This window comes from Haemaphysalis longicornis, unplaced genomic scaffold (genome assembly GCF_048455015.1).
Source record: "Haemaphysalis longicornis isolate Haplotype H1 unplaced genomic scaffold, Haemaphysalis longicornis Haplotype H1 scaffold_10, whole genome shotgun sequence".
Classification (NCBI taxonomy): domain Eukaryota; kingdom Metazoa; phylum Arthropoda; class Arachnida; order Ixodida; family Ixodidae; genus Haemaphysalis; species Haemaphysalis longicornis.
This window is the reverse complement of record NW_027526204.1, coordinates 93,230,853-93,302,159: the sequence shown is the minus strand read 5'-3', so window position 1 is coordinate 93,302,159 and position 71,307 is coordinate 93,230,853. Positions and strand designations below refer to the sequence as shown.

The window sequence follows — 71,307 nt, the reverse complement described above, 5'->3', positions numbered from 1 at the left end:
CTTCCTTTACTCAACAGAATACCCTGGCTGAAATTTGAGCGGCCAGCGACGCAAAGAGCATACTTTAATTGTACGTCATTTATCGCGCTGACGGAGGAGCGCGCGGAGCGGCACTAGCAAATGGACATCACCGTGACATCATCCCGTGAAAGCCAAAAAAAGTGATGCGACAGCGCTCGTCAAAAACGCGTGACGTCACTTCACGCGCACGGCTCCGCGAGCGGCGAGCGGGCGCCGGCGCATTCACAAACGGGTGCACGTAGCCAGAGCTACTGGCATAACCGCTGCCCAGAAAGGTACTGTTGGCAAAAATAAATTTCCACACACGGGAAAGGAAGCGACAATATAGCCCGGAATCGCAATAGAAGACGCCATCAGGACTTTTATTGAAAGCGGTCATCGAATTTACGCCGGAGTGGTACGCCTAGCACCTTCAGGCAGCTCAGCCGTTCAGCTCCGGCGGCAGCGCGGTAGAAACGACGCCCTCACCGGCCTCCGCAGTGTTTTGACGTCCGCACAAAGCGGTGAGGTCATGCCCGGGATTCTGTCATTATCGCCTTTCGGGATTAAAGCGCGGGAATTTGAAACAAAATATTTTAAGGCCGTTCAACGTAATTAATTATCGCGCGCTGAAGTATTTAAAGTGCTGTTTCGGGTTCGCCAGACCATAAAGCATTGATAAAAGCAATAAAAGTGGAACATGAAATTTTCGTGTCAGTACTTCTTTAACGAAAAGAACAAATGTGCCGATAGTGCACAACAGTTGTAAGCATGTATTTTGTTATGTTACTGCTTCATTTGTAGAAATCAAATCGGCTCTGGGGCGATTTGCATTGCGCGAAATGAGTTACAACGAAGGGGCCGGTAGCGGAATGCAACCCATTGTTCTGTGACGTGCATGCGCTTGGCTAAGTGGGATAACCACGTTTTCGATTCAATCTACTCGTATATGACAACACCACTGCTCATTGTGCACAGTGCGAGCCTTTATTCTCAAATCGCTCAGCTATATGTGAACGAGGAAGCGCGCGTCGGGAAGCGGCCAGACCCGCCGCGGCATAGTTGATAACAAAATTAACACACTTCCCTTTCCCCTTCATGGTCTTATGTCCTCCTCCAAAACAGCCAATCAATCAATCAATCCCTTGCGCCGTTGACAAGCGGCATCCTCCACTCTATCATTTCTTGTATTTCTATTTGCTGCTGGTCTAAAGATAGACGCACATTAGTGCACCCCCAGGCATAATCATTTCGCTGGCGCTATCGTCTCGGCAGCCCGTGCGTGCGCTAAGCCTACCTCCGTTTCGGCACTGCTTTTGCGGTAAGTTGCCGCCAGACATGCAGAAAACCGTATTACAGGCGCTTTCTAATACTGTTCGTTAAACCTTTCCGTTATCGACAGGACATGTTTACTTCATTTTTATGCCGAGCGGGGCTATTACCGGTCGTCGCATAGACGAGTACATGAGCCGTTGCACAGCGATGAGAGTGCCGAGCAGACGACCTATATACGGCGCCCAGCCAATGAGATTCCGCCCTGCGGTCACGTGCAGTCAGTAGTCAATTGGGAGGCGCGTTCTGTCTTTTTTAAACCCTGGTTATACTCGCAACCAATGAACGAAACGAAGCGGTTCTGGCGTAGATTTGAAAACGGAGAGACGCACTTTCGAATGAGACCAAGATGGACGCCATAGCACATGTAGAAGCCGAGCGCCGAGCCGTAAAAAAATTCTATTTTCTCATAGAATACTGGCCGATTTTAGCGGTCGTCGGTGATATAAATTGATATTAGGGCTCAAATACGCACTCCTGGGTCTAGCTTTTTGGCTGTCAGGAAGAAAAATAGCTTTACTGCCCGAAACTGGCAGTTTTGCGAAATCGATTTTTTAGTCAGATTTCGGGATTCCAATACCCGCGTCTCCCCTTAAACCATGTTTTCTATTGAAAGAAATATTAGTTTCGACTTTTCCCAAGTCAGCGATCACGGAGAATACAAATTACGTGCAGTATTTTGCTTTTATGTTTGGCAATAGAATAAAAATCATTTGTTTTGCGTAACCACAGCGTAAGAGGGCAGTGCGAGCCTCTGCATGACAAAGAGAACCCAATGCATGGGATTTCTCCAAACTTCTAGCAAGCTGCTGGATCACACAATCGAACTCAAAGAAAAAAGGCAAAGAAAAGTGGGTCTTTTGTTTATTACACAGCTGATTGAAGTCTAACTTGACGAATGAGGGAATCGGCGACATCGGTGCGCACCGCGGTTATCAGGCGTCGCGCTTCGCTGCTGTTATGTGTCACGCAAGCGATGGTCGCGGCCGTCTTTTTCTGTGATCACGCCATAACTTGTAACATAGCAGCAGACGATAGTGTGGCGGCGGTGGCGGCCGGGAAGGTAATAACGCTACAAAGCTCGCATTGAAGCAGAGAGCTCAACTATGCAACTAAAAGCGATTGAAAAAAATGAATAGATACGATAAAAAAGATTGCGATGGTCTTTAGTTCAACATCCCCCTTTCGCTCACTTATCAACGTTACTCGATCGCCTTGTGGTGTTGACGCCAATTTTGACCTGCAGGAATTGTTTTCTTTGCCAACCTCTGCTACCGCCTGCTACCTCAGCTAATACATGCCAAGGGTTTGTATATCTTTTATGCACAATAGTTGCGACATTGGTTGTGATCTTTGAGCGAAGCGTCAAATTCCACTGCATGCCGTCATAGCTATACGTGCAACACGTCACTGATTGCTTACGTTGTGCTTACGCAAAAAAAAAAAAACATGGCGAATTGCCTGGGAGATCGTGCAGTCGACAATAATGCGTTAAAACTGGAGATCGGGGCCAATACCGCGACGTTGCAGCCGTCCAGCGAGCAGCCGGACTAAAGCCCCTTCATACTGCTCTCGTCCGACGCCTGCCCGTGATGGAGGGGTTTTAGGCCAGACGGTCGGTAGCTCAGCTGGAAGTCTGCGTGCAAGCTCTACGCGCGCACGGGGCAGCAAATGGGTGAAGCGTGCGCAGCAATGCTCAACCGGTTCTTCAGCTGCGTGGCTGCCCAGAGGAAGAAGTCCCTGTCAGCTTGAACATCACAGGCGCGTAATGGCACTTTACCCGATCCGCCGGCGGGTGCAGCCTGGTCTGCGGCGGAGCTTTTTTAAACTCTTCTGACTGATTAACAAGGCGTTTCACAGGGCTGCCACTCATGTCCCAGCTGATTGGGGGGTACTTACTGCACATTAAAAATAAATTTGGGCGAGGTGAAATTTGAGTGCACTTGGCCTTTAAAACACAAGCCAACGCTTTGACTGGAGAACTCAGGCCGACCGTGGACTATACCGTCCAACTCTATCGTTCAGAAGTGAATTTTGTCAGCGTCGCAGTTTTAAGGGCATGCACCGATTTGTAAACTCTTCTGGGTCTCAACATTGGGCAGCACCACCGACATGTGTACCGTGCTTGCATAGCGCGGGTGCAGTATTAGAAAGAGCAGCACGCACACCAGCTTACGCACATGCTCAGTTACTTCAGTAAACTGGATAACCTAATGGACTGCGGAAATGGCAGTAAGTCCCAGTTGCATCAGTCTCACTTTGGCGTACACTTTGCAAACCACTTGCTTCATTTCTTTTGACACCTTCGGCTCCTCAAGCTTCTTAAATATACTATGCCGGGAATGAAGTGGCGAGCTGCCGAAGGTTGTCGATGAGGACGCCGTTTGTTTTCCGGAGGAGAACCTATGCGACACCAGTGGCGATGGCCGCAAACAGAAATATCCGAACCACGGCCGGGCTAGAGAGCGAGCGGCGCGCGCTTTCATGACAGCGCGTGCCGCTCCCTCTCTAGCCCGGCCGTGATCCGAACACGGCCTCCGCGATCGGCTGCCGACGGTTCGCCGTCGCTCCGGCCGTCCCATTCGGCCGGAGAGAGCGTAAGTTGAAAAGGGGCCGTTTCACCGTTTTCCGCCGCACCGCGGCGCGTGGAGCCGATGGTTGAAAGCAACGGCCGTCCGTGCAGCGGCAGACCGCCAAATGGCTTTTGACAGCTTTTGCGTTCCGTGTGACAAAAATAAACGGCCATAGCTGCTTTTAGGAATGGAAAGTAATAATACAGAACCTGGTGATGCATTTATGTCAGCTACGGAAGCGAATAGACTGGTTTGCTTCACATGCTACAACAAACAAAAAAAAGTTTAACTTAGATGCCCTCAGTTTCTACTTCGTTTTAAAAAATATTTCGGTGCCTACTGGGAAACGCAGTAATCACTGTGATTGGTATAAATACCTAAAATAACTTTTCGTCACTGATTTCAGGTTTCATCTAAGAGGTAACTTAGCTTTATATTACGTATGAATGTTAGCCATTTCGGTTCACCCTAAACAGTCGCCTACCACAAGCGCACAGGAGAGTCAAGGAGCAGCATGACTTATTTACATAATCACTGCGGAAGCATTGAATACTACATTACGCAAAAATCTGGAGTTGGGGGTCAGCGCGAGAGAGATGGTTCCAAAAATTGCAGGCCGCGCAAAGAAAATAAAATCGAAGAAAACACGGTGTGTTTGGATCAGGAAATGGAATTCGGAGCCGACGGATAGCCAGCTGTAAACACGCTTCGCCTGCAAAATGGCCAGTGAATGCGCTGTGGCCTTACAGACTGGTACTCAGGTCCACAGTTCTCAGCGGGAGCTGTGAAACGCGGGCGACCACGGGGGAGAAGCCTCGCAAGAAGATGCAAGGGAACAAAAAAAATTCACCCCACCTCCCCGAAGGGAATCGTGAGGAAATGCGAAGGCATTTCTTTTGCGCGAGAGTGCGCGGAATTTATAATTAATGAGGAGACGGTGATTTGTAGCGTAACCATTTATTTAACACCTGTTTGTGTTGTCGTTGTACTTGACGGCCACGATCACTGCCTTGTGGTCGGTAAAGTGCACAGTCAAAGGGTCTTTGAGAAGCATGCGGGCGTGGGAGAGTGGGGCGAGCGTCGAGAGGAGAAGCACCGAAGCACCGCGCCTACCCTCGCCTACACTCTCCCACACACGCGGGAGCTCCGGCGAGCTCCCGCGATGCGAGCGCCCTCACACGCCCGAGCGCGCTCCTCCTCTCCACTCACTCGCCGCTGATCCGCCCGCACCACCTGCTCCGGTTGCTAGGGGAGAGGAGGAGCGCGCGCGCTCGCAGCTGTTGCTATGGGAGAGGGGGTGAGAGCGGAGAGATAACACCTGCGGGCGCGTGGACGCCGCACGCCGCTTGACATGGCTCGACTAAGAAATGCATTCGCATTTAAAAAAATAACGCAAGGCGTACAAAGACGCAAGTTCTCGCTGCAGCTCATCATCATCATCACCAGCCCATCTACGCCCACTGCAGGGCAAAGGCATCTCCCATTATTCTCCAATTACCTCGGTCCTGTGCCAACTGTGACCAATTTCTTCCAGCTGCAGCTAGAACCACTCCTAATCGTCGCTTTCTAAACCGTTACAACACGTAGATTACCCGCCAGACATATACCTCTAATGACTAAGACATTGTCGAAATACAAGGTCGCACAACCACGACGGACCTACATTGAGGATCGCATAGCTTAAAATAAAATGCATTTGTATTCGTGCAATTAACCAAAGTGTCTCTGGGAATGTTTTTAGAGGTGAAGTGTTACAGGCTAGGTTCCGATCAATAGCTGCGAGCGTCGAGAGGGTGCGTAGAAAAAACGTCGCGTTGATAGCACATATCTTGCGGCAAAGCCAACTTTCTGGCGTTTGCTCTGTATATGTCGATCTAATCTTGGTCCTAAAAATCATAAAGAAATTGGTCGCCAGGGCGGTTCCATCATTACGATGTGCTTCATTGAATTGTCATGATTAGTGTTGACGTTATAAGCGCTGCAGAATTTCCGTCTGCTCTACATGGCCCCACGGGGAGTGTAAGGATACAAGAAACAGCTGTAACTTCGGTTTTGTCAAATCTATCGCGAAACAAACATGGCAATTAGCAGCGGAAACAACTCGAACATTACGCGTTTATCTGCTTTTCACCATTACGCAGTTCACAGCTGCAGTTGAAATTCCCGTCTCCTGTGAATACATCTGCGTGAGGGAAACGGACGGCTTCATGGTTGTCCGCTAGTATAAACTCTAGTCCCTCCAAGTTTTATTAAGCCGATTACAAATTACAAACAACGTGTTTATTTCATGCACTTCTTAGATTGCACCCTGATGGTCCGCTGGTCAGCCTTCACAGAGGGGAACGGCAATAAACCTTTTTCTTTCAATATACCCAGTGCTTTTATTCACAAATGTAGGAACTCAAAGCGTGCGCCTGTCAAAAGAAAACATTTCACTGCGGCGAAAAATTTCATATATGTGCTTAGAATTTCAATTTGCGTTGCAGTGGCCTGGTTGTTAAAGTTTCTGGCGCAATGGGGCCTGGTCGGTGACCGTTGCAACAAAATGGCATGGCAACCGCAAACTTATTCGTCACCACAAATAACTATTTATATAACTCTATAAATAACCTATTGAAACATGGTCAACATTTCGTTGATCGCTGTCACACCCTTGTTGCAGTTAAATAAGTTTCTCTAAGCTGCTGGGACAAGCCGACTTCATAAAATTATTCTCAAGTCTCTTATTTCATCAAAACTAACGCCCGCATGAGAGTTAAGAGGAATTACGACAGCGAAGACACCCAGCCGCGCTATCTCCGCCAAGCCATTCGGAGGAGTCGGTGCGAGCGGCCGAATCATCGGCTAACACCGCCACCTCGCGGCACGTTGCGGAGTTAGCCGCAATACAATTTTTTGCTGGGGGACGCGCCGAATGGGACGGCCGGAGCAACGGCGGGCCATTGGCAGCCGATCTCGGAGGCCATGATCCGAACGTGGCCTCCGCGATTTGCTGCCCGCGGCGAGCCGTTGCTCCGGCCGTCCCATTCGGCGCGGAAGCAAGGGGAGCGGTGTAGTTTTGCTAACTCCGACACACGCCGCGAGGCGGCGCCGTTAGCCTAAGGTTGAAGCGAGGTTCGTCTGGCCGACGCTGCCGGCGCTTTGAGTTGTAAATCAGCCTTCGTTGTCGCGTCTTCGGGATAGAAAACTCAATATATGGTCTATGTATTTTGACGCGATCCTACAAGTACAAAGTTGTTTAACGTACGTTGTTTAACACCCACGATTGCCTTTGCACGCAGCTATAGTGGTCGTTTGCTTGAAAGGCGAATGCCATAGCCCAGGGTTCGGTCATCTCGGGGAGAGCGAGTGCCAGCGTGCTGAATTCTTTTTTCGTTGTTACATCATTTTCCCGCGATATCGCTGCGCGAAAATATGCTTGTTTGCCTTTTAAGTTGTTTCGAATGCTCTGGGTATCCGTTGTGTGTGTGTGTGTGTGTGTGTGTGTGTGTGTGTGTGTGTGTGTGTGTGTGTGTGTGTGTGTGTGTGTGTGTGTGTGTGTGTGTGTGTGTGTGTGTGTGCGTGCGTGCGTGCGTGCGTGCGTGCGTGCGTCTGTGTGTATACGTGCGTGCGTGTGTGCGTGCGTGCGCGTGTGTGTGTGTCTGTGCGTGCACGCGTGTGCACGTGTGCGTGCGTGCGTGGATGTTTGTGCGTGCGTGCGTGCGCGTACGCGTGTGTGTGTGCGCGCGCGCGCTCGTGTGTGTGTGTGTGTGCGTGTGTGTGTGTGTGTGTGTGTGTGTGTGCGTGCGTGCGTGCGTGCGTGCGTCTGTGTGTATACGTGCGTGCGTGCGTGTGTGCGTGCGTGCGCGTGTGTGTGTGTCTGTGCGTGCACGCGTGTGCACGTGTGCGTGCGTGCGTGCATGTTTGTGCGTGCGTGCGTGCGCGTACGCGTGTGTGTGTGCGCGCGCGCGCTCGTGTGTGTGTGTGTGTGTGTGCGTGTGTGTGTGTGTGTGTGTGTGTGTGTGTGTGTGTGTGTGTGTGTGTGTGTGTGTGTGTGTGTGTGTGTGTGTGTGTGTGTGCGAGTGCGCGTGCGCGAAAACAGCGTAATACCGATAAGCTCTCGTGTATTGTTCATAGGCAGGCGACTACGATAGTCAAATAATCTGTTAGGCTTCCACGGGTACGAATCAATCATATTTTTGCGTTTTATTTAATATGCTTAGGGGTTTCAAGTACCTACTGCAATCACGCTACCAAATTATTTGCCGTGAGTGAAAAAGTCCTGGTATTCCGCGATGCCTTTCATATCGCTATCGACTCTACATATGTACTTTTTCGAAAGACTTTCTGAATTTCTAGATTTGCTGGGGTAATATAATCTGCACAAAATTTGTTGTCATGACATATTAAGGGCATTATTTTTTTCGGTGAGTTAAGCTGATCACTAATATCTGTATGCACAACATCGGCTGTAAGTTGTTCAGGATATTAGTGAATAAACACATCAAGTGGAGACCTATACCAATCGTAACTCGGGTAAAGATTTTTATTACATTACTTACACCACGTTCATTTATGGTAGACTGCAAGTCTCTCTGTACGTTTGTATATGCAAGCATGCATGCCAATAAACGGCACCAGCATGTTTACCCTGCCTATTGCGGAAGAAATACCGATAGCCATTTAAACAGTATACACTTCAGATGCTGAAGTGAACGACGTCTCTGTTAATAGTATCGCGGTAAAAGTTACGCCAAACGTTTCAAGTAGTGTTGCCATGTCATCTACTTCATCTGTAAAAGGCCGCACGTTTAAAGGAGAAAAAAGGAAACGACATAGGGGGTATTTTCGTGTTTACTAATGGCTGGATTTCGGTCGGTGGAATTCCCATAATTTGGTTCTTGCTCGGAACGCACGGAATATGCGTTCCGTGCGTTCCAAACAACATGTACGAGATTTTCAGAAATAAAACCGGAAAACTAGTTGTGTTTTGGAACCGTGCGTGACTACAAAAAAGAATACTGCTGTGCAATGAATTGACTTACGCATCACCCCGGGGCATAGTCTACGTGTCTACGTCAAAAATTCAAAGCACCAGTAACTACCATAATTGCACCAGTAACTACTTCTAACTTTCACCTGCATTGGTGTGCGGTAATTTTTTTATTAAACGTCGCACACAGGCTGTGAAGGCAGAGTTTTCGTTTTCTGCACCCGCCTGCGCCAGGGAAAACAACCGTAGGCTACGCGCGCCGCGGTGCGGCGAAAGAATTACGCCTACCTCCCCTCGCGGGAGCCCTGGTGTCATGCGACGCTGAAGGGGGCTCCATTGTGCGTTTCCGTTGGGTCGATTACTCGAATTTCGTGAGCAATCGTCGGGTAATGAGAGAGAGAGAGAGAGAGAGAGAGAGAGAGAGAGAGAGAGAGAGTGTGTGTGTAGCGCGGACGACCGTCGACTGAAAGACCGGCCGGAGCGCGGCACTCCGCTTATATGCGCAGCGCGCCCGAAGGAGAGGAGACCGCGGAGAGAGAGGGCGCTGCACATGCGCACAGCGCGCTTGCGCCGCGCACAGCGCCGCGCGCAGTTGTTGGGAGAGAGTGTTCGCTATCGGCGCTATCGGAGAGAGCAGATGAGGCGAGCGGAGGAGAGACGCAGCTGTGCGGACGCGGACGACGACGACGCAAGAAAGACAGGGCCGCCGGCAAGAGATGCTCCTCTCAGCGTCGCATCTAAAACGCGACCACGCCCCCTTTTCAACTTACGCTCTCTCTGGGCGATTGGAACGGCCGGAGCAACGGCGCGCCACCGGTAGCCGATTGCGGAGGCCACAATCCGAAAATATAAAAAATTACGCCCATCTTCCCGCGAGGGAACCCTGGTGTGATGCGACGCATCGCGGGGTTCAATTGGTGTTTCCATTGGGTTGATTCTCTAAATCGCGTGAAACGTGTTGTGAACGCGTATGATGCATTTCCATCACATGCGGGTGTTCATATACGCGGGACGATGGGCGTAATTGTTGTGTCACACAACTCACTGAAGGGACCGTCGCTTCCATCACGTCTTCATCGGAAGAAGTCAAGCACGAAGTAGTCAAAGCAAGGTCACGTCAGTGCGAGAGCGAGCGCTTGACTGAACCGCCGCGGCGCGATACCCGCTTTATATTCACAGCGATTGAAGGAGAGGAGACAACGGAGGAGAGTCGCGCATGCGCGCACTTGCGCGCACCGGAGCAGTTGTTAACGCAGCGAAGCTCGCGCCAAACAAGCGCGCCAGCTGTGGTATGCTAATGAGACGGAGTGAGAGTGTTGCACACAGCTGTGGGAGAGAAGAACGGAGGAGGGATGTGGACGGACGCCACAACGACGACGCAGGAGGGACAAGCCCGAGAGCAAGAGATGCGTCGCATCTAAAATAATGTTCTCGGTTTCATATACTCTGGCCAGTTGTTTAGTGGTATTACCAATCCAAGGCTAAAAAGAAGGGCTTAGGTTACAGCTAACCAATTATTTTTGTTGAACTACTTCCCGCTGGGCAGCGAAATCCCATGGTTCGGTTCTGTAGCCTTGACATCATTGCCACAGAAACTTGTCCCCGAGTATAGTGACTCTCCATGCCACTACACAATGTATCTGCTGTCTCTCCAACTGGCCCACGGAGCCGTTAGATTGGTTCCGTTATCTTCCTGCACTTCCTCATTGCCTCCGCACCGCAGTTCTAGGCACAACAGTAACATTGGAGCACATGGTGCAATTTCGTAAATTTTTATTAGTATGGCAGGAAATTTTTGTTTGGCGTGATTTGGCGCAAGAGCGGAATCACTGGTGGACGCTGATGCCGACTTCCAGACAGTTTCGAAATTTCACTCTCAACTATTGTTCAGAAAAATTCAGCGTAGCTGGAGTAGTTAACAGACAAAACGAGAATAAAATTGAAAAGACGCAGATCAGAGTAGGTATTACATCTGCCTTAAAGGGGCCATGCAGACAAAACAAGTTTGTTTCATTCGAAATTTTGCCTCGTTAGAATCTTACACCACTTTTATGGCACACTTCGCTCAAATAAGCTATATAATTAGGAAAAAAAAGGCAATGGCCATGCGAACCACTGTCTCATTTCCCACAACAGAATCTATGATATTATATGCCCCGCTGTGCGGTTGGCTGAGGCCGGTAAAAACAAGCAAATTAGGTAGGCCTTCTTTATAATCTTGCCAAATGAGCTATTTGCACTAAATGTAATGCATATTCATTTTACAACAGTAAGAATGGTGTGGTAAACAATGAAATTTACGAAAATACATGTAAACATACAAGTACCGATGCGCACTGTTGTTGATACTGGGCGCACTATGCTTGTTTTAGCTGCACGGCCGCTTAACCAGCCGCGGTGGCTCAACTGCTAAGGCGTTGCGCTGATGAGCACAAGGTCGTGGGTTCGTTTTCCAGCCCCGGCGGCCGCTTTTCTGATGGAGGCGCAAAGCAAAACCGCCCATGTGTACGAGATTTCGGCGCACGTTAAAGATCCCCAGGTGGTCAAAATTAATCCGGAGCCCCCCACTACAGCGTGCCTCAAAGCCCTACAATCAATCAGCTGCACGGCAGTCTGCCGCTTTTATGCCCCTTATAAAGGGGAATTCGACGCTATTCCCTTTATAAAGGATGCCTCACAAGCCCTAGTGGCATCACTGACTTTTAACCCAATCTATGACTCATGTGATTATCTCATGACTATTACAAGGAAGCAATCTTTAATTTCTCCCACGTGATTCCCCTCCTCGAGACCTTTAATTTGATACCTCACAAGCCCTCGTGACATCACTTTGATTTTTAACCCAATTTGACTTATCAATTATAACTAATTAAACTAAATTAGGTAATTAATGTTCGGGCCCTACTGCCTCGGGAAAAACTCTCGGCGAGCGAAGGCAGCGCTCACGCGCGAAAAAAAGAAAGAAAAAGAAAACGTGCCGCAGCTGTGGGCGAGATGGCTAACTTTCCGTCCACAACTTCCATTTTCCGCCGCTACGGCAAAAAAGTGGCGCTAGCGTCGCGCGGCTCCAGGTTCCGGTTCCTATACATGCACAGCATTACAATTCATGATGAAAAATTTTGCTCCCAGATCAAGAAAGCTACAGGGTGCAACTGTGGAAAAACTCAATTTATACCTCCTGCCAGCCACTTTGGGCTATCGAAATGATCACACCCTAAAAAGTGGCATTTAATATCTTTGTTTTCTCATCATGCAATACCGTACACCTAGCACAAAAATTGACTACTACTGGTAAACATCCATTCGCAGATATACCAAAATTTCAACGAACAACCGCAGAAGACTGTGACCATTCAGAATAATGAATACTCCGCAAACCACATAAATAATCTGGCAAAAGTATTGCATTAAACTGTAGGTGACACTGTGCAATTTTCTTGCATATTGTGAATAAAATCATGAAGTGAGTTATAAGGCTAAGTGCAATAAACGTAACAACGAGAGATTTTCGCAAACTCAGCAGCTGATTGAGCAGTTCACAACTTACCTAGAAAAACACGCCTGAAAAGTTGAAAGAAAAAAAACTTTGCAGTAGCAAAAATCCCAAACTAAAATTTTTCTGCAGCCAAAAATTTCCTGGTGTCACATACCAGTCCCCAACGGAGATGCCATAGTTTACATAATATACACATACATGTATACCACACACACACACACACACACACACACACAGGAAATGAACAGCTAATCAGTTATTCAACCACCAAACTATTCGATAAACTAAAACTTTTAATGTATAACAGCGTCACTTGATGAAGAAATTTGCAGCTCTCCTTAGTAGTCATCCCTAAAGTGAATCCCCAAATATACTAAAGAACGGCAACGGCAGTTCATCACCGCAGCCGGCTGTACCGTCGCGTGGCAAAGAGTGCGTTAATGCGAGTATTTTGAAGGTGACGCGAGTCATCTCCGTGATTTCTCAGGCTTATAAACTACTGCAGCGATGAAACACTACGCCAGAACGAGCAGACGATGTCATGCATCAAGCGCAATCTCCTTTCAAAAACGCGCGAGCGCGTGCCGACGTATCGGGGACGGCGTGTCGGCGGGCCATTCTTACAGCAAAGGCGAACAAATGGAAACCACCAGAGGCTTTACAAAATCGCTAATGAAATATTGTAAATTACAATACTCAACAAAAATAAATCAATCAACACGATCAAATTGCCATCAGTCAACGCACGTTCCTCTACAGGCTGCGCATCAGGCGCTAACATCTGCATCTCTCAAGCCCCTAGGGGCAAGTGTCACGCCACAAAAACCGAACGGTGGTGCAGGGCACGGCCGCAAGGAGCGGCGAGAGAGACACGTTCGCGGTTACAAGGAGTGGGACCATGCAGCGACAAGAAGCTCGTGGGAAAACTGCAGGCAGACCTCACTGGAGCGGATACTTAGTGAAATTTTCGCAAACGCTTGAAAGGCAAGGGCCGTGGGTGCATGTGTACTGGCGTGACAAATTATTAACGGATGTAACTGGGTGATAGTGGTAATCGTACGTCGCGGCTACCTGCCGCTACTGGCGCAGCGAGAAAATCCAACCACGAAAAACGTATACGTTCAGAAAACACAGGATTTTCGGACACCGAAAACCGAAAGTGCACACTCGACTAGTCATTCACCACAAACATTTGCGAAACTGCGCCGTCTTACGACACGTCAGCTGCCTTGCCGAGTGCGAAACAAAATAAGGCCTACCGGGCGTGACGAGCTCGAAATCCTCTGATAAGACGACGTCGGCGAAACGACGCACCTCATAAAACGTAGCAATATACCGGGGGGCGCGGCTCTGCTAGTGCGCCTCAGGGCCCGGCAAACCTCGCTGCTAGCCAACGGACCATGAAGACCGTGAAGGCGGCCGACCTGAGACGCATTCGGCAACGTCAGGAGAGGAAGTGCATGGCACTCACCTTCACGGCTGCCGATGAAATGGCGCCACAGGCCTTGCCCGGGCCCTGCGCACGGCCACGCGACGCGCGTGCTACTGCTGGTTGGTTGGTTGGCTGCCTCAGACCATGGCACATACCCACGCGGGGGATGGGCCAAGAAGCTTTGTACCTGATGAGGATGGGACCTACTATATTTTAGCTATAAGTTTAGAAACAGAATTTGTTAATATGTATAATATGAAAGTAGAGTCAGGAAGAAAAATTAAATAAAGTGAACTCTTAGCTGGCTAGGAGGAAAACCGGCCTGTCGCCGGCCTGGTGCCTGCAATGACCAGCCACACAGGTGGATTGGCCAGGACTGGTCGGGTGGATTGGCCAGCGTATGCCATGCCCCTCGCCATACTACTGTACAGCTCTCAACGCACGGAGAGCTACAAAGTGGTGTTTGACCTCCTCAAGCAGAGCTACCCATGCTGCTTCGGTGGTGCTCAGGTGTGTAAGCTGAAAGCATGGCTCATTTATGAAAGCTTACGCTCTAGAAAATTATGACTACACTAATACGTAGGACAAAAGGGGCAGGGAATCAAGGAAAAATTATTAAAAAAAACTGAGTTGCTTCACAGCTTTATTTTTCTGTTGGCATGGTTGCTGTTGGCCACATCAATAGCTAAATCTCCAACCTAAAAACTGCTTAGGTTTTTTTTATATATATATAATCGAATGCTGATCATGCAGGGTGCTCTGCAAGGTCTCCACTTCAAGAGAAAAACAGGTTCGGCAATGGTACAGATGCTGAATCTCTGGGCACAAACCATACGAACAGTACTCCCACGAGGTACAACAATTTTTGTAAAAGAAGAGCTGTAAGAGATTACGGAAGGCCTGCTCAAAGAGAGCGAGAGAGAGAGAGAGAGAGAGAGTAAATGTTTATTGAAAAGGAGAAGAGGCCGGCATGAGAAATTCATCTTGGGCCTGCTACTTCCCTCTGGGGGGAGGGTACTGGAGACATATAGAGAAAGGAATGAATATGGGAGGTATGGGAAATGACAATGAAAGCGACAAATGAACTATGTACATGTAGTAAAACCAATAAACGTCTCACATACAACGGGGCGCTGAATCAGATGACTACAGTTCACTTTTAATAAAAGCACATGACTATCGTCCATGAAAAAGAAAAAAAAAAACTACTCTTCGCAGCCTGTTCAATTTTGCCGCAACCTAGTTCCGAGAATCCAGAGAGGAGTCACCAAGAATTGTAAGCACGGCTTTAACGGCCAGGCTTTGTTTCCTGTTGTGAGCCCACGTGCCCAAAATCTGTTGTTCTGACAGAGGGCGAGTGTCCAAGCGTAGTAAAGCTGTCCCAAGGTTCTGTCGCTCACTAGAGTACTTTGGACAAGCGCTAAGCAAATGTTCGGTAGTCTCAGGACAACCGCACAGAAGGCAGTCCGGGCTATCCTGTCGTCCGATTGTGTGAAGATACTTCCGAGTCAATGCTACTACAAGACGCAGCCTGTGTAACAATCTCTCTTGACTTCGACGAAGACGAGGAGCATGACTGAGCCAAAACTTACGCTCTGTATCGAGCTTGTGAAGGCATTCATATCGATTCTGCGGGTCCGACGAATGCAAGGCTGCAGCTTGTTTACGTGCTCCGTTGAGTATCGCGTTAGCATCCTGCCTTGTGATTGGTATAGACAGGAGAGTTCCATTGTGGTGTGCCTGATCTGCTTCTGCATCCGCCAACTCATTTCCAGCGGTGCCACAGTGACTTGGTATCCACTGAAGCACCACCGTGGGGCCCTTTTCATTCAACTCTTAGGATAGCTACATCAGTAGTCAGCTGATCATACGCGCCTCGCTTCATTGGGTACCTTAGTACCTGCAACGCTGGTTTGCAGTCGCAAAAGATAATCCACTGCTGTGGCCTTTCACAAGAAATGGTGCGGAGCGCTTCGCGTAAACCGACCAGTTCTTCTGCGGTAGACGACGTCCTGTGAGTAATCTTAAAACGTGGGGTCAGGTCCTTCCTAGGCATAACCACTGCCGCTGCCGACGAAGACGCCGTGACCAAGCCGTCAACAAAAACATGCGACGCCGCTCCGTACATTTCACTGATGTGGAATTTTTTACCGATTCCAGGAATCGACAACCGCACCGGTAGATCAGTTACAACCCATAGAGGCACTTTTGATATTTTGGCGACTGAAATCTGAAGGGTACCAAATGTTGCTGCGCCTAAATACTTCGGGAGTAGTTTGAATTCGGTCGGTCCCTGAAAACACTCGACAGTGGATGACTGTATACTCATGTCTTGTCAAATGTCGGAGGTGTGCACGATGAGGTTCTTGCGCGAGGTAGACTTGAATTTGGCAGATTCGCGCTTCTGCGATCGTTCCACGTGTACATCGAGGCAACCCCAAACAGGTTCGTAGGGCTTGTGCCTGTGCACATTGAAGCACGCGTAATCTCGATCGCCGAAGGTTACACAGTATAGGGGCACTGTAGGGCAAATGGCCAATAAAGAGCGCCTGGTAAAGGCGCAACAACGATGAAACCGATGCGACTTATGATTTCCCTGCCATATGTTGAAGGACGTGGGTGAAACTTTAAAATTTCTTCCTTAATGCCGAGACATGTTTTGACCATGACAGATCTCGATCAATTGTCATGCCGAGAAAGAGGTAAAATATGGGACGAGCGCTAGCTCTACACCAAGGCTTAATGCAGATAATGGCAAATTTGCAGAAGCGGGCGCAAGTACAGTGGTGCAGTCAGCAATTTTTAAGGAAAACGAAAGATACAGGGGACAGCTGTCAGAGCACACAGAATAACAAAACATGTTGGCGAATGACTTACGTTGATCTCTATATAAAGCTGCAGGTTATTTTAACTTTGTAATATTCGAGAATTATAGTCTGAAAAAAAATAATTGTAAACTAACCGCATTTCTCAGTGTTTCGTTCCCATAAAACATTGATTTAAGTATACGTAGCTGAAATTGGTCACATATTTTGTTCAGCACATTAAGCTGCTACTTGGCTGTTGCTGAGGCTTCGCAAGGGGTCATCAGTCGAGTACCTACAAATATGTGCACCCATAGGTTAACCAGCTTATCTTCTGTTAATTATCATATGAACATACTCATGCGCCGACGTTATAGAGGTCAGGCAAGTGTTTATGTTCTGTTAGTGATCAAATGAACATACTTATGAGTCGACGTTATAGAGCTCAGGCAAGTGGAACTAAATCTACAGTGTCGTCCACTTTTGGTGCGAACACGGCGCAGCGTGGCCGCGTTCCGCGGAGCGCCAGTGCACAAGCCGCGGCCGCGTGCCAGCTAAGTGTCGCAGGCGCATAGGAGCTTGGAGGCGGGGACTCGTGTCGTCTGCTAGCGCGGGAGCGCGCCGATTGATTGATTCAGGACACGTTTATTCCATTTTCTTGCGCTTGCGCGCTGCTATGGATAAATGGGTCGGTAGGGGATTGGTAGGGAAGGGGAAAGTGGGAAAGGATAATGCCGCCATTCACTGCGTCAGCGGCCTGGACGCAACACTATGGTCGCCTGGAGTCATAGCCACCGTACTGTCCTGCGCGTCGCCACAAAGTCGGTCGCCAACGACTGGTGCTGCCGGGTCCAACAGAAAAAGCAGCAGGGCGCGCCACAAGCTAGTAGCGTACCCAGCAGGAGCTTTTGGTGGCGGACAGGACCAGGACTGGAGAGACGTGGGCCAGGGTCCAAGTCGCACGTTGGTGAGGGCACGGTACCGAGGAATACTGTAGCGGGGACAGTCCCACACTAGATGTTGTAGGTCTGCCCTGGCGCATGGCAAGTGCTGCAGGTGCTCGGGACACTGGGAGTGGCCCCACGGCGATGAAAACGGTGGAGCAAAAACGGTGTGCGCAGTGTTCCCGTCTGCATCCGTCGGATGATCACAGTTTCCCTCTGGGAGAACTCACGAGAAGGGACTGCAGGGATCTGGAGGGGGTTGGCCATGGCTACGAGTTAAGCTGTCCGGCGCGTTTGACTAAGCTGCCGTTCAGCCGTGGGATCGGCTTCTTCTTGAGGGACGGGCAAGGACCTCGATCGTAGCCACGAGTGGGGAGGGGCTCCGAGCTAGCACGGAGAGTAAATGTGCGCGTGCAAGTCAGTGCACTTTCTCATTTCCAGGAATGCCGCAGTGTGCTGGAACCCAGTGAAGTGTGAAGCCGTTACCCGATGCCCGGAGTTTCAGAACGTTGCGGCGAATGACTTCGGTGACGGGGCTGGTGAACTGCACATTGGCACAGGCTCGATACGCTGCCTGTGAGTCTGTGTACACATGGTGATGCACAGGGGAGCTTGTTAGGTCTTCCTGGAGAGCTGCGTCGAGATAGTCACAGACAGCTTGCAGTTCAGCTTACAAGTGTGCTGTGGGCCGGAGTGACACCGACGTGGTGACGGCGACCTTGAAGTCCAGTAGTTTCGTCGAACCAGGCCGTGGCATACACAATGTGCGAGTATACCATAGTGGGCATGGCCACGTCCGTGTAGATGACACGCTCGTGCCTAAATGCCACCTGTGTGGAGCGGGCGTGACGTTTCGCATGGGCTGCTCTCCGACCGGCGTGATGAGGTCCCATGTGGACGGGTAGTGGCTTGCCATCTGTAATGGTAATGTACTCCCATGGAGGTGTGCGCGCGCCGTGCTTGCTCTGCTGTGAAGCACGCCTAACTTTAGGCATGCTTGTAGCGTATTAGGGCACCGCGACAGCGTGGCGGAAAAGCGCACTTTCCTCAATGCGGCGAGTTGTAGTTACTGCGTACGACAACTGAGCGCTTCCTCTTTCCAACTACGCAGTCCCAGTGAAATGCATGTGTTGTTGAAGGCATTTCGGGACTGGCTTGGTTTGTTTTAATGAGAGATTCTGTAGAGGAGAGCTCTGTATAATTTCAGCCACCAGGGTTGATGACTGGCATTATGCAGCACATGAGTGTCTGTGCATTTTGCATTTTGACTAGGTTGCTATCTCGCGACATTGGTCTCGATGTGCGTTGGCTTTTTTTTTATAAATATGAATATGAAGCAGTCGCCCAGCCAGCGGGTCACGCACCCAGCACAATCGTACTACTCTCCGGCCAAGTCCTGGACTGGTCCCTCTCTAGTCTACTACATCATGAAGCATACGCCATTGGTTGCTCTGCCTACCTGGCTTGTTATTGGGAGACAGCGGCCCTCCCGTTTCTTGCCACCTGCTACGTATCCTCCTTTTTGGTACGGCCCGTACTTCCTCGCAATGGGCATACGTGAGTAACGAAGCTGTGGTCAGTTCCATGTTACACAATTGTGGAACAGCTATTCCGTTCTTGAAGTCTATATATACTTCGGCATTCTTGTCTTTACCATTTCCACACACATGGCCTAGCCAAACGCCGCGATCAGAAAGATCACCAACGTGTTCAATACGTTTTCAATTTGCTAGTATATAATGCAAGATATGCCTTACATATAAACAAACTTGCATTGTGGGCAGAACATATTCTGATTTCTTTTCGTATTTTTGCTATTTCTGGTCGATTTACATGAGTTCGTTGATTCGTAGTCGCATCGAGCAATCCGGGAGCGTCTTCAAGATAGAGCATGTGAACATCCCGATCAAAAAAATAAATAAATAATTAGGGAAGCTTGCACTCACGCGCAAGACTTCAATGGCGAAGCTGTTGTAGGTGAGCATTGCTGTTACCTCACCCCAAGCTCACACGACCACAATCCATAGCTTTCCGAATGCTACAGACGAACACGTTTCCCACTAGAAGCAGGTTCAGCCTTATCCTGCCTTCCATCGAACCTCATTGCCTTAACTGCGCAGAGGAATTACTGCAATCTTAAAGTAGCCATGAAGAGAAAATACAACTTCGCTGATATTGAAAGAACTAGGATTCAGTATCTCACTCAGCTCCATTACAGCCACAAAAGATGTTTTTTTAACGAAAAAAAAAGCAAGAAGTATTTAAAAACTTTCAAATTTCGCGCCACAGTGACGTGTTATGAGCAAGAATGACGTCATACGGGCCAACAATAAAACATAATTTTCAGTGCGTTAACTACACGTTAGCATTCAAGTGATGAGGTCAAATGGAACTGGAGGCCCCATTACAGACGTCCAGTCATGTGTCGCCGCGACAGGTCAGTTAGGCGGCCGCCAATCGCACAAACAAGGTTCCGTGACGTCATAGAAAAGTTGCGGGAAATTGGCTATGGGGTCGCGACTGCTTCACACGTTTTCTTTCATATCTCCGTTATTTGTTCGAAGATTGCGGTGATATTGGTATCATTGTTATCGGGACTAAGCAGTCTTTCTAATAAACCCAACTTGTATTTTGTCTTCATGGCTCCTTTAAACACTTGCTCTGGCAATGTCCTGCGTTACGTACGGCCACGGACTACGTACAGTACCGAGCACGAATGGACGAGCGCTCTCTCGAGTAACGATACACAAACAGGCAACTTATGGCCGTCCAGAGGGCCTGCGAGAGGGAGGAAGACCAAAGTCTCTCAACTCCGGCGCGGGTGTGGTCAGCAACTACCTGACGAAGACCCTTAGAGGCCACCCAGGATAGTCCCTCAGGACCTCTAATAAAGTTCTTTGTTTGTCTGTCTGGGAACAGTTAAGTTTCATCATCATTGCTTATTTGCATAGTTGGGGTGCTAGTAATCGTCGTCATATGCATCGAACAGGTCGTCTTCTTTGCGACGAGTGGTGGAAGTCATCCTAGATCTGCATTGTGATCTTCCACGAGCTCTTCGTCATCGACTCCAGGCAGCGGTGGCGGACAGTGGTGTAACTAGAGGGGACGGCGCCCATGGTAGATACAATTTCACGCCCCTCACGACGGTAATGATATTGATTATAATTATTTTTACTTCATCATCACCATCACTAACGTGCAAAAATAGGTGATCTGGCTGTTTTGGGCAAGCAAATGAGCGCGGTTTTTTTATTTATTGTTCACTGCAGTGTACTATAGCCGCCTTAGCCAATCCATGCATCGTACTATACACCAGACGTCCACAGTGTTAGAAAAAAATAGACCTTGTCGGTAACCTGTTGTCGTCTACTTGACACAAAATAAAGGAAGCTCATAAATTACGCACAAGCACACGGAGAACGACTAGGGAAGCTTGTGAAGTTCTTATCATTTTTGCTGCATCACCATGAAATGTATTGCTCAAATTTTTTTATTGCATACTTCAAATCCGCATATTAGTCTTGAAATAAATGGGCGATGCTCTGCAGGACCACCAAGAAAATCTGAAATTTACCTACGTCATTAAAATCGCTCCCTCGTGGCGCGAAGAATAGCTGCAATCAGCGGTTTTACAGAGAGGCGAGTTGTACGCGGTTGAATCTGACACGGGTGTAGGCTCTGTGCCAGTGAGGGCACTGCTGGTGGGCGAAAGTTCATTCGTGAAAGATAACGCTAACAATTTTATACGAAAACGAAAGAAAAACATGACCTAACAAGAAAAAAATCTAAAAACAGAGCACCCAGAACTGATTGACACGAGTTGGTTCCCCATGGGCTTCTGGAAGCCGGCTAAATGTTTTGTTGAGGCCCTTCTCGAAAATTTTTCGCACCACCTTCAAATAACCTGAGAGAGAGAGAGAGAGAGAACCCATTTATTGAGCGTCTAAATTGGGAGTGGTTCCTTATTCACTGGAGCCCATATGATGTCATGGCCGCCTGCGCCCGGTACGCGTCGACCAGAAATAACCTGACAATTTTCGTGTGGAACCGCGGAAAAACCCGGTCACCCGAAAATGGCTACTATATATCAAAGCGAACTTTAGTGGGGGCCTCCTCTAGTCCGGGAAGTCTGGTCCGCGCTGGCTGCCCTAGCCCTCTGCACCAGGCTACGTTGGACTAACGGAGCTGGTCAGCTGGCCCGCCCACTGCTCGTACGTTGGGCGAGGATTTGTGGTAAGGGATCGGGTTTTCTGACACTACCATACCATGGGGTACAGGGTACCGGGTTGAGGACGGAATTACACGTATAATAGTTAGTAGAGGCTGGGGTACATGGCATAAAGGATAGGAATTTGTCTGAAGTCGGCGAAATTGCCTCTCCTCTGGATAAATGGGGATGTGGTGGCAGGAAGGTTTGCGGGGATAAATTGGTCGCAGTTAGCACAGGACCAGGATAATTGGGGAATAATGGGAGAGTACTTTTCCCTGCAGTGGGCGTAGATAGGCTGGTGATGATGATGATGATGGTGGTGGCAAGAAGCGTCGTCTTTTGTGGCGGTAATGGGCGAGAATGTCCGTGTATGAATTAACAGTAGCAGGCTTGGGAGAGCGAAGGGACTGTGTGACTTCGCCTTCTTGAGAAACGGCCCGGTGTGTATGAACGCAAGCAGCGGCGTATGCCGCCTCGTTCCCCTCGAAGGACTCGTGTCCGGAAATCCAGATGATGTGCATTTCCGGGAGCTGGCGCACACTTCACAGAATTTTTAAGGCCGTGGGTGCTATGCGGCCTAGCAGGAAGTTGCGGCAGGCGGCTTGTGAGTCTGTCATTATAGTGAGGTAGCCGTTTCCAGTGGTGGTGGCTAAAGTGACGGCAAGTTCTTCTGCTGCCTCAATAAAAGTCGTGGGTACTGTAGCGGCCGTCAGTTCTGCACCGTTGGCGTCGGCGACACTCACGGCATGGGCGGGTTGTTGGTGGTACGGAGAGGCATCCGTGAACGAGTACAGGGACAGTTGGGGAAGCGTTTTCTGCGGGCTAGTATCTGGGCTTCTCGGACTGCCTTGTTGTAGATGGGGTGCACATTTATAGGAATGGGTGCGACTTGACATACTGCCGGATGGTTAGAGGGATGCGTTGCCTCTGTTCGCATTTTGGAGGAGGCCTGTAGCCGAGCCGGGTAAGTGTAGCCCTGCCGGTAGGAGGAGGTGCTTGAAGGGTCGGAAGGAGGGGAAACTGGTCACAAGCAATGGGCAGGGGATCAACAGCAGCTGAGCTGACCAGCTCACCTGTTGTGGTGCAGCAGGGGTGGGCACCGGCATGTGAGGCGGCGGGTGGTCTGCATGATGAGGCTGGTGACTCGAGAAGGGTTGCGGCCAGCGTTGGGGATTGAGGGCTCGTTCCCGGACCCGCAGCAGCGGAGGCAAAGGACGGAGCTTTTTTTCTGCAGTCCTTGCTGGCCGTGGAGTGGTCCAGGCCACAAAGTTGGCACTTGGGGCTGCAGTCATGGCCGGGTGCAGGGTCCTTCACGTGGCAGCACACAGCCGCGTCGGGATTCAGGCAGACATCCTGCCTATTACCCAGCTCCCCACAGAGGGAGCAGCACTGCACTGTTTGGCGGTATGGTCGGCAGCGAGTGAAAAGCCCATACGCGTTGATGTAAAATGGTACATGGATGCCTTCGAATGTGACCACGGCCGACGTAGGATTGCCCAGCATTCGGGCATGTCCAGCATTCGACCATGCCCAGCATTCGGGCATGGTCCGTTGGTTGCCAGGATTTGGCGCAGTTGGTCAGTGGTGGTGCTCTGCTCCAGTCCCTGAATTACTCCACGGATTGCCCGTGGGACCGGCTTCAGGTAAGGCAGAACTTTATGCGTCGTTGCCCCGAGCTGAACTGCTGATATTCCGCTGAAAGCCGGAGCGCAGTTTTCTTCAGGTGTGCTGGCGACAATTAAATTTTGTGAGGCTTGAATCTGCACGGTAACTTGGGTGTAGAAAACATGTTGTGGGATGTGACTTGCCTGTTGCAAGCTCCGAGTGATTTGGCGGTCAGTCCAGGCAGCTACTCGTAGTCCAGTTCGTGGTCTAATAACAACCTTGTAATCGGTGTCGGGTAGTCGGGGCGCAAGCGTACCGCGTGCAAGGCTTGAAGGCTTACGTGCATTAGTTGCTGGGGCTGGTTGGCTTGCGGCTTTTTGAGGGTGCTGCGCTGGCGCAAAATTGTTTGCCAGGGGCCAGGTGGTGGCAGGGTCCAGCCGCTCGGGCGTCGAACTCCATGGTATTCTCGGCAGATATCGGCATGTCGAGGGCTTGGATTTGCGATCCCAGAGCCCCAGCGAGAAGCCGGTGGTTTGGCTTATCGGTGTTCGGATGAGCAGAGACTGTAGGCGCGGCCGGGCTGTGGTTGACGCGAGTGCAGCCAGAAACTGCAAGTTCAGCTTGCAGCTTGGGTGGTATCAACTGGCTGCCCGGAACAGTAGGAAACTCTTGGTGACTATTTGGGAACCATACCAGGTCATATTCAGCCAAATAAGAACGTAGAAACCGGAGCTTGCAGTGAACAATCGAGCCTGCGTCGTCGTCGTCGGCAACTAAAAATAAAAGTTTATGTTGACCGGGTATTCGAAAAAGTTCTAAATCCCATTGTGGTTGAAAATTCTGGCGGTTTAACGTGCCGAAGCTATATCTCCATGAAACGCAAAAAGGGCTATTGTAAATCTAAAAGTCGTCTACACAAGACAATTCGAACTGCTTATAGCTCACATCCACAGCGCCTGCAGTGGTCTGCTAGCTATCTGCCCATGTTGCTACCGACTGCCAAACAGTGCTCTCTCGCGCGTTCATTGAAGCAGCGTCCTGTTTGTCTAAACACACTTCATGGGAATACTGTATATGACATTGCTGCGCACTCTGGCTTGTGCAATAATCTTATGCGTTCACCAAAGTGGCACTTATGCATACCAGCGATTGTCACTCCCCCAGAGCCGTCTCAGCCAAGAAGTTATTTATGGAAGCTGTCCGAGAAGTCGTGTAGCTTTGCTAGTGTGACGCATATAGCCGTCTATTTGGGTGCTTGCAAGATGTCTACAGAACTTCGTGGAGGATGTCTCAGCACCTTCTTGTTGACGTCTATATAACTTCTTTTCATGCAGTTCGAAGAACTTTTCAAGAGGTTTCAGGAATTTTTTATCTACGTTTACTCAGGGGTTCCTTCGTGGCACCCGCTACATGCCTTCTCTGTACCCACAGGCTAGCCTGAAATACAGCTACGAGCTGTCCCCACAACCGACACACCAGGCAGCCGCTTTTGGAACAGTGGCTCGACTGACCGCTGTTCTCCGAACAAATATCTTTGCTTAAACTGGCACGCAGTTGAAAAGATACTTAATCGGAGAAGGGCTGGTCATTGTTGAGTGTTCTGGAAGCAACCACTGGGCATGTTTTAATTGTTGACAGCTGGCAGAAACATCCACAACCGGCCTGTGTGGGCAGAGAAAGCATCAAGCGGGAAGCACAATTGAAGGTGATGTTAGCACAACATAAATAGGGGGTTTTCGCACAATCTCACAAGAATAGAGTTGCTTGATGCCAGTTATGTCTGATTTTTCATGTTTAGTGTCCTGTGTACAACAAAATGATAAATACAAGCTGTGATCTTTTGAAAACCAAGCTTTATTTGTAGTGCAACATTAGGTAGGTATATGCGTTAAAGCAGTAAGAATTACAGGAGAAAGCTCTCGCAAAAAAAAGTAACCGTCAACCCGCTATATACTTTTGAGCAGGGATGGTAGCTTCATGTGGCAGGCATCAGCAGGATGGCTTGTTCCCATGAATCTGAGTGTCCTTGCTTCTTGCCTCCAGCCGTGTTGCCCCATGCCAGCGGGATGCCTGGGTAGAACACAATGCGCCGTGTCACTTACAATGTGTACCAGTAGTGAGCAGTGAAAGGTATCAGACAGACAGCTACTTATTAGCTACAATGTTTAGAAAAAGGGGTGACGTGCAATAACACTGTGCTTATTCAGATAACAAACATACCAATGGTTATTTGTTGTTTCCTGCACATAAAGAGCACATTACGAAGGGGGGAGGGGTGAAGAAATGCAGGTGCAAAACGTATTGCTGTACAAGGCATATTCACCGAGCTGATTGCTTGTAGAGAGCTGCTAGGCGGTGGGAAGCCCCCACTCGCTTGTGGCAGGAGCGGTGCCGTTATCTTATCCTCTGACTGGGCACAGCAGCAACTGAACTGGACAGGCAAGTGACCGTGCGCTCGCGACTAAGATAGGATAACACGTGTTTAAGACTAAACACGAAAACATTGTTTTTGCTTTTGACTTTGAGGAATTGTAGAAGGAAAACTGTGCAGGGACAGCTGCTCACAACGCATACATGAAGGTGCCATTCCAGCAGCAGAGCGCATTCACGTGATTTCAACTGGATACGGATTGGCTGTAGCTCCAGCTTGGCGGACCGGGCCTGCGCCTCATGCAAAGACGACCAGCCACATCGTTATCACCAGCAAACAATGGCTTCCACCTATAAGTTGATTGTTGTTTAGGGTTGCGGTGTGGGCGTGCGGCACACGTTTTCGGTGAAACAGCTTCCAGAATGTATAAAAAGTTACAGATAGCTGGCGTTATGCTTCTTTTATAGTAAAACAAATTTTCAAACCCAGCCCCAATGACAAAAAAATTTCGTAAAAGCGAAAGCAAGCCAGACAAATGGTTCATTGGGGCGAGGACTTTTTTGTTGCATTGACTTCTCTGGCTAACTGATGGGGAATTGGAAATATTTTGTCGAAACGGAAATCTCGTTGAAGCGGAGTTCGTTGTAGTGGGATTCGACTGCATTATCCGCGGGTATAGATGGCAGAAAGCAAGTCTACAGTCATTTTTATTTTTTACCAAAATGAATGAATTTCTAGGAAGACAGAAAGGAATGTCTGCCAGCAGCTGTAAATTGTCACACCTAGGGGTGGACACCAGGGTGTCCACTCATGTGGGGAGTGGGGGAAGGGCATGACAGGTAGATAGAGAGAGATAAAGGCAGGAAGGGGTGTTGATTATGGGGTTTCACGCGCCGACACTACACAGGCGATGAGGTGCGCCATAGTGGAAGGCCGCAGATTAATATTTTGACCACCTGCACGGGATCTCGAGCACACGGGCGTTTTTGCTTTCAACCTCCATCGGAAAAGCGGCCGCCACAACCGAGAAGCGAACCTGTGACCTTTGGCTCAGCTGCACAACGCCTTAGAGGCAGGTAGTGGGGTATTACAAGGACACTGAAGTGAATTTGTCAAGCCCTTGTCTGTTTTTTTCTTTTTTGAACAGTGTAGAATGGTTCAAATAAACACACTTTTCATCGTTTATCCTGTTGATAAGGCGGTATTTATTTTATAAGGCCTGAAAGGGGAAAAACTACTATGCGCGGTCTGTGGCAGCTACAGCAACTAAAGCAGTGACGTCCATACAAGGTACTACGTGATTGGACGATGTCCAAGATTATAATTCAAACCAGTTTGTTTTGGTTCTGCAAAATACCGTATTTACTCGCATAATTTGCACACCATTAAGTTTTGCCAGGTTTACAGAAACAAAATTTACCTACACATTCTGCACTCCCTGTCTCGCCGAAGACAACCCATCAGGCACGCCCACCAAACGAGCATGCTTTGGATGGCAGCATGGCACATGGGAGCGCAGGGTTACATGCATGATACACGATACTGCACCTGCATAGTCCCTTCTTTCTTTTCTCACTTCTTTCTGTCTCCGCGCCTGGATATTCCTCCCTGTCGCCCCTCTGTGACGGACCGTATGCGACAAGGAACATTCACGTGCCCTACTCGGCTACGCTCTCCCTTTCTGCCCTTCCCAACACATGCACACCACTTCTACCCGGCGTGGTGGCTCAGTGGATAAGGCGTTGTGCTGCTGAGCACAAGGACGCGGGTTCGATTACCGGCCGCGGCAGCCGATTGTTTGATGGAGGCGGAAAGCGAAAACGCCCGTGTTTGAGATTTAGGCGCATGTGAAAGTACATTGTGTGAATTGTGACCTTTCCCTTTCTCCTCCCCCTTCCCATCCTCAATTCCCCGCAGGGCCTTATGGCCTCTCAAAGTACAAGTTTGTTTTATTCGATAGATTTGGCGTTTCATATTGCCTCCAGCACTAGTCCGGCAGCAAACGGTAGTTTATTCACTAAGAGATTAATTATGTTACAATTTTGATTCTCCCGCCAAATCCTGTGTTTCGTAAGGTCATCTGCGATGACGTCCGAAAAGCATGCCTTGAAGTGAGCACGAACGCAGCACTAGGCATCTAGCAAACTACTGAGCCTTGTTTACCGTCAGTCCTCCCAGATGGCGCTACCATGCCATGGATGACATGTGCTCGCTTTTGCTTTGTTTTTGACCGTATTTGCGCCTGGTTTGTCTTTATTACGGTAGAAAGTACTCGTGTTTTGAAACATGGGGTATACTTGACAAACAGAGTCACGTAAGACAATGTTGCTTGCACTAATCGGCCTGTGTCGTGTGAGAAAACCCGAAAGTGCCATACTGCTGTGCAGCCATGACAAGCCAAGTGTGCGCAGTACCAACAATAGCACGCTCTCATACCTCCCGGGACTTCGAAAATCGGGAGGTTCACAGCGGAAGGGGGAGGGGGGTATTTTTTTTTGTTATTGCAGCGCATGCGATATGTAGTCTAGCCTAGAAGTGGCCCAAAGTGATCACTCGCGCTGAGCGGCAAATTGTGCGCGATAAGAAATCCGGTGAAAAGGCACTCTGCACGCACAACACTGTCTTCATGGCTGTTGCCAAATAAGTTGCTCACAGTCCTATGCTTCTCACAGCAGCACAAAGGAAGCTTTGGTGCTTAGTAGTCGCCAAATGCAGTTTTAAGTCTCTCTTACTGCCGTGGGCCACGCTCACGTCGCATGCGCAAGTCGTGCAAAATCCGAACTGTTCGCCTTTCCTGGACGGCATGAAACACGGGAACTCTGTAGTATTATTAAACATTGTAAATACTTCTTCTTGGGTTTCGACGACGCCATGACGTCAAGAGAGCTGTGAAAAGCAGAATGTTACTACGTTCAGTCCTCAATGCATTGTCCTGACCACATGTGAACAAAATTAGGCTTGTACACTGCGTGCACACATTGGCTTGGATTCCCATCTGACTTCGGCTAGCTACACAGCTCGCGATGCCAATCGCAATGCGGCTGCGCTGCATAACGCAGTTTTTTTTTTGTTTCTTATGACTGTGCCCGTACAACCGGGAGAATAGGTAAGAAATCTGGTGTCTCCCGGGTAAATCGGGAGAGTTGGCAGGTATGCGCTCTGGTACTTCAATGTTTACTTGTACTTTTGTAGCTTCCATGCTTACCCTGCCATTCTTACTTCTATAAAATGAATATATGCATTACATTCAAAGCGAAAATATCTCGTGAAGGAAGAATATAACCCTGCATAACTTGCATTTGCTTTTGCCGGCCTCTGCCAATTGCAGAGCTGTCTGGTACGACATCATAGGTTCTGTTGCGGGAAATCAGCTAGTGAGTCGCATGGCCATTGCCGTTTTTCCTAATTACGAAGCTTATTTGAGCGAAGTTTATGCGAAGTTTATGTTAAAACTGGTGTCAGTGTGATTGTAACGAGGCAATCTTTTGAATGAACCAAACTTGTGTTCTCTCTTCATGGCTCCTTTAATAGTGTCTCACTCACTCACTGAAAGATCCCCAGGTGGTCAAAATTATTTTGGAGCCGTCCACTACGGCGCACCTCATAGCCTGCATTGCACTGGCGCATTAAACCCTACAATCAATCAAATCAATCACATCGCTTCAATTGTCCTTTCCACGGGAGTCAGAACTGCTCAAGTGTGGGGCTTCCTCCTCCTTTCCGTTCTCCTCCACCATGAGAATTCACACACAAAACGCATAAACGCCTCTGCGGAGTCTGAAGGACTAATTTCTGCATTGGAGGAGTGAGGGCATATCAGCCCCGCCGCGGTGTTGACCCAGCCTTGCCAAGTGCCAGCTCCACTTTCATGCATTTGCACTGCGACGGAATCTTCTGCCTCTCTTTCGTGCATATGCGCTGTGATGGAATCCACCCTTTGTGTTTACGTTTTGCCGCCAGTCAGTCACCTTTTGTTATGGTAGGATGGGCTACAATAACCATGCAGCAAAATTCAAACCCAGTGTCACTGAGTTTGCCGAGGAAAAAGAGAACCCTGCTGCCGCAAAGCACTTCAACGTGAACGACCGCCATGTGCGGTGTTTAAGAAAGCAGAAGAGTTCCCTCCAAAATACGAAACCTGGAAGGAGGGTGTTTTGGGGATTGAAGCAAGGAGTTTCCTGCCGTGGAAAAAGAGCTGTTGGAGCATGTTGAACAGCTGAAGTCGTCCTGCCTCGCAGCGTCGTGCGAGATGCTGCAGTTTGAGGCAAGGAAGATCGCACATGAGAAAGGGGTATCTGCTGCGGCATTCAAGGCGAACAGAGGCTGAATGATGTGCTTCATGAGACGCCACCAGCTGTCTCTCAGACAGAGAATGACCCTCTGCCACCGGTTAACACCGGACAACGAGAAAATTTTTTCACCACTTTGTGCTTGGATCATGTCTCTGATTGGGAGCCCCGACGAAACATCGCCGATGTTCAACATGCCACGCAACAGCCAAGCTAGCGAGAAAGATGTCTATATGCGCCCATCAAGACCGCCGGCTGCAAAAAATAACGCTGCACGGTGATGCTTGCCGTGACAGCGGATGGCCGCAAATTCCCATCCTTCGTCATTTTCGAGAGAGACGGTGCCGAAAATGAAGATGGGAGGCCAATTTCACATCCATGCACAGGAAAACGGGTGGATGAACGAGGAGCTAATGCGGGATTGTATTGACACTGTCCGGGGCAAGAGACCGGGGGCTTTGCTGTGACTGTCATCGCTGTAGGTGCGCGTAAGCTTTAAAGGGCATCTTGTAGAGAGTGTAAAGGAGAAGTTGCGTGACATGCGGACCAACCAGGCCGTTATTCCGGGTTGCCTAACACCTGTCCTGCACCCCTTGGAAGTGACGGTTAGCAAACTGTTCAAGGACAATGTGTGCAAGATGTATGTCGAGTGGACGGCCACCGGAGAGCATGGACAAAACTTGTTTAGAATGAAAGGTTCGGGTAACTGACCTACCAGACCCTCGAAATCTGAGCTCGAGAGCTGGAAGCCAGGAGGTATGTAAAGAGAACATAGTGTTATAAGTCTATTAAAGATTATGGTTCAAATGGCCACAGCCTCTAGGATGGTCTGTAGTTGGACAGTGTGGCATGGCAAGGATTTTCCGGCAATGATGGCCACACCACCCGAGGATGTGCCACCACCATCTTTGTCCTTCCTAAATACCATGTAACTATTCAAGAACTTTGTGTGCCTGGAGTTTAAATGGGTTTCTTGGAGACACATCACACTTGGCTGATTAGAATGCAATGACTCATAGACATCATCAAGATTTTTAAGAAGGCCTCTGCAGTTCCATTGCATAATATTTTTCTCTTCCCATTATTGAAGTTTAGCGCTACTGGAATATGTGCGTATTTATGCGTCGACTTTCAGGGCTTGAAACCTGGACGCCGGAGCCCGTTCCTTCCGCTGTGGTGCGCAACAGAACGGCTCGACGTCCATGTCAGTATCTGAAGGCAATGGGGTGCCCAGCGGACTGGACCCGCTAGACTTGGTACCCTTTCGGGTGTCCTTTGCCTGCACTGCCATGCCGAGGGCGTGGGGAGCACCACAGATGGCACAACAGGCAGTGAGGCGGGGGAGGGAATCTCTGCGGCTGCCTCCATCTCCATCTCCTCCGTGCCCTCGCATATGCTTTGCGACGGTGGAGAGGAAACTGTGGACGCAGCAGCCTCCACAGCCGCTGCTGCCCCAGCAAGCGGCATGGTGACCGGTTGGGCTGCCAGAGGCAACCCAGCGGGGGGCGGGGGGGGGGGGATCAAGTCAGACTCGCTGAACTGGGTCCCTGTGGAAAACAGACGCCACTCCGCACCGCGGCGAGGGGTGCGTCGGCATACCTCCCCAGGGGAAAGAGGCGAACCTCTTCCGCGCCTCTGGGAAGGTGATGTTTCCATGACCTTGAGATTGATTTTTTTTTCTACTTGGAACATCTCGCATTTCCTGAAGTAGACCGCATGTGGGCCCCTGCAATTTGCACATGTGAGGTTGTCAGAATCAGAGCTGTCGGTGGGCTGGTCCTGTGCGGCGCATTTTGCACAGGTTGTTTTGCCGCGGCAAGAGGTTGTACTGTACCCGAACCGCTGGCACTTGAAGCAGCGGCGAGAGTTTGGAATGTAAGGATGAATGGAGCACCGAATGAAGCCTGCGTTTACACATTCTGGAAGCGAGGGGTGGTAGACGGTCAGGATAATATGTTTCGTGGTGATTACCTTATCATCCCTGTGCATCGTGATGCGGCGCACGGCTGTGATGCCCTGATCCTTTAAACCTTGGAGAAAGTCGGCATCTTGTTTCGGTAAGGACATCTGTCTCAAAAATCACACCCTGGGAGCTGTTGAGGCTCCGGTGGGGTGCGAACTTGTTGTCCAGGTCATGGATGCGGGTTTGGGCTAGAAGAGTGGGGGCTTGTTGTTTGTCATTGACTTCTACAAGGATTTCTCCTGTCCTGAGCTTTTTAGCTTGATACTGCCCACCTATTGTGCTTTGCAGAGATTTCGAGACCAGGAATACGGACAGCGAAGCGACAGGTCTTGCTGGTTCAGCTGACTCAATCACAGGGAAACGAGAATAGTCGTCCACCGTTGTTGAAAAGAAAGTTGTTTAAAGAGGTGGGAATGAAACTTCGGTGCGGCCCCTTTTCGGGGCCGATCATGTTTGGCGGGGGTTTGACAATACCATATAGCATAGTAGAAAAGCAGGGAGACGGGGGTACTTTCTTCGTCAGCCTCACCCTGATGGCTGAAGAGGTCCATTTGTTATTTCGGGCTTTTTGCGAAATACCCACGTAATTTGCACACCGCCTTTTTGAAGCCATAAATTCACAAAACGAAGTGTGCAAATTACGCCAGTAAATACGGTAACATGCTTTGTATCTGACGTTATCGTTGGCTGGGTATGCTTGATACCTGAATAATCGGCATACCGCGCTTCTCTCATGTTGTTGGCTGTAAAATGCGTCAGATAAGCCTGCCAGCACGGCTTGGAATCGCAACAGTCACTAGCTGAGGCCTACGCAGTGGATGAATACCGTCCGCACAAACGGAGACACTCAAAAGCGATGTGTTTTCCCCAACCTTTGGTGTTTGCCCGGCTTCAACCTGTATCGTGAGAGGCGTGTTCGCAGAAGGCCAAGGGTCGGTCGATTCGGGGCTGTGCCCACAAGCAGTTGGTGCTTATGGCAACACCACGCCAAGGAAAATTCGCCAGCGTGTCAGTGTCAGTCTGCACGCATTCTGCGAACTTGCTTGTGAAGCAATGGTTGTTACAGCGCCAAAATTGTGCATTCAGTATAGAAAATACCGCCCGAAAACTAATAAACCACTTAAAAAAGAAAAAGTGCTATTGGGATTTGAACTTGCGAATTGCAAAACAATATACCTAGCGCTCCAGATCACTCCGCCATAAGCCAGCGTAGGCAAGGGCAAAAGTATAAAGTGTATAAGCTATACCCAGTTCACATTTTTATCTAGGTTCGGCATTCCAAGCAGCTCAGATGATTATTTCTGTAATAGCGCTTGAATGGGACGATCGACACCACAGAAGTGGCGGCGCAGGCTACATCACCGCAAAATGTTCAAGCAGTGTCCAATAGCGGGACGGCCAATTGTTGCACGCAATAAGCGTTCATTTATCTGAAGTGAAATTTAAGGCCAAAAAGGAGGTGCCTAAACATACCAATGTTACTCAAATTACAATTGTAGTGAACGTGCACCGTGGGGATTGAAATGGGAGAGCTGGTGGGGGGCTACGACTGTCACCTCGCTTCGCGCAACTTTTGCCATGGCTTTACACTTGGGCTTAAAGCCGAGTCTAGGATTACAAAAACAATAATTTCGCCATTCAGATGATAATAAAATTGCCTTACAATTGCTTAGTTTTTCAATTCGATATTTTCAACAGAACTCTACGCTATCTACGCATACAGCCGAAGAATTAAAAAAAAATGGTTTGTAAAAAGGTAGTGCAGAACGTACCTTGTGATACTCTGGTAGAAAAAAACTTTATTGAAGGGCTGTTTCAGTGTTATGTACGTTCGAAACCGATTAAGAAGTTCACTTTTCTCCCATGAGTAGCCAAAAATTTGATTTTTTAAGCTCCTAAGGTGACATAATAAATGTCGTTCTTCTGCTCCAAATCAAGGTTCTTCTCCTTCAAAATCGAGATTTCACTGCTCCGAAAACTGCTCCCAAATCTGATTCAGCTGTCTCACCCCTGGGATCAAGAAAGCTAGGGAAAAGGCGGGGGTTCGTGTTGTTTTTTTCGGCACCTAACAAGCTACACATGTTGTGTAAGCGTGCAAACTCTGAAGAAAATAGACATGCGGGGTGCAGGAAAAGGCACGAGAAGCGCTTCGCTGACTGCCAATCATGCGTCTACGAAATCCCCTTGTCCTGTAGGCAATCGTACATTAGCCCAACGGGCTGATGGATTCATGATTGTCGCAGGGAACATGCCAACAGCCTTCGCACTTTTACCGGCGGCAACCTGGCCACCCACTGTAAAGACTGCAAAGGCTGTGTGCCACGCCTCGAAGCATGCGAAGTGACAAGGCGTTACGGAGGTGCGCGCAGGAGGGAGATTTCTGAAGCGTACGTGATTCTGAAAAAAAAAAAAAGGCGAAGATTGCGCCAGTTCACCGTCGGTGACTCTACAAAGCACCGAGATCGCGTATCTTAAGGGGACATGCGGGTCGAAAAATCGCCATTTTTTTGAAATATGCCGTTTTTTTGTTTTCACTTGCATTATCATCTTTCACTATCCCTCTTTCATGGAAAAAAAAAAGAAAACGAAATACCAACGAGAACTTAGTGAAAATCGCGTCTGAATGACTCACGGTGAGCCTAGAAATCACGCAATCAAGCCAAATTTCGGCCGTCTTTGAGAGTTTTTGCTGCACGGCAGCGCGGCTAGCCGCCATTTCAGTCCCTTGAGAGAGGTAGACAAAGCCTTCTTCTCTCAATCAAACCGCTCGCCAGCTTCGTATCTCCACATAAAAAATTTAAAAAAAATATCTCTTCCCGCTTGTTTTGAGGCTACCACTGGGTATTGAAATCATGTGACGCGAAATCGGGACCGCCATTGGCTCTCGCCGTTTGTGAGCCGTCATCGCTCCCGTCGTTCTGTTTGCTACTTCGCGCTATCTTTTCTATTTCCTTATCGTGTGTTGTTAATCACGAACGGTGAGAAGAAGCATGGCTTTCATCGCCGCAAGTCCCGGACTTCACGCCTGTACAAGGGAAAGCGGAAGCGGTGCGGCATTGCGACGATTACGGCCAACGCCGGCACGACTGGCACGGCGAGGCCTAACGGCGACGCGCCTTCAAGCGTTCCGAGCGTGGCTCAACCAGGCGAGGCTGGTTTTATCAGTGACGCTATCACCTTTGTAAGCGCATTGGAGAAGAAGTTTCAGCCTTCCAAGGCGGGAAGACCGTCGGCAACAGGAGTGGTGCAAGCGCAGTTACAGTAGAATCTCGATGATACGATTCTGGGTGATACGAATTTCGGGATGATACGAATTTCTGAAAAGTCCCGGCAAAATTGCATTGTTTGCAATGGGAAAAATTTCGGCTGTTACGAACGGACCTGCGCGGCCGGCGGATGATACGAACGAGCCGGCGAGGCGCCCGAGTCCCGAGTGCTGAACAAGCAAGTGACGGCTCTCTCTCCCCATTTGTCACTCTTCTTTCTCCAGAAACGGCCGGGCTGTTGTTTTCTGCTCGCGAAAACGCGCCCCGCACACCCCATGCGTGCCGCGAAAGCTCTCGCACGCTGCGCGCGCCGCGGCCGGCGGCGGCAACATGGCGGCGGCTTCGGCCGCGAAGTGGCACGGCCGCTTGAGCGACTGCTTCTAGCCGCTCTTTAAAATGCCGCTCAAGGCAGACACGAAGTTTGTTGTGCAGTAAAGGAGCTGATAACGTTGGCGAAAACGGTACTATAAAACACCATCCGCGCCGCTAGTGAAAGCGCCCATAAAATATCTGTCGGAGTGCTAAGCCTAAACATCCCGGGCGGAGCCAGCGGGCTGTCTCGATCGTTTCGCAAGTCGTCAGCGTCTTTTTCTGACCGAGGTAGGAGATACAGCGGGCGCGAAATTGTCAACGCGGCCGTGAAAATACAGCGCGCGCAAAGCAGAGGCGTGCGAATCGCGTGCAAAAACGCATCATGCGGTTCACGCTTGACTGTTGCGGCGTGTAGCGAGCTTGGACACCGGGAGTGAGGAGACAAGCGCGAAGCTAGGCGAAGCGTTACGCGCTCCAGAAAGGACTGCTTTGTGACGTGGGGGTTTAAAAAAAAGCAGAAAAAATCACGGATTTGTTCACGCGAAAGTAAGAAAAGAAATAAACGAAAATTGTTTTCAGCGCTCAATTTTTTGGTCTGTGTTGGTTCATACGAATTTCGGATGATACGAATATTTTTCGCGGTCCCGCGAGATTCGTATCATCGAGATTCTACTGTATCTCTGAAGTCGACGGTCCGAGTGACCTTGTGAGCGGCGCCGTGTGCGCGATGTGCGGGAAGTATGAACTCGTCGTGGTTGAGGACGCAAACAAGCGGAAGGGCCTCGCATCAGTACTGGAACTCAATTGCAAAAACATGGAGTGCCCTGGAGGAGTGGTTTCTTCTATCTACTCGTCGCAGCGTGCTGCGCCATCGGCCGCAACCCGGAACTCCGCAGGGGAAGTCCCCGTGATAGTTTCGCCATGAATGTGAAAGCAGTACTCGCTGCACGCGCGGTTGGCATCGGACATGATCAGCTGTGCAGGTTTTGTGCCATTGTTGGTCTACCAAAACCACTGCACCAAAAGACGTTCCACAACATTGCCAGGAAAGTTCATGCCGTGGCCACAGAAGTCGTCTCTGACAACCATGCTGAAGCAAGGCAAGTAACTGTGTTGCAAACTGGTCAGACTGATGTCAGTGTGATGTTTGATTGTACTTGGCAGAAACGAGGACACAAAAGCCATAACTGTGTTGGCACTGCCATTTCTCTCGACACTGGTCTCTGCCTGGATTTTGAGGTGCTGTCAAACTACTGTCAAGATTTCAGCCACCCCCAAAAGCTTGATTAGCAAGAGGAGGAAGTGTGGCAAGCCTTTCATGCCCCTGTGTGTGAAAAAAATGTTGAATACTCATCCATGTAGACAGAAGCAGCACTGCGCATCTGGCACAGGACGGTATTGTACAACTTGCAGTTCACTGTGGTGGAGACGACCACTGCTCGCACGGTGTTGTGGTTCAACAGGGGCCACACTAGCTTTCAGCAAGTTCTCCAAGAACTGGGAATCTTCCCTTCAGAAGAACTGGTTAGACTAAGCAGTGCAAGTGAACAGCGGAGGATCAGGCAGATGTCTGCCAGGCTGACTGCTGAGGCTAGGTCCCATCACCACAGCCTGGTGTGGTGATGGGACAACTTTTTTTTAATAATGAGGTTAGGAGGCTGAAATTTTCACAGCTTGTAGAGATTGAGCTCCTCTGGTCATATATGTAATCAGATTTTGAATAGCTGCTCCGGGTAAAATGTTAAGCAGCATGACTTTCAGAAAAATGGCTTTTTTGTGCACACTTTTTTTTATCGTAAACATTTTTTCTGAAACTTTTAAAATAGCCTAGGTGGTTTCTTATGAACTGCAGAGTGCACAAATCTACCTGAAAAAGCCTCATTTTCCTCACCACGAAAAAAAAAATGACTGGTAGTGTGCCTTTTTTTGCTGTGTATATTTTTGTTTTATGACCGTCAGATATATCTAAGGACACAAATTGCATAATGAACAAGATTTGTGCACTCTACGTCTTATAATGAACATCTGTGCAAAATTTCATCCTGATACGACAACTTTAAGTGGGAAAATAAGTGTGCACAAACTCAGAAAACAGACAAAAACAACAAGCTGAGAAAAACGCAATTGAAAGTTTATTTCTTTGGCAGATTCAGAAATTCTTGCTCGAACAACATGACATTTGGTGGGGATACAGTCTGAAATGTCCACATTGAGGTACTAAAACTAGAATGCTCCTGCTGCATAAATGCACCCTCACGGTTTTTGCTGGGGTAGTACTTGGTATGGGACCGTTTCACCAGGCTGCGGCAATGGGACCTAGCCTCAGCAGTCAGCCTGGCAGACATCTGCCTGATCCTCCGCTGTTCACTTGCACTGCTTAGTCTAACCAGTTCTTCTGAAGGGAAGATTCCCAGTTCTTGGAGAACTTGCTGAAAGCTAGTGTGGCCCCTGTTGAACCACAACCCTGCGAGGGCAGTGGCAGTGTCCACTACAGTGAACTGCAGGTTGTACGATAGCGTCCTGTGCCAGATGCGCAGTGCTGCTTCCGTCTCCATGGCATGGGATGAGCAGTCGACATTTTTTTCACACACAAGAGGCATGAAAGGCTTGCCACACTTCCTCCTCTTGCTCATCAAGCTTTTGGTGGCGGCTACAAGTACAAGTAGTTTGACAGCACCTCAAAATCCAGGCAGAGACCAGTGTGAAGAGAAATGGCAGTGCCAACACTGTTGTGGCTCGTGTCTTTGCTTCTGCCAAGTACCATCAAAAATCACACTGAGGTCAGTCTGACCAGCTTGCAACGCAGTTACTTGCCTTGCTTCAGCAAGGTTGTCAGAGACGCCTTTTGTGGCCGCAACATGAACTTTCTTGGCAGTGTTGTAGAACGTCTTTTGATGCTGTGGTTTTGGTAGACCAAGAATGGCACAAAACCTGCACAGCTGATCGTGTCCGATGCCAACCGCGCGTGCAGCGAGTACCGCTTTCACATTGACGGCGAAACTATCACGGGGACTTCCCCTGCAGAGTTCCGGTTTGCGGCCTCCGCGACCGACGGCGGCAGCGCGCTGCGACGAGTAAACAAAAGAAATCACTCCCGCAGGGCACTTCTTGTTTTTGCACTTCAGTTCCAGTACCGATGCGAGGCCCTTCCGCGTGTTCGCAACCTCAACTACGACGAGTTCGCACTTGCCGCACGTCGCGCACACGGCGCCACTCAAGGTCAGTCAGAGCGCCGACTTCACAGATAACTGCACCGCTCCCATGGCTGGCTGTCTCCTCACCTTGGAAGGCTGCCAACTTCTTCTCCGATGCGCTTATAAAGCCAATATCTTCGCTGATAAAATCAGCCCCGCCTGGTAGAGCCGCGCTTGCAACGCTTGAAGGCCCGGCGCCATTAGGCCTCACGGTGCCGGTCGTGCCGGCATTGGCCGTGGTCGTCACAATGCTGCGCCGCTTGCGCTTTCCTTTGTACCGGCATGAAGTACGCTGCTTCCGGCGACAAAAGTCACGCTTCTCACCGTTCACGATTAAAAACACACGATAAGGAAATAGAAAAGATAGCGCGAAGTAGCGAACGGAACGATGCGGGCGATGGCGGCTCACAAGCGGCAAAAGCCAATGGCGGTCCCGTTTTGGCGTCACGTGATTTAAATGCCCAGTGGGAGCTCACAAAACAAGTGGGAAGAAACATTTTTTAAATTTTTTTACGCAGAGATACGAAGCTGGCGAGCGGCTCAATCGAGAGAAGAAGGCTTGATCTACCTCTCTCAAGTGACCGAAATGGCGGCTAGCCACGCTGCCGTGCGGAATAAATTCTCAAACCTGGCCGAAATTTGGCTTGATTGCGCGATTTCTTGGGTCACCGCAAGTCATTCAGACACATTTTTCACTAAGTTCTCGTTCGTATTTCGTTTTCATTTTTTAACCCATGAAAGAAGGATAGTCAAAGATGCTAATGCAAGGGAAAACAAAAAATCAGTATATTTCGAAAAAATCGCGTTTTTTCGACCCGCGTGTCCCCCTTAACAGGACTTTTCGGGGTGATTTTTAGTCCCCTTGGACTACCCCCGCCCTCGCCTTGTTTTGTTTATGTGCGAAGCAAGTCCGCATGCTTAGTGTAGTTCTTTGCCTCCCCCCCTGTTGCGCTCAGTCTTTTGGCTGTGGTTTTGGTTGTTTATCTTCGTTCTGTGCCCTAGGTTATCGCACACACGTAGATTGCAGTTTCCTTCATGATGTGTTTCTCACTCAAATAAAAAATCACTCGCTAGTATGCGCCCTGTGTGTTTAGTCATCGTCTCTTGTGTCCTCGTTTTATGCGCACTTTTCTTTTTCGTACCTATGCTAACTTTGATGAAGCTCCTCCCGCCTTCAATTGGCCTTGGCATACCAGTCAGCGGAGCATCTCATGTGTGGAGTGACTTAGAGCTAAATACAGTCCACAAACTAACAAACTAAAGACAGATATTTCCAGGCACAAACGGGTCATGACTCAGTTTCAACTGAGCAAACAAATTAAGACGACCTGCCGGCGGCCGGAAGACTATATGCTGGACCAACTGACTCTGTCGGAGGGTCAGCGAGCCACGCAGTAGCGCAGCCAAGCCATCTTGTTTTGATGTCATACAAATCGTCATAGGAAATCAGCAAGAAGGATGCAGAGGAAGACAGAATTTTCGGATTGATTTTTTCTACCGAATACATTCACGTAAATGCCGCGAGTGGTGGAAACATGGCCTAGAGACTCCAGACTACCATTCGCACTAGTATTCCTGCAATATTTACAAATCACTTCAGTGTCCTTTTAAAAAGGGTATTAAAAAAAATAGACACACACACATACACAAGAGGAGATAAAAAACAAACAAACACAAACCCTCAGTTTCTCAGCGTGGGGATGACTCCTGAGGTGTCCAGGTAGGAGCCCAGGGCCTCGTGCACTCTGTCCCGCTCCCTGGCACAGCCCGGCAGCAACAGCAGCTGGTCCAGCAGCCAAAGATTCCGCCAAGCGGCCAGCAGCTCGCCTCCCCGTTGTTAAACCTGGCCTCTCTCTACGGCCAGCAGGCAGGGCTGTCAGCCGTGGTCTTTTTCTGCTCGGGCACCCACGTGGAGCACAGGACGGCCAAGGGCTGCTCTCAGGACAGCCATGCAGCCCCCACAGCTAGGGCGGCCTCTCCGCAGCCTCGGGTCTGGGTGCCAGGTGCTCGCCTGCCACTGGATAAGCAAGTAGGCATCATCCCCTGCCGCCTGGGCTACCATGGTCGACAGGGCTGCTCATCTGCCCTCTATGAGTAATGTGACTGGGTCGAGTAATTTTGTAGCAGCCAGAACGAGCATTACGATTTGAGAAATATTGCTGGAAGGGGAGGAAAAGAATCGAGAGGAGCCCCAAAAGCAGCATCCTGGCACACAGAAATGTTTACAGAAATAAAATGCCTACGTGCAGAAGAGTTTCTGCCGCACAGATGTCTTTTAAGGGGGGATGTAGCTTTCAAAATCAACTTTTTGTTTCTTTGTGGATTTTGATGAAAATTGGCACAGCAACTGGAAATGCGTCTGTGATAACACCATAAAAATGTCAAGGTAATATTTTGATAACTTTCTTATTTATTAAATTTTCTTTCTGTTCCGCTTGTACCGAGCTTGAGCGACTTATAAAACATGATAGAAAACTTGTTCGGAGTGCTTTGCAATCCCAAATGAATGAACGAGGTCGTGACAGTTTTAGAATTTTTTTTTACAACACAATGTTTTTTAGTTTTCATTTTTTTAGAGGTCAATGTGCAACAGGCATGTCGACTGTGAACGACTATTTGAATAAAAAAATCACAGAAAAGAAATATGGAAAACCAAGAGTGCCACGACCTGAACTGTTAATCAAGAATGTAATGCAAGAAACGGAATCAAAATAGACCCAGAGGTCACGAAGTAATCCCTGGAACAAGCGACACAGGTGGAAAAAACTGTTTTGAGAAAACGGCTTCCGAAGTTGCAACATAGGTTTCACTTATCAAAAGTCATCACGGTTGTAGCCTTTCATGTCCTTTTGAACATGGGGCTTTTGGAAGGCCTTGCCTTGAAATTGGAGTGCCTTTTACAGCCTTTCTCTTTCCACAAAACATCATTTTCAGGTCCTTTGCGAAGAGTACGTAGCCTAGTTAGCAGACCAAACGGAGGGGGGAGATGGCTTTCAATGGGCTTTCAATGCAAAGTAGGTTAGCTGGTTGGCTGTATCGCACTGGACAACTTCCCTTTGCAGTGTTGTCCCCATGGCAAGAACTTATACCTTGGTGCTTGCTATAAAGCTTAATTGGGCGCATATTTGACAACGCACAGACTTTGAGTGTACTTAACATTTTCGCGTGGCTTATATTCCCATAAAAGGCACAAGTTATTGTCAGCTATTGGGTTATCACATCCCCGAAACATATTTTTCTATGACCTACATATTCGAAGCAAAGCCGCATTTGTTGTCTGCTCTGCGAAACGCACCAACCTCTTACAGTGCCAATATCAAGCCTAAACGAGGCGACAATAAATAGAATTCACTTGTGCTGACGTGTTCGAAGGTGACAGTTGTGATATGCAGCTGCCGTCGCCGACGCCCGCAAAAGCGGCCAAGAAGCGCGCAGAACCGCCTCCCCGTGTAGCTCTCGTTGGCGTTCGAGCGCTCTACCAAGATACAGCTGTTTTTTTTTTAAGTGCCTTAAATGTGCAGTTTCCTTACAGACGTCACCATAACAAGTTGTTTAGTGCGTGGAAAGGCAAAGAGAAGCGAAAGAGAACCAAAGGACTGCATGACCACCTATCAGTTACGCAGCGCTAATCCCGCAAATGCCGCGGAGAAGCGGCGGCAGGCGGCGCAGCGATCTCAAATCTCGAGGCGTATAAGCAAAGCGATTGCACATGCGTAGTGCGAAGTTCCTTGCCCCCCCCCCCCCCCCCCCCCCCTTCTGTGTTGCACTCAGTCTTTTGGCTGTGGTTTCGGTTGTTTATCTTTGTTCTGTGCCCTAGGTTATTGCACATGCATAGATCGCTGTTTCCTTCATGTGTTTTTCACTCAAAAAATCACTTGCCTGTCTGCGCCCTGTGTGTTTAGTCATCGTCTCTTGTGTCCTCGTTTTATGCGAACTTTTCTTTTTCGTACCTATACTAACTTTCATGAAGCTTCTCCCGCCTTCAATTGTCTTAGCGTACCAGTCAGCGGAGCATCTCATGTGTGGAGCGACTTAGAGCTGAAGAGAGTCTACAAACTAACAAACTAAAGGCAGATATTTTCAGGCACAAACGGGTCATGGCTTAGTTTCAACTAAGCAAACCAATTAAGACAACCTGCCGGTGGTCGGAAGACCATAGGCTGGACCGACCGACTCTGTCGGGGGGTCGGCGAGCCACGCAGTAGCGCAGCCAAGCCACCTTGTTTTGATGTCATACACAACGTCATAGGAAATCAGCAAGAAGAATGCAGAGAAAGACAATTTTCGGATTGATTTTTTCTACCGAATAAATTCACATAAATGCCGCGAGTGGTGGAAACATCGCCTAGAGACTCCAGACTACCATTCACACTAGTATTCCTGCAATATTTACAAATCACTTTCAGTGCCCCTTTAAAAAGGATTATTAAAAAAAAAAAGACACACACACACATGCACAAGAGAAGATAAAAAACAAACAAACAAACCCTCAATTCCTCACTGTTGTTCCAAATCCCTGGGCTAGGAGGCAAAGCGTGGGGATGAGACCTGAGGTGTCCAGGTAGGAGCCCAGGGCCTCGTGCACTCCGGCTCCCAGGCACAGCCCGGCAGCAACACCAGCTGGTCCAGCAGCCGAAGATTACGCCGTGCGGCCAGCAGCTCGCCTCCCCGTTGTTAAATCTGGCCCCTCTCCATGGCCAGCAGGCAGGGCTGTCAGCCACCTCCGGGTGGTGTTTTTCTGCTCGGGTGCCCACATGTTGCACAGGACGGCTGAGGGCTGCTGTCGGGACGGCCATGCAGCCCCCACAGCTAGGGCGGCATCTCCACAGCCTCGGGTCCGGGTGCCACTGGATAAGCGAGTAGGCATCATCCTCTGCCGCCTGGGGTGCCATGGTCGACAGGACGGCTCATCTGCCCTCTCGCAGTAACGCGATTGGGTCGAGTAAGCTTGGAGCAGCCAGAACGAGCATTAGGATTTGAGAAGTATTGCTGGAAGGGGAGCAAAGCAACCGAGAGGAGCCCCAAAAGCAGCATCCTGGGCACACAGAAATGTTTACACAAGTAAAATGCCTACGTGCAGAAGAGTTTCTGCCGCACAGATGTCTTTTAACAGCGATTATGAAATGCCTCAGGACAAGCACCGAAAGAGTTCACGCGAGCCAGCAGATCATGAAGGAACTTGACTTTTTATTTAAAAAATGACTATCGGGGTAGCATTCAATTTGGTAGGCTACAGAACTTTTCCTAAAACCAGAATGAACAAAACAGAGTCCCTTAATGTGGACAGTTTGATGTACATGAAAACAGAACACCTTGAAACTAAAACGACTACATGGCAATAAAACACAATAGGACTAGATTGCCTGGAAACGCCTTTGAACTTGTTTAAATGATACAAAACAGACACTTGTGCTAAACCCACGTTTGCCTGGTTAAATATGCATGAAAGTAGAACTACCATGACTGGTCCAAGGTTCTCTTGTGTGCCATTTTGTCTAGTTTTGCCGCAATTCTTCTTTTACCCTCAGCTGGAACAGACTGTCCACTTTCGACATCACCGAAGCTCTTACCCCCGTATTCCGAGTCCCTCCTCCACTCGAGCCTCCGCTCGAGAAGACCCTTGAGAGCGAGTTTCGGTTTCATAAACTAACCTCCACTTGAGTGTCTCCTCCAACGGAGGAGCCGCTCACGATTTGGAGGAGCCACCCCAAGGTGTCGTCTGTGCTACCTTGAAGCAGCCCTCAGTACTATTTTCAAGGTGGCCGCCTACGCTCCTCTCGGTTCGAGCCGGCTGTGCTCGCTCGCCTCTTTCGCGGAGCATGTATCCCACATTGACGAGGCAATGAAGGTTTAGGGGATTTTCGCACCGTGAATTTGCCATGTCAGCGCATAAGGTACTGGCTGAACACACTTGAGCACTTCAGCAAGGGCGAATTCGTGTCGCGGTGCCGCTTTACCAAATCGTTCACTGCTGGAGCTGCCGAGGTGGCTACGCTTCAAGCCAAACGCCAGCAACCGCGGCCACCCACTGCTCCCTGCGTTCCGGCTGCTGGTTACGTTGCGATGTTATGGCGCCGGGACATTTCAAGTTGCGATGGGTGCCTTCGTCAACATTTCGCAGCCGACAAGCCGCGTTGTCAGGCGTTGGTTGGAACTCGTAATTCGGAGCGTCGTGATGTTTTCTGCGACGACAGCCGAGCTCCGAGATATCTGCGCGGACTTGTCTTTATCCTCGCAATGACAAGGTTGTCGCTGCCATGTACCGAAAGTCATCGCTCTGTAATGAAGGTGTCACACTTACCTATGACATGGCTACCGTAATCTGCTTACAGTGCGTATGAAGCAGACGATCGCCGTAGGGAAGCGAGCGAGCGTCTCGTCTGCTACAAAGCCCAGTTTTCTTTTTTATTTTTTTTTCTTTGACCCGCCTGCGCTGCTAGGCTCTGCCCCTCTACCTCGCGCTTGCGTGCTGTCGAATGGGAACATTTCTACCGGGTTCACCGTGGTGCCTGTAAAATTACACACGCACTACTTTGTAATTTGAACATTATGTCGGCTTTCAGCCACCGATAATGGCGTGAACAGCAAAGAACAAATAATTAAGCGCTCACTGTGTGGGCAATTACGGTTGATGATATGCGCTCGTCCTGCATGAAAGCAAACCGCCCTACACCTCCAGCCCTTCCGCTGACATATCGTTATCTTGGCTGTCGTCCGGAGGGGGGGCCCTGAAACTTATAGTAATCGATAGGATAAGAAAGAACGGGAGACTCGACGGGATACGTGGAGACATGGAGCAGCGTACACAAAAACAAAACAGAGTTATCGTCTGCTACCGAAGTGTGTGTGCAGTGTGGCCAGACCAGAAAACAGTTATCTCTAGTTGTGTCCACCTGGTTCATGTTATTTTCGTCATCCTCTCAATCACAGAAACTAGTATTTCTTAAAATACCTGTATAATTACTTAACAGAAAATAAAAACAATAAAAAGAGTATATTTCTTAGGCGTACTTTCATGTCTTGAATAAAAATTTCTAATAACCTCACCCCCCCCTGCCTTTCGCTGCTCCTCCGAAACTGCGATCTCGAGGGTCCCTCCAGACGTAGGATTTCCTCGGAAGGACGGCTTCACCACGTTTATGAAATGCGTGGAGACCTCGAGTGGAGGTGTTGCCATATCTGCCACTTGACGGAGTGGAGGAAGCACTTTGTGTGGAGGAGGGATTCAGAATATGGGGGTCAGAGCTGACTACAGTACACAAACTAACAAACTAAAGGCAGATATTTCCAGGCACAAACGGTTCATGGCTTAGTTTCAACTGAGCAAACCAATTAAGACAACCTGCCGGTGGTCGGAAGACCATAGGCTGGACCGACTGACTCTGTCGGGGGGTCGGCGAGCCACGCAGTAGCGCAGCCAAGCCATCCTGCTTTGATGTCATACAAATCGTCATAGGAAATTAGCAAGAAGGATGCAGAGGAAGGCAGCATTTTCGAATTGATTTTTCCTACCGAATAAATTCACGTAAATGCCGCGAGTGGTGGAAACATGGCCTACAGTCTCCAGACTACAATTTGCACTAGTATTCCTGCAATATTTACAAATCACTTCAGTGTCCTTTTAAAAATAGTATTAAAAAAATAGACACACACACACACATACACAGAGAAGATAAAATCAAGCAAACAAACCCTCAGTTCCTCAGCGTGGGGATCACTTCAGAGTCCTCCAGGTAGGGGCCGGGGCCTCGTGGACTCGGTCCTGCTCCCTGGCACCACCCGGCAGCAACAGCAGCTGGTCCAGCAGCCGAAGACTCCGCCGTGCGGCCAGCAGCTCGCTTTCCTGTTGTTAAACCTGGCCCCTCTCTACGGCCAGTGTCTTTTCCTGCTTGGGTGCCCACATGGAGCACAGGACGGCCAAGGGCTGCTCTCAGGACAGCCATGCAGCCCACACAGCTACGGCGGCCTCTCCACAGCCTCAGGTCCAGGTGCCAGGTGCTCGCGTACCCCTGGATAAGCAAGTAGGCATCATCTTCTGCCGCCTGGGCTGCCATGGTCGACAGGGCTGCTCATCTGCCCTCTATGAGTAATGTGATTGGGTCATGTAAGTTTGGAGCAGCCAGAACGAGCATTAGGATTTAAGAATTGCTGGCAGGGGAGGAAAACAACCGAGAGGAGCCGCAAAAGCAGCATCCTGGGCACACAGAAATGTTTACACAAGTAAAATGCCTTCGGTGCAGATGAGTTTTTGCTGCACAGATGTCTTTTAGCAGTGACTACGAAATGCCTCAAGACAAGCACCGAAAGAGTTCGTGCGAGTGTGTACATGCATTCACGGCCTGAGCCAACAGATCATGAAAGAACTTGAAGTCTTATTTAAAAAACGACTATCGGGTTAGTATTCCAATCGGTAGGCTACAGAACGTTTCGCAAAACCATAATGAATGAAACACAGTAAGATAATGTGGACAGTTTGATGAACGTACAAAAAATTAGAACATTTTGAAGCACGAAATAACTACATGGCAATACAACACAACATGACTAGAGTAAGCAGAACACGTAATGAAACAAAACAGGAACAGGAAAAAACCCATGCTTCTCTGGTTAAATATGCATGAAAGTAGAACTACCGTGACTGCTCCGAATTTTTCTTTTGTGCCATTTCGTCTAGAGCTGCCGCAATTCTTCTTTTACCCTCAGCTAGAAGAGACTGTCCACTTTCGACATCACCGAAGCTCTAAGACCAACGGCTAACTTATTTGAAACGAAGACTAAAAAAATCAGTGAGAACATCGATCACATTCTTCACGAAGAACAGCTTTGCAAAGAAAGTTTTATCAGAAAATGCTTCCCTGAAGCGTTCCTGTAGCATTCCTCCTGAACAACATGTTGAGTCAGACAAGATCACTTTCTTCGAAGCTCAAAACGATTCAATGAACCGGCTACTGCCGGTCCCAAATCAACCCATCTTGAACTTTCGTCCCTCTCCCCTTTCCGGCTAGCTACACTTGCAATGCCGTCTCCATCTCGACCGCTCGGAGCTAGTCACGTGAACTTAAAGCGCAAACCGCATGGCGCGTTTTTACACACGATTCGTGCGCGTTCGGCGTTGCGTGCGCGTTATTTTCATGCCCGCATCGACGACATCACACCCACGGCCCCTTAGCGCTCGAGACAGCCAGCTGCCTCCAACAGAGATGTTTAGGCTTACCACCCCGGCAGATATCGCATATGCGCTTTCACTAGCGGCGTGGATGATGTTTTATAGTACCGTTTTCGCCCCCATTATAAGCTCCTTTCCCGCACAAGCAACTTCGTGTGTGCCTTGAGCCGTATTTTAGAGAGCGGTTAGAAGCAGTCGCTCGAGATCCCCACACCACTTCGCGGCCAAAGCCGCCGCGCCCGTGGTGTGCGCGGCGCGTTTTTGCGAGCAGAAAACGCTCCAGATTCCCTCCTCTTCAACGCTCGTGGTGTAAAGAGCATGCCACATTGAGGAAGCCCGGCGAAACGAAGCTTCAGCGCAAGATTGCCGCAGATTGCTTGCAATCAGAGTCCTTGTAGCAGGACGTAGCAGGATTTACCTCTCGGCGCAGTTGGGCGCAATTGGTGCAGCTATCACATCATGGCGTACATGTACGTCATCCCTTGTATGTTTAAAAAGTGCGTCTTTTTCGCCAACTTCCCCTGCTTGGCATGTGCTGCCACACTGTGGAAATACGTCAAATTATTTTCTTCCACCAATGGCTCATTTTTTTATTTTTTATGATTTACTTCAACGGCGCACCGGCTATCACTTGCGCATCCGGTAACGAGGGGGTCGCGCTGGGTATCGCCCACCTAGAGTTCCTGTATATTTAGTAGCGCAAGAGTTGCGTGTCTGATTGCCACATGCCGCGGGTTCCAGTTCCACAGGAGAGCCCGCTTTCAGGGCTGCGCACAAGACCCCGTATTCAGTCAGTTCTGCTCAACTGGGAATCGGCGGTTGTGGAAGCGGCAGCCGCTCAGCTGATAAGCAGACGACTATCGTGCGCCAGGTTTCGTCCACACCGCTCCTCGCCACTCCTCGTCGCTGCCGCTGGTGCGGCGGCTCGGCGTCAGCTCGTACATGCGAGACGGGTGGCTTTCCTGCACGACCTGGAACTCAAGCTGGCGGATGGACGCGCAACTCTGCTCCCCTAGTGGAGCTTTATGCAGGAACTCTACGCCCACCAGGTGCCTCTCGCTTCTTGCGTCTGCGAAACTGATGAGGCACTTTTCTGGTTTTTTTTTTTTTTTTTTTTGTATTTTAGAGGAGCGGCGCACTGTCTACCCCTCGCGCACCGGCTGGTTTCGGTATCGTCCTCCGGGTGCTTCCCGCTTTTTGCGCCCGTGAAACTGATGTCTATCTGATTTCGATTCACTCAAAAGGTGCCGGCTTGTTACTCTCTCGTTTTTATTTAGAAATTTTCTTGTGTTACTCATGAATAAACCACATGTATGTAACAACACAAACAATTTTTTGGTCACTTTATGGCCACCCTAAAAAAATTACGATAATATTTTCGAGAAAAAGATTCATCCGAAGAATTTCAATCAGCAACAAAAAAAATCGCCCCTGGGGGGTCGCATTTGGCGAAAAAATTCGACCATCAGAGGGTTAACAGCGATTATGAAATGCCTCAGGACAAGGACCGAAAGAGTTCGTGCGAGTGTGTACATTCACTACATGAGACAGCAGATCAAGAAGGAACTTGACTTTTTATTTAAAAAATGACTATCGGGGTAGCATTCAATTCAGCAGGCTACAGAACTTTTCATAAAACAAGAACGAACGAAACACAGTCACTTAAGGGGCACTGACACAAAATTTTGAAGGCGAGATAACTTCGGAGGTAGATTGGTGGGAACACATTTACATCATCTGCAAAATATCAGCGGCGAACACAGCCTAGAACATATTTAAAATCAATTTTAAAGTGTGCGAAACGCAACCGCGCAGCCAGCAGAGGACCACGTGCAATCGACATCCCGAGAATATTGTGTAAATAAACAACATCCAAACACGTCACGAGTTTGTGTTTGTCGCTTCCGCACTGCCGGCGTTTTTCGCCGGCTCGCCCGGCTCGCTGCTCCAATCGGAGGGCCGGAGGGCAGAGCTTCTGCTCTCGAGAACGAACGACCCGATCGTTGGCGGCGGAGGCGCCGTGATTTCGTCAGCTCATCGGGCAGCTGGCCGTGACCGAAGTTCTGCAGCGATTCTAGGCACTCTGTTTCTATTACTGTTTATTACCATTGGATGCGAAAACGCGCCGGAGGCACGAAAAGCCCACTGAGCTAGCCACACGGTCGCTGTGCAGGCGGCGGCCACGGCCGCGAAGTGGCCCAGGCCGGCGCAGGTAGCTCGAGTGATAGCTTGTTACCGCTGCACGAAATTGTCCCCAAGTCCCGACCATGGTGGCTTACATGAGAAAGGAGTTAATGATGCGGTGGCGGGTTGCATTAAAAATTGTCATCTGCACCGCTTACGCGAGCGGCACTCGAATACCCGCCGCAGTGCTAAGCCCAACACATCTGTAGGCGGACCTGTAGGCAGACCGGCCGGCTGCTCCCAGCGCGCATCTTGCCACCCACAGTCTCGAGCGCCGCGCGTCGTTCTTTAGCCGCGGTAGCATTTGCACTCGCAGCGCCTGCGTCACATCCACGGTCGCTTTTTAATTAAGCGCCTCACGAGATCAGTACGTGGGGGCATTCGCAGAAACTGCCGTCGATGCGGATTCGACAGTGCTACGGCGGCTCTGCTCTGTGATATCCCTCTGACGATCACGTGGTCAGCTTTGTTCACACAAAATCCACAAAATCCATCGTTTCGCGGCGCTCGCTGAAACCGAAACTGCGACTGGCCGCATTGAAAATGTCTCTAATTAAACAACCGTCGCACGCTGAAGCAAATGAGGTTTCTACAGGTTATAAGTAGGTCACTAGCTACTTATCGCAACAAGAAAAACAAGATGCAAAATTTTTGTGTCAGTGCCCCTTTAATGTGGACAGTTTGATGTACAGTCGCCAGCAAAAGTTTGCGGGATGTGCAGCCAGCAAGCGCCGGGTCGAGGCTCAAGGAACTGGCGTGTTAGGCGCGCTTTGCGTATGCCTGTCCTTTATTTGTTACCGGGCATCTTTGATCACTCGCTTGCCCGTGACATGCTTTCGATATTGGCGGCAGCCGCGGTGGCACCGCGTGACCATCGCCGTCGTTCTGCATCACTGGTGCTACAAAATACACAGCCCGCGGCCGCCGTTGCTATGTTCAGACTATCGACGCAAAAGCCATATCGTGATCTATGGACGTAAAAAGACGGCGTGTCACGCTGCTCGGTGGATTGAGACGTGAAATGACGTCATTCTTTAAAGTTAGTACGACAGTTGCGGACAGTCTGAACCCGGCCTTATCTTTCAAGAGGCACTGCTGGTTGAATAGGAAATACTTTTATTTTATTTTAAATCTAAGTACCGATAATCTGTCACCTGACCCACAATTGCCTTTGTAGTCGTCTCAGGGGCTAATTATCACAAAATTTCCTTTGGGGTAGTTCTAACAAAACAAGAGTTACAGCCGTTTTCTGTAACTGTACCTCCTCCTTAGTCTGTCAAGTATTGAGTGCCGTATCGTTTACGGATTCCCTAAAAACTAATTATGGCAAGTAAATATGATTCGGCGTAATGCTAACAGTCCTACTTTGGCCAATTCCAGTATGATGTTGAGACCTACATTACATTGAGAGTGAGATCTTTCCCCAGAAAGTTTGCTTTGCCGCAAGAATAATTTGGCAACGCGACTTTTTTCTAAGCACCACAGCAAGGTACGCACTTTTTAACAGGTCGCCTTTATTAGCTCCTGTAAAATAAATTTAGTCGTGGACCATTAGATCACTTGGAAGATAAGATTTATTGAATGCTGCACGCCGTGCAAAGGGCGGTCGCGGGCTGCGTAATTTGTAGCACCAGTGATAGCAGAGCGACAGCGATGGTCACGCGGCACCACTGCGGCTGCCGCGAATATCGAAAGCATGTCCTGGGCAAGCGAGTGATCAGAGATGCCCGGTCACAAATAAAGGACAGGCATGCGCAAAGCGCGCCTAGCCCGCCAGTTCCTTGAGCCTCGACCCGGCACTCGCTGGCTGCAGATGGTGCAGCAATGCAGTTTTGCGCCGCTCGGCCACGCGCCGCACATCCCGCAAACTTTTGCTGGCGACTGTACATGAAAACAGAACACCTTGAAGCTAAAACGACTACATGGCAATAAAACATGATATGACTAGATCCCCTGAAAACGCCTTTGAACTTGTTTAATTACCGTGTTTACTCGCGTAATGATCATACTTTTTTTTTTTTAAATATTATGCAAAGTTAGAGGTGCAGTCATTTTGCGAGGTAAATTTTTTTTGAAAAAGTTTCAGCGCAGAAAACGCAAGTTGCAGCTCAGAATTAAGTCTTATGAACATAATAACATAACAAATAAAAACATAATAAAAACTCCACTGATCACCGAATGACCACCGAGTGATGCAAAACGCAGTGTTTTCATTACGGCCTTACGGAACGCGCAGGAACGAGTTTGCTGAGGTGAGGACAGGTCGCCCAATAAGTGGCTGCTGCTGTCACAGTGTGGGACATGAAGACACGGCTGCCAACACAGCAAGCCGGGCGAGTTTTGTTTATATGTTTTGTAAGTACATTATGTGCATTTAGTGAGAGTTTCTTCCGCATCAATAATGAACTCACACTTGCCGATATCGCTAATATCATCAAGGCCGCGGCAATAACGTAGGCATGCCCGCTTTGAAAGAGGGAAACTGACGTAAGCCCGACCATCGCTGTCAGAACTTGGCACGCATACGAAATATGGTTGCGTCAAGTTCAGGGTACGATCATTGCGCGGGAAATTTAAAAAAAGCCATATTTTCACGACGACCTTCAGGGGTGCGATCATTACGCGAGTGCAATCTTTATGCAAGTAAATACGGTAAGTAAGCAGAACATGTAATGAAACAAAACAGACAATTGTGCTAAACCCATGTTTCTCTGGTTAAATACGCATGAAAGTAGAACTATCGTGACAGGTCCAGTTGTTTTCTGTGCCATTTTGTCCAGTGCTGCCACCATTCTCGCTTTACCCTCGGCTAAAAGAGACTGTCCACTTTCGACATCACTGAAGCTCTTGGACACTATGCCGTGGCTAATTAGATGCTCCGCATTTGCCACCATATTATTTTTGTGGTCTCCACTTCTCGCTGGAGCCTGTCTCGGCCATGACAGTGCTGCTTAGCTGCCTGAGCTTTTTGGCTGCAATGCGCTCTTGGCAGTCTTTGCTTGACATTTGTACTGCTCTCAAAACCTCTGGTGTCACATTGAAGTGACTTGCATCTCCTTCAAAGCGCTTGGAGAACGAAACGATGTGCCTGATGCCATTAACAGTTCGTATCGCACACTGAGCCCTTTCATTAAGGTGCCGGAAGTTCTTATCGAAGCCCATTTCCCCAACCGCTTTTCTACGTGGAATGCACAGCAATGCCTTCACTAGCCTGGCCAAGACAGTAAATTTGGTTTTGTTGTCAGCCTCCTTCCAAAACTCTGCTGCGAATACTCATCAATCCGTGTAGACGGATCTGATTCAACATGTTCAAGCTGCACGAGCATGTGTTCATCCACCAAAGTAAAGACATCGCAGGGTTGGTTCACTTGCAGCAGCCTGGTAGCTAGCACCCTAAAATGAGCACTGGAGGACTTTGCTTCCCTCAGCTGTGGGCTCAAGAAGCGCAGGATCTGCAAAATGACGTAGTTGAACAGCCGCCGCGCAGAAGGCACTGAGCGCATTTTATGTAAAAGCTTCCTTCCACTTCATTTTATGTAAAACATTCCTTCCACTTCAATGCCCGTGGCGTTAGAAGACTCCTCCCACCAGAGCCTGTCACATCGAGGAAGCCCGGCGAAACGAAGCTTCGGCACAAGATTGCCGCAGATTGCATGAAATGACGAAGGATGCAGCAGGATTTACCGTTCGGTGCACTTAGGCGCAGATATCACATCACTGGTTCGTTGCCCTTGAGCTCCCCGTGTCTGGGCAACCACTGCGGCCGCAGCCGGGCTCTCCGAGAAAGCACTCCCCGCACCAGGAGTGAGCACAAGTCGTCCTCCCGGATGCGCAGCAGGGCGGCCCGGGAGTTGCACAGGAGGGCACAGCGCTGGGGTCAGGCCCAGGCTGGCACCCACCAGCTCAGCTGTGGCTGAGGACACGGCGCACTACAGCAGCGCCTGCCGGGTGACCTCCCCCGGCACGGCGCCTGCTGAGGTCGCGCCCTGTCCCTGTCGCACAGAGCCGCCCGAATAGGCCAGGCTGTGGCCCTCCAGGTCATCTCGGACGATGGCCCAGGCCAGCTGAGCAGCCCACAGTGCTTGCCCAGGATTTCTAGCTGCACCTGGGCCACCAGAGCAGGGGACCAGACAGTGCCCTCCCATCCACAGGGACCACCACCTGGCCGCGCAGGGCAAGCATGTACCACATGCGCAAATGTAGGTGGCTGCACAGCTACTGTGGTAGGGGGGGCCTCCCCCTTTGGCCAGCCGCAGCCAGTCGATGCGACCCACGGCGCACTGCTTGGCCATCGTCATGAGTGTCCTTGCCCTCACCCTGGCCAGTGCCTGAGTCCTGGGGCAGGCCCAAGCAGACGCAGATGCCTTTGCGGTGGTCGCTCTCCAGCTGACCCCGTTTCACTCAGCTGGGCCTGCAGTCATGAGAACCAGAAGCGCAACACAACGGCAAGCCTTGTAGAAGTAGCCATGGAAATAGCAGCGATTGCCCCAAGTACGTTCCAGCTCTTTCGAGGTTGATCAAGAAAAAACTCGATACTTATTCTCAGGCATTGGAACTAGTAATATTTAGATGCAAATAATCAGTTCGAGCAGTTTGGGCGCCTAGAAGACTTCAGTTGATATATGCAACTGTTTGTCCATTATTTTTTTAGACCACATTACTAAAATCACAAGGAATCCTGTCTTAATAATTCCCCATGTCACAGCAGGAGCGCACTTTCAAAATTCCAAGCCCAAAGTCAAGAGAAATAGCTTCCCACAAAACCCCACCTTCACTTCTGCCAAACAGAGACCATTCAAAAGTTGGCTTTGCCACACTACTTGCAGATTTTTCGTTTCTCTGCATAGCATTCAGGTTTGGTCTTTTTTTTTGCACTTTACAAGAGCTCAGTATAAGAACATATTGAAGTGTGAAGAGCGCACACTTACGCTAAGCAGAATGGAGAAATGCTAACAGCACAAGCACGCTATCCCAACACTGTTGTGTACACCTCTTCTTTGTCTCAATGTGCGCTGCACACACCTCAGTGTCTAGTCACCAACTAGCCCAACATGGTACAGCAATGCACAAAAAGTACGTCGGAAACTGGTAGCTGAAAAGCAAGTTGAAAACACAGTCGAACGGCAATGCTCTATTCGATGGATGTATCGCCTTGTTGACAACTTCTTTGGCACTTTGTTTACTTCTTGCTTTGTATCGGAGCACAAGTTCACTCCTTAAACCTCGTTTATCGCAAGAATCCTGCATCGCTCTTGACTACGTGGCAATATCAGCAACATGAATCGAGCACTGGCACAATATTTGCAATCCGAGATAGCTGTATAAGTCCTGTGTATGCATGAAGACATCTCCCAGGTATTTTGAGCAGTAACTGCTTTGTGTAACACATTTTAAATAAAATTTAATAGCTACACAGGCAACGCAGCTTAGAACAAAGAGCCTGTCGACAACTGAACTCGCATGATGTGGTGATAACCTGGCAGCCGTACTGCTGACGCCGGGCTACGTGCATAACACGTTATGAGCAGCGTGCCAGTCAGGGTTTTCTGCGTGGACAGGGCCTGACTACTTGTGCCAATGGAGAGTTGTGCACCTGTTTTGTTGGTTGCAGTGTTTAGAGGAGCCAAGTTTAGGCTCACCATGATGACGGAGATTGGATGGCTGCTTTTGCTAGCGGTAAGGATGAGGATTTACGGTGAAACTTTCAGCCACTGCGAGGAAAACATCCACTTGAAATGCGGCTACACGCAAATGTAAGATTTTCCTAATCAACAAACTTACTTCACCTTGGGGAATTTGCCTACACTGGTCGATTAACAATTTTCAGCCACATCTGCACCTTTTTGCCAGTTTTCCATTCTGTTTGGCAGTAACAAGCTGTACCTGAGGCTACCTGTGGCTTTCACAGGTGCCTTGTAGGAGTAACGTAGGAGCACTCGAACAAAAAAGCGGTGTCACGAAGATAGTCTTAACTAAGGAACTCAGGTGCGGGTTTTGCTGACACTAACACGAATGACAACAAGCATAATCATTCACGCTGCCATAGGCCATCTTTCGGGCCACTTTATGATTACTGGACCAATAGGTACAAATAGCAGTTCAGAAGGAGAAAACCGGCATTTACCTTAGGAAATATGATATAACGGTGTGGTAAACATTGCCAAGTCACAACTGACAAAGCTCTGAGGTTCGCAAGCCTGTCGAATAGCCCTGCAGCTGGCTAAACAACAACCAGAACACTATTGTCAAAGCACTTGATCTCCCAGGTACGAAGCTGAAATTGAAATCTTGGTCATCTGCTGCCCTAGCATCATTTTGATGCCACTTTAAGTCACTCTCGAGTACACATAACAACCTAGGACAAACCAATTAACGTAGTTATAAATATTCCTAGGTGAAACCTGAAGACAAGAAAACTAGATGCAAGGGCAGCTCTATGAAAAGCGGTAACACGAAGGGCAGCGAGCACAAATTGCACAGCTTCTCTCTCATTAAGTGCACACAAATCGCATACCACATCCTGCCAAGACCTGATGCACCCAGCATAAGCGGTAATTGCACTGTGAACACATCATGGGTCTGCAAGGAAAATTCCAATTTCCAATTACAACATCAGCCATACACAAAAAGTGGTTACCTGCTGCAAATGAGAAACGTCCTAATCGACCCTGTGCAAGCGCGCCTTGGCCTACTCACACATGGCCACGTTGATCAGCGACACCTCCTCGGCAGCTTTGCTCTCACCCAGGGCTTGAAAAGGCACCCTGAAGGCGCCGACAGCAAAAATACGATAATAAAGTGCACACAACTAAAGCACTGTGCCAGTTTGAAGCTTAAGGTAAGCAAAACTTTTAATCTTGAGGCAAACAAGGATGCAGAGGGGTTTTACTACTCTAACATGAAAATTCCCTACTGCACAAGACCAAAAAAAAAGTCAAAAGCTTATCCTATTCAAAAATCTCAAACCTGCTACAGTGAAAGGCTTGGAATGAATAAAACTCTAGGGCAGTGCCTTGAACATGCACACAACATTTTGGGAATTTCTTGCACTATTCATAGCTCAAATGTGTGTTGGCAGAATAAAACTAAACTATGTCACAAACTAGCAATACCATTGCAAAATTTCTTCATAAACACACGCTTGCAGATAGCTAGTATGCCATTCTCCTTTTATCATACTGTTTTATGTGACAGGACACAGCGAAAATGGAACAAGCAGTAAGGCAAATGTGCAGTCTATTAGCTTCATTTTTAGCTCAGACCGAAATGCACTAAATATGCCTATCATGAATATCCCAAGACAAGTGATCACATCAACAATAACGGCAGCATGAAGATATGGTAACGGTCAGTGGCAATGCGAATTGTCTTAAATTGGCCCCACTCCTGCTTTATTTTTTGCCCACATTACAAAATTGCACGACATGCATTTCATACGGGTTTTTGGAAACAGATGTTGTATTAACCTCAACAATTTGCGTTTGGAACAACGCCAATTCCTCCATTATTTCTATTGTTTTCTTTGGAGTTGTCTGACTAGGATCGTTGTATTGTTGAGTTTTGGTTTGCGGACGCACCATAATGCGCAACAACTGTCTGGTATTTGTAATGTCCATACACTAAACTGTGCTCTTAAACGCACGGGCCTATGTAGGAATTTATCACGTCAAAGGGACCTTACAAATGATTTCTGATTCAGTCTCTGTACTCACGCGCGTGTTGTCTGCGGGCTATTTTCCGAAATCTTTGGAAAACATTGCGCCCATGCGGATTTAGTACAAACTGCTTGCTCTCTTTTTTTTTGGTAGTGTCATCTTCGCAGCAGTCACAACAGACACAATGAGTGGAGCCTGGAAGACACTACTACTCTGTCTGGTTAACTCGGACGCTTTCTTTTACTTTTGTTTCTTCTAAAGTGACGCGGTCAGTGCGTTATCTTATCTGAGAATGTAAGCGAAAAACAAGAAAAACGTTGTTACAGCATGAAAGGCGCCAATAAAAAAAAAAAGTAGCGTTTTGCCCTTCCCCCCCTTTGCCTTAAGAGTAATGCTGTACGCACGACGTCGTGCACTCATACCGGAAAAGGCTATACGCACGACGTGACACGCCCGCGCCATCTAGCGGATAACGACGTAACTAACGCGAAAATCCCATGAAATAATAATAACAACAAAAAAACGCTAAAGACTCGATTGGTTCGCGATCGTCCTCTCAGTTAACATCCTACAGTACCTGTGTGTGCGATTATGTTGCCGCGCAAGTACGTTTTGAACATTTCAGCGGTCGGCAAGACTAACTCTATTGGCAGGACCCCCAGGACCCCCCGGGAAACCCCTTTTGTGCTCACATCACAAGTCGCGACGGGAGCGGTCTGTCTGTGTCAAATTTCATCGCTACGACCTGCTACGATTAATCAACGACAGTGACTCTGACTAGATATTCAGCAAAAGCGGCTTGGTGGGCTGGTTAAAAGTCAAGGCATATTGTTGCCTCCCACCGTGAGTTGTGATGCGGGCGTGACATCAACCCCAGCGGTCACTCTTGACATCTGCATCTCGCCTCTCGCGTACTGCGGTCAAAAATTGCCAGTTAGTTGCACTGCGGACACTTCAACTGGCAGGGGCTTTGTAAAAGTTTTCATTGTCGCAGCGCTTGTAGCATAGCAGAAAAAGGTGGTGAAAAAAAAACATTCAATTAAGAACCTGCAGCTGTACGTGTTATGCAGCGTTTTTAATTTTAAACTTTGATATTGGTCAATGACTTCGTTAATGTTTCTAAAGAAAAAGTGGATGAGATAGCCGGCATATTTTTTTCAACAGAAGACACATCCGTCCTATACCTAAAGGCGCAACATTTTTTTTTTCGGCAGGATATTTTGCCAGCACTGTAAAATTCTTAGTCACTTGCCTCACGTACTACTATGACTGCAGTACTTATCCCTAGTGTTAATTTATTTATGGGTGGTATTTATGCCTCACTGTCAGTTCTTCCATGGCCTACGTGGCGCAGCCCAGTGGTTGCTTGCACTTGTTGGGGTCGAGCGCTGGTTCAATCCTGAGCACTTTTGTAGTAACTATAGGTCTAGGTCATGCAGATGTCCTGCTCAGTTGTGTGACTTGTGGGGTCAGCACTGATGTGATACACTTCTTGTATTGGAGTCACTTAGGTGTTAGGTACTAAGAAAATGTTACGAAAAAAGTGCTGCTGATAGCAAAATTCTGCCTGTCAGTAATAGCCTACAGGCTAAAGGGCCGTCATTTTATTTCCTAGAATATATATATTTTCCCAGCTCCCAGCAAAATATACCTACCAGAAAAATGTGTATTGCTACGAGTTTAACCTGGTCGAAATGTGGCCTGGTAATCACGATTCCTTTTTTGTCCGAGTTAACTTGCAGGGATATGACGGCTGTACATTTGGCATCTCTATTTGGCACAAAATGCAACCTTTTCCATGATGCAAGTTGTTTGGTGGTACTGTAATGTTGTGCAATACCAAGAAGCTAAATATTTCACCATGCTAAGACCATGCAGATAGTGTGGATTCTTTTTGTAATGTCGCTTAGTAGCTAGCATTAAAAGGGCTCTGTGCACATGATAAAATTTATTTCTGTACAGCCATACCATACAAGATTATCAAAAGGTGCTCGCATGAATCAAATTTATCCAGTGGCAGAAGACTCAAGGGCATCCAGTGCATTGCGTGCAGTACCACAGCTTCCTTGTAGTTTCCTTGGTAACTCCGGCACACGGCCTGGAATATGTGGAAATGAATGCACAGTGCAGATAATGATGATACAACGCTTATGCAATAACTGGTGCTCCCTTTGTATGCTAAGGCACTGTAAAGTTTTATCTTGCTTTTTTAAAAATAGCTACAGCACGAATATAAAGGACACAGAAAGACGACGGGACGAGCGCCGATCTTGCATTTATCTTGCAAGTATCTTGCACTTAAATTTTCACAATGTTGATGACAATCAGATTACCACTTAGCTACTGTTATGCCTCAGAGATCACTAACATGTGTAATCGTGGAACGAAGGCTTTTCTAAAAATGGAAACAAGAGAACCAGACTACAAGTTAAATGGTTACATCTTTTTCTACAGTTCGCAGAGTTTTTGTGAAGCAGCTTAACATTTGCCATAACACAGAATAGCAATTAAATACTAGGGAAACATGCACTCACCAGTGAAACCATTCCAGGCATTGGTCGCAGCAAACCATGGTAATTTTTCCATCATCTTTCTCCTTGCATAGGCTGCAAGTCCAAAGTTTGTTCTGCTTCTTTACAGCAACTGTGAGAATAAAAAGCAGTGCTTCAGAAAAAGCAAACAATGAAAACAATATTTTATGATTTGCTTACCTGATGAACATAAAAGGGACCATGCATCAGGAGAGAAGTATTTCTTTAGTTTCGGCAAAGATACCCTGCAGTCCAGCAGAGCACTGGGGAGGGCTTCTGGGCGCACTTCAAGGTCTTCCTCCTGCAGAACGTACTCCCCATCCACCACCTTCTGGCAGAGGTTCCTGTCGATGAAGCCTGCCAACAGCACTGGAAAAATAAAATTGCAACGAAAACAAACAAAAGTTAAGATAGATTAAGCACCACAATGCATGTCTGACTGACTTACATTTTGCTCGTGCCTTTTCGGACAGCTGCTTGAATGGCACAGGACTGCCATCATCAACTTCCCTTGCTCGCTTTGCCCGGTTCTGAAGCAGTCTCTTGCAAGGACGACCTCGGCTCTTGACTTGAGGGAGTCTTATTTCACATGAGGAATTAGATGCTGTCATCTCTTGGCTTGCATCTGCTGCCGTTCCAACAGTCGCACTGCTGCTGCTAGTGTGCTGGTTGTCACCAGCGGGCTTATCAATTGATACCTGCAGGACGTGCTTAGAATGCAATGTATCAGCGGGGCAGGCATCTTGCACCTTGGCGTTTCCTGGTACATCATTTTTTTCATCTTCATGATGTGTTAGTGGTACGTCTTCTTGCCTCAGCCATGCAGCATTTACCGACTCTAAAAAAGCCAGTCTCGCTGCAAAGACATCTGGCTGGCAGTCAGCTAGGTTATCCGCGACAGCCTTGAGCGTCCTCATTGCATAGTTGAAGCGTTGATTTCTGTTCATTTTTTCAAAAGAGGGTCCTGGCATGGAGACTACTTGTAGTTCCCCAGAACTGCCTGCTCCAGACCTGGCATCAGCTTCTTGATGGTTCCTTTCTACAGTGCTACCAAGGCACTCAACCTGGTATGACTTGAACCATCGCTTGCTGACAACTTCCTCCAAACAAGGCTCTAAATTGAACCTTGCAGACACAGCAAGCATGTGCCGACAAAGCAGCTTCATTTTAGAGTAGGTGGTACAGCTGCATGAATTGTTCTCAAATGAAACATCATGCCAGATGTCACCAGATGTCGACAATACAGCGTAGGTATGAGCTGACAACTGTTTTATCTGTCGAGGGTCATCATGCAACTTGGCCAGCTCCTCGCTCACTAATTTGCAGGCATACGGTGTAAGTTTCTTGCTGCACTGCTCCTGTACACCTCCACGCACTTCGTGACAGTAAAAGTCACAGGTCTTCAAGAGGGAGGTCTTGTGATGTGCTTCTTGTGACATGCTTGTCGAAGTCTTTAAGAGCCCACGTACCGCTTCATGGAGCTTACATGAAGATGACAAGACATTTTTGATTTTCGCATTATGCGATTCAACACGGTTGGTGGTATTGTTACCTCCTGTAAACTCCCGATCACAGAGGTGCCGCACCCACATGTCAGTAATGCCACCCCAGTTTTTTGTGAAATAGCTGGCAGCTTCTGCACTTGCGTACCTGTCAAATTCTTCCTTTGCCTCGTTGTACGTGCTAGGTGTAGGTGCATGCAGCATCTCGCAAAAGCTGGTCAACAGACGTTCCCGTTCTTCAGGTGACTTGCCAATCTGTGCAGCTGCAGTCTGAAAAGCTCGCTTAACGTGAAACTCGCAGAGCTGCACTACTGGTGAACCTGGGAATGCTGCCTTAACAGCGTTCACCTCAGTGAAATCTTTATCCACTACGACCACTTTTGTGTCTTCCGCTGCAGGATTCTCCTGCACAAATGTCTGCAAGAGTCGCGTGACGACATGCTGCTGTTCTGATGATACGAACGCGTAAGCCACAACATGGCTCAAACCTGAACCGTCTTGCACAACGAGTACAAAAAGGGGCATGCGTAGCTTATTGGTGCAGTATGTTGCGTCAAGGAGGACAACCTCTGGGAAAGATTTAAATGCCTGCTGCATGTGTGGGGTCTGAAGAAACAGGATCTGAAGTTCCTTGTTTTCATCTGTGATAAGAATCACTTTGGCTCCATAGTCCTCTTCGCATTTCCTTAGCTCCTTTATCAACTGCCCTGCTTCATCCTGGCCCCTCGTAGCACATTTTAGGTTGTGGATGTCTTTGGCAATAATAGCTTTTCCTGCACAAACACAAAAGAATAGGCGAACATAAGCATGGTAATAAACTTTGCGGAAAGAAAACTTGTAGCTTACCAGTTTCCTGCCTCAGCTTCTCCACGATGAGGCTAGGCTGGACATTGAGCTCCATTAGTGGCACAACAAAATTGACCTCCTCGGCATTCAGCTGGCGACACTCTGGGTATGTCTTGTAGATTTCTGAGCTTATTTCATGGTTGTGATCCAGATTGATCGCGGTGATTTCTAGTTGTTGGCTGGCCCGGCGGGCCGCCAGGACAACTTTGGCTGGGCACTCTTTCTTCATTGTCCTAAAAGTAAGATAAACGTTTTTAGACGAAAATTTCTCGCACTGCGTCTGGGCACCTCGCTAGATTGACCAGGGCGCGGCATGCACGATGCGCTTACCTTTGATGCGGACGAATCCCAGTCCCCGTCTTTCTGGCTGTTCCACCGTGCTTGCACGCATAGGACACGTTCGCAAACTTCAACTTTGCATCAAGTCTCGTCAGGCCGGCCGAAAGTCTGGCATTAACAACGTCTACAGTCTTGCTTGCTTTCGTTACAAACAGGGTGTTTGTTGTTACTTGAAAGTCTCTGAATTTTTGGTCAAACTCGGCGAAGCTATCGAACTTCGCGCCTTGAAAAACCTCCATGGTGACAGCGACACACACGTGCGACTACAACGCACGTGCTGAAGGTTGTGCCACAGAACAGGGAGGATTTTGTTGTGCGGCGGCTCTATATGTCGTGGTTCAGCCACAGAACAGGGAGGTAAGAGAGGACTAAGACCCGACAAGGGGCAAAAATGTCATTGTGTCTTCTGTAGCTATTTGCTTCACAGAATGTGAATAATTAAAAAAAAAAAAACAGAACGGAAACAAAAATATAACGCAACCTGTACAAAAAATTAAAAAAAAAAAACGCGGTCAGCGTATTAGTTACACCACTATTCGCTAGATGGCGCGGGCGTGTCACATCGTGCGTATAGCCTTTTCCGGTCTGAGTGCACGACGTCGTGCGTACAGCATTACTCTTGCCTTAATAGCGTATTTACGTTACACTCCATCGTTGCGCTTCGACATCGCCGAAATTTATGTCTTATAGTTTTGTGCATAACTAGTCTACAAAGGCTGAGCGCGAGCTCGGCTGATAGCCTGTGCATTCGTTGTACTGCTTGTACCGTTTCAACAGTTTTCTTTAACGTTTCTTTAACGAGAAATGTAATGTCAAAAGTTTGCAAGCCCAAGCATGTACTTCTTTACAAATCGTAGCGCTGGGCACCGGCGTGTGCTGCGCACAGAATTTGCCAAACTGCGGTACTGTGCAGTGATAGCTCATTAACGACGAGCGCAATAAACTACTACTTATCACACTACTAACCTCCTTTCTTGGTGCCGAGTCGTTTCCGGACGCTTCGGGAACCGTGGCAGTTTTCACGCATACAGAGGCTTTAGCAAGGTATTTTGAGGATGCATTTAAAACACCATCTACATAATTACTCTCTCAAAAGCATTTTTTTTGCTTAAACAACCTTACAAACGCAAGAGAAACTCACTGGTACGACCAACGTGACAAGAGGTTGTTTGTGTTTGAAATTGAATTAAAGCGACAAAGGATCCCCTGGCGGTGCTGAAAACTACTACCGCAAACACATAAACTAAAGAGTAAAATATTTCCACAAAATAAAAAGTAAAAAAGTGTTTAAAAGCCAGTTTTCTATTAAATAAAATAACTTACTTATTTACGTGCAATTATTAACGGCTTATTATCTTTTTTTTTGAGTGACCGCTGCCCGCGCTCATTCACACCGGGCCGTTTCCCACGAGGGCCACGAACTGTTGCAGCCATGGTTGCAGCCCACCCCGCTGCAAACATACGCCGAAATACTCGCCCACTACAGGAACGAGCGTCGCAAATACCCATTCCCTCACCAGAACCTCTCTCGTGATGAAGCTACTACCTTCCGGCGGCTACAGAGTACTCCTACCCACATAACACCCTGCTACATGCCATGTATCCCACCCTATACCCTGCCACATGCAAATCCTGCCCCCAACCAGGCACCCTGTTCCACATTGAATGGGAGTGCCAGCAATCCCCTTCCCTCACCCCTAACCCCAACCCTACCTATGAATCATCTTGACGAAACAGCGTAAAAAACGGGGACACTAGGAGAGAAAGACAACAGGACGACGCTGTGAGCAGTGGGTGGAGCTGCTGACCAGCTCCGACCTTCCACACCAGCGACGATTGGTGGAGAGGGCACGGATGGCCAGCATAGCCCAAGGCATCCCACACTAAGGAAGCCTCCCACCGGGCGGGTGCCCTAACATAGTTTATTCATCATCATCATTGAGTGACCGCGCGGTGCGCGCTTTTTGTCTCGTACACCACGCGCGTGGTACGAGACGCTGTGCGGCACAGCGAGATTGGAAAAAATAGAGGCGATTGTTATGGAGGTGAGAGCTTACGCTCGCGAAAAATTATATAACGTTGTAAGCACAAAATCGGACGCGTCGAGTTTTTGCTTGTCGCAAGCATTGCGGGCATCTGCCGGCGGCTGCAACTCGTTGCTACCAGGGGATTTTCCAGCACGTACTACAGGGAGGTTTTTTTGAGGTGTGCTAAATGCAAAATGCTTGCAGGTAACGTGAATCGAATGTCTTCGAGCAGAAACATTGCTTGCATGCCTTCCTCGGCTTTGAGGGTGCCGTAGTGGAGGGCTGCGGATTAATTTGGACCACCGATGGTGTGTAACACGTACGCGCAGCACCGCGCCTCTATCTGGAAAGCAGCTGCTGCGGCCGGGATCGCACCCCCGTCCTTGGCCTTAGCAGCTCACCGCCTTAGACACCGCGGGGGGCGAAAGATTACTTCACGCACACTTATAAATAAATTTTTGAGAAAACGATTGACGATATTGAATATACAACTGTAAATGAAGCTTCTAATCACAACTCCAGTTGATACAGAACTTCCAGTTGTGCTAAGAAGCTAACTACTCTACTTTTTATAATTGCCTGTAAACCAATAGCACCGGACAATATATTTGACCAATAGATATCTCCTATTGGTCTATTAGGCTGATACAACCAATAGCTATTGGTTTATTAGACCAATAGCACCAATTCCAATTGTCATTGGACCAATACATGTCACTCTATCAAACCAATAGATTTTGTATTGCTCCTAGAGATACTTAAATAGAACCTATAGGACCAATACATTATTTTTATTGGAACAATACAAATTTATATTGGAATTTTTGCTAGCTTAGCTACACACGCACACACAGGCGCACACGAAATGTGTTGCAAATTCCTAAAAAAATCAAAGCTTGCACTGAATCGCGCGCAAGGCATGGACCATAGCGGAGCTGGAGGATTTCTTTCTATGTAAGCACCGAAGGCCACACCACAACGCATTGTATTAGGTTCATTTATTTTCCCGTTCCGTCGTCTCCTTTCACTGGTTGGTTGGTTAATTGCCTTAGACCATATGGCGCATACCCACGCGGGAAATTGGCCAAGAAGCTTTGTACCTAATCATGATGTGACCTATATTATCTTGGATCTCAAAATTTAGAAAAGGAAATACACCCATCTATATCGTCGTCTTCCTCGTGCATGACTGGCAGGCCCGGATCGTTCTGTCCGCAGGCTTTCCCATTTCTCCCCAAGTGGAACGTACGTCAACACGCGGCAGAATCGGCCGCGACCGGCTTCGCGAACTAAGCGTCTGTATAGCGCGATTTGTGTTGCGCTCCCCCCTTGAGGTATGGACGCATGTGATGTCTTCTTGATATTTTTTAAAGCAAAGCTTTAGTGCTTTCGTCCGGAGCTTCTTCGTCTTTGCAGGAACCAGCATCAGCACCATCAGCAGCACGGGCGTCGCGTGGCAACTTTTTTTTTTCTCCAAAACTTAGTTTCCTAAATCGGACACATTAGCCCCAGTAAAGCTCCCGATCCTGGCAAATCCCCCAAGTGGGTATGCGCAACAAACACAGAAACAACGACAACAACAACCACAACAGCCGCGCGCTGGGCTCGGGCAAGGCTTGCGGCGCCATTTTATCGCCAGCTGTCGAGGTGAGTGCCACGCCATCATTCTCTCCTGACCTCGCCGAACGCGTCTCAGGTGGGCCGCCTTGACGGTCTGCCCGGTCGGTCGGTCGGCTAGCAGCCAGGTTTGCCTGGCCCTGAGGCCTACTAGCAGAGCTACCTCCCTCCGTTTTTCGCTAGGGTGCGTCGCTTCGCTGCCGTCGTCTGATGACTGGCTTTCGAGCTCGTCACGCTCGGTAGGCCTAATTTTGTTCCGCGCTCCCTAAGGCAGCTGACGTGTCGCAAGGCGGTCGTTGGAAGTTTTGCAAATGCCGTTTGTGGTGAATGTCTAAGTCGAGTGTCGTACTTAAATTGTTTTCGGTGCCCGAAAATCGTGTGTTTTATGAACTATGTTTTTGGTTGGTGGATTTTCTCGCTGCGGCAGCAGCGGCAGGTAGCCGTGACGTGCGTTTACCACTATCGCCCAGTTATATCCCGTCAAAATTTGTAGTATATGCATGCATATGCACCCACGGCCCTCGCTTTTCAAGCGTTTGCGAAAATTTCGCTAATATATCCGTTCCAGTCAGGTCTGCCTGCGGGTTTCGCACGCGAACGTGCCTCGCTCGCAGCTCGTTGCGGCCGTGCCGCGCACCACCGTGCAGTTTTTGAGGCGGGACACTTGCTCGCCACTAGGGGCTTGAGAGATGCAGATTTTGGCGCCTGATGCGCAATATGTAGAGGAACGCGCGTTGACTGATTGCAATTGGATCTTGTTGCTTGATTTAATTTGTTGACTATTGTAATTTACAATATTTGTTTAGCATTTTGTCAAGCCTCTGGTGGTTCTCATTTGTTCGCCTTTGCTCTACTCGGGTACAGGCTAAGAAGGGCAATAGCTCATGTGTGTATAACTCCGCCGATACGATGGCCCCGGATGTCAGCGCGCGCGCGCGTTTTTGAAAGGAGATTGCTCTTGATGAATGACATCGTCTGCTCTTTCTAGCGTAATGTGTCGTCGATGCAGTAATTTTTCATCCGATTAAGAACGAGAAATCACTGAGATGACTCGCGCCACGTTCGAAATACCAGCATTAACGCACTCTTTGTCACACGGCGGTACAGCCGGCTGCGGTGAACTGCCGTTGTCGTTCCTAAGTATATTTGTGGGTACACTGTAGGGATGTCTACTTGAGAGAGCTGCAAATTTCTTCGCCAAGTGAAGTGGTTGTACACTGAAATTCTCGCTTTATTCGAATAGTTAGATGGCTAAATAAGTGATTTGCTGTTCATTTTCTGTGTGTTAATGTGTGTCTTATGTGAACTATGGCATCTCCAATGGCGACTCATATGGGAAACTGGGGCTCATGCGATACTGGGCAATTTTTGGCTGGAGAAAGAAATTTTTGGCTTGTTTGCTAATGCGTGTTTTTTTTCTTGCCATTTTTCAGGCGGTTTTTCAAGGTAAGCCATGAAGTGCTCAACTAGCTGCTGTGTTCGAATTTTTCTTCTTGTTACGTTTATTTCACTTAGCCTTATAACACACATCATAATTTTATTCACAATATGCAAGAAAATTAGTGTCACCTACAGTTTAATGTAATACTTTTGCCGGAATATTTCCGTGGTTTGTGGAGCATGCATTATTCTCTATTTTTCCTAGTGAATGGTCACAGTCTTCTGCGGTTGCTCGCTGCAATTTTGGTATATCTGCGGGTAAATCTTTAACAGCAGTTGTTGGTGTCGGTTTTTGTGCAAGGTCTACTCTATTACATGATGCATAGTTTTGATAATTGCAAGAGTGTGCCCTCACTAACGGTATCAGCCGAAGAAGCTGAATATTTAAAAAAAGAGCTGATGTTGAATTGTGCCACCAGCTGGTCTTTTTACTTTACGTTTTACAGCGCATGCCCTGACCTTGATTTTCCTTAAAAAATTTATTCATTTAACTTAATGTTGCTAGTCCCACTGTGCGTTTTGTCCTACTTTCTCCTAATTTACGCGTCTTCAAGGCTGGGTTCTATCATTCTTCAAAGTACTTAACCAACGTCAAAAACTGATTACTTGCTAAAAATTGACTTTTCATTGATCCAGAGGGCTTAAAATGTTTTGAGCCCCGAAAATGGTTTCGAATTGTAGTTGTCAGTAGCATCGCTGCCTTTCAAATACTTGAACTTCCACTGAGGAGGTTATGGATCTGAAAAAATAAGCAGCCTATATGCCTACATGCATTATGAAAGCACCTGGTAACATGTTTCTCCACAGCTTAACTATACACCTCCTCCTTGCTTTAATTACTCAAATAACTTAAAAATAAGTAAAAATTAGCTGCAAAATATGCATTAGCCATCACTGGTATCGCAATGCCAGCTTTTGCGCTTTCTTAGCAAGTTGCAAAGAGGAAGCAAGGGTCTATTCGTTTCACCTGCACCACGTGAACCAGTTCAGGCGGTGTGGCACTTCGCCGCTCGTTTCAGTGGTGCAGCTCGCGGCACCTGAACCGCGCCGTTCGATTTACCGGTGGTGCCTACGGGTGCAGGACGAGTTCACGGCTTTGCCTGCTCTCCCTGCCGAGAAGGTGCAGAAGCAGACGAAAAAAGTGCAGGGCTGGTTCCGCCATCTTGCACCGCTGTGAACTGGTTCAAGAGGTGCAGGCTGAATCGAATAGATCATTCAAGTTTCACCAAGTTTCTCTCACGATGGCAGTTGGCTAAAAACTATACGAGTAGTCGAAAGTACTAACCAGTCCTAATCTTGCCGTCTGACACCTGTTGGTTTCGCTGCCCCAGATAAATTATTTCCCACTATTCGGTCAAGTTAACACCTGTCAAGAGCTGTAAGCGTGGTACAAAGTGGTCAGCATTCCTCGCAGCTCTGGTCCGCAGCTTCTTCTGCAGTCACAGTAATCATTTTGTTAGCCACTTCATTCTGCCAGGAGCGCTTGTTCATAACACGGTGTAAATCAGACCTTCTTAAGCATTCCGTGTCGGATTTAATGGGTTCACCTCTATCTCTAATAAGGGGTTCTGATTGCTCATTTAGCTTTCTTGGTTGAGTGGGAAAGAGATGGCTGTGGAAATGCGCCACACGGCAGCGCAGCAGTCGTGAGCTCAGGGCCCAAAGCCTGAAGGCTCTTGAAAGCGGTTTCAAAAATATTTCACTGGCATTAAGCGTACAGAAGCTATCCTGCAACATCTAGCTTTATTTATGCTACTATATTTTATATGGCGTCAACTTTGATCTAATGTAGTGACCTTAACCAGAAGTGTTTCAGTATTAGTGTAGGGAGCGTATATATTCTGACAAGAATGTAAAGAGCATTCCTGGTGTGTTCTATGAAGTAATCGGTGTGTAGGACAAAAAAACGTAAATAACATTTATGGTGTCTGTTCTAGGAAGTACTCGGTGTGTACGACTGCACAAGGCACAAATGCCCGATTTTTAAACCCTCCTCTGCAAGCATTCATGTCGTGATGGTCAGCGTTAGCTTATTCTAGTAACGTTGGTGATGGTATCATCCCAACCCTGCACTTGTGGAGGGTCCCTTCCGGGCACCAACAACCCATGAATTTTATTTTTAAAATTCACGCTCCGTGCAAATGTCCTATCACATGCGCTCATAATTATCTTAAATATGGGTTCCTGGAAGAAGGGCTACGACATGTCAAGGCTAATATAAATGGGGTGAAAAAATTGGTACCAAAATTTCACACCCTAGCTGGATATAACCAGCAAACCTAAGAGTATAACACATGTGGATGGTCCGCGGGCAGCTTCCCGGGTGTTGTAGTGTCTGTGCCTTCTTGTCTGCACGGCATTATTTTCGTGTGTTGGAGGGCGGAGCTAGACAATTGCTTTTCTTGGGTTTCATAACAAAAAAATTGGCCGCGTATCTGCTCCTTTCGTTGCAAATGCCGTCAAAAGACGATAGTCTTTATCGGCTTTTGCGAAGAAAATGCCTCCCTTCGCTTTCCCGCTCACCTCTCATGTTGTTCCTCTTGCGTCGCGCTCCTCCCAAGGTAAAGCCGCCAAAGGTTTGCTAAAATCATTTATATTTCCCGCGTTCCACTGCTCCAAACCGGGTGACTCGATGCGAACGCTGCCGTACGGCGAAGACGCGCGTTAATCGAGGCGCCCTACTTCAGCGTTTATAGAACCGCGTTTCCCTACTCCACGTGCGTTGCAAGCAGAACGTGGAACCTACCTAGTGGAACCTTGAGTAACTGTTGCCGGTTGATTTCTTAAAATGGCCCCAGAAGCTATAGTGGCGCGGGCGACAGCAGGCGACGGCGGAGTGAATTCTTTTTCTGCAGTTGATGAAGTATTTAATTTCGCAAATTCAAGCATGTTTGATTTTTTTATGAAGGAATACTGCAAATATCACTTCTGTATTGATTTGTTGTCTCATATTTGCGTAATGTCTGGTTCTTCTTCAACAATGTTGACAAGTATGAACATTCCACCGGACATAGACGGGTAGATTTAGCTATGACTATATAAGACTATTGCGCAGGCATTGTTTTGCTTTGGCCGGGTGGATGAATCGGGTCACAGACAGACAGACGGACAGACAGACAGACATACAGACAGACCAAAATTTGTGGGTTTAGGTAGCCCAAGAAAGACTATCGTCTTTAAAAGACGTTTCATTAACTGAGAACCCGCGTTGCGTCTGGCGTCTCCATGTTCTCGGGC

General features: G+C 48.5%; 2 protein-coding genes across 6 annotated transcripts; both read right to left on the bottom strand.

The window, feature by feature from the left end:
• Positions 1-25,204: 25,204 nt before the first annotated feature.
• Positions 25,205-64,154, bottom strand: LOC144158898 (uncharacterized). 5 transcript variants are annotated; one of them, XR_013320196.1, is made up of 8 exons: positions 63,953-64,154; positions 56,810-56,877; positions 55,753-55,824; positions 53,798-54,524; positions 46,456-46,772; positions 43,251-43,610; positions 40,443-40,780; positions 25,205-25,438 (listed from the first exon to the last, which is right to left on the bottom strand). XR_013320196.1 is itself a non-coding variant. In XM_077690080.1 (6 exons), exons 5-6 carry the CDS (start codon positions 43,557-43,559, stop codon positions 25,344-25,346), a joined length of 390 nt encoding a protein of 129 aa, XP_077546206.1. In that variant the 5' UTR covers positions 43,560-43,610; positions 46,456-46,772; positions 53,798-54,524; positions 56,810-56,877; positions 63,953-64,154; the 3' UTR covers positions 25,205-25,343. The 5 variants fall into 5 exon arrangements, 1 of the variants encoding a protein (XP_077546206.1); XR_013320195.1 differs by lacking the exon at positions 55,753-55,824; XR_013320198.1 differs by lacking the exons at positions 55,753-55,824; positions 56,810-56,877.
• On the bottom strand, positions 58,147-63,944 carry LOC144158897 (zinc finger SWIM domain-containing protein 3-like). The gene is made up of 6 exons (XM_077690079.1): positions 62,978-63,944; positions 62,648-62,880; positions 60,748-62,574; positions 60,480-60,668; positions 60,303-60,411; positions 58,147-59,866 (listed from the first exon to the last, which is right to left on the bottom strand). Exons 1-6 carry the CDS (start codon positions 63,223-63,225, stop codon positions 59,794-59,796), a joined length of 2,679 nt encoding a protein of 892 aa, XP_077546205.1. The 5' UTR covers positions 63,226-63,944; the 3' UTR covers positions 58,147-59,793.
• Positions 64,155-71,307: the final 7,153 nt, after the last annotated feature.

Bases quoted from the DNA above. Each gene is read 5' to 3' on its own strand.
- LOC144158898 (XM_077690080.1), bottom strand. From the start codon at position 43,559: ATGGCCGTCCCGACAGCAGCCCTCAGCCGTCCTGTGCAACATGTGGGC. The intron at 25,439-43,264 runs GTGAGGAATTGA...TGTTCTACCCAG, and splicing joins CCCAGGGATTTGGAACAACA to GCATCCCGCTGGCATGGGGC.
- LOC144158897 (XM_077690079.1), bottom strand. From the start codon at position 63,225: ATGGAGGTTTTTCAAGGCGCGAAGTTCGATAGCTTCGCCGAGTTTGAC. The intron at 62,575-62,647 runs GTAAGCTACAAG...GTGTTTGTGCAG, and splicing joins GAAGCTGAGGCAGGAAACTG to GAAAAGCTATTATTGCCAAA. The intron at 59,867-60,302 runs GTGAGTGCATGT...CACATATTCCAG, and splicing joins TGCCTGGAATGGTTTCACTG to GCCGTGTGCCGGAGTTACCA.